Genomic DNA, 68,516 nt, shown 5'->3' with positions numbered 1-68,516 from the left:
GGAGTGACCAATGTCACGGACGACGTGACAGGAGCCACCGAGGTACTGGTCTGCTTTGTATAAGGACTCTCAACTCTAGGCCCATTCACTGCTTCTTTGTTGCCTGCTCCATCAGTCACCGGCTCTTTTGATAACAGGAGAGCGCCTCCACCTGGGCTCATATACACTCTCTACGGTCTTTATAGATTTATCACGTCACACTCCACATTTTCCTATCTTACCCCCCTCCGCTCTACAAACCACAGTGATCGCTAATCTGCATCTCATTCTCCTATTCCGATGAGAGAGGAGTGGTTTGATTTTTAATACCTCATGTTGTGTAACCTCAGCATATCCAGTGCAGAATCAACCAGCATCTTGGTATCTGGATCCATCTACGGAAAAACTCAAAATCTGCATTAGCAATGGCCTCATCTGAGACATGTTCAAAACCTGACAATTCTTGTTACATCAGAGCAATCATGAGATATGTCTGTCTGCTGTATCCTCCTCACAGATAAAAATATAAAGACAACTTAATAGAAAAACTCAATCGATGAACAAATTAAAACCTTAAATAATACGTGTGACTTTCCACACCATCTTTCCACCCTTTTTGAATCTATTATCCAAAACATAATTAGATTCAAAAAGTGTGTGGCCCCGGAGCTCTACATTTAGGCATAAAAGTCACATTGTATAGAATGTACCTAATCGGGAACACCAGAAATATTGTTTTTATCTGTAACTTAATAATGGAAAACCTTTCAATGGCTTTTAGAACCTTTGCTTAGACCACAGAAATCTGCACTGCAATCATTCTTTCTATAAAAAGAAAGCAGATTATTCAATACATTAAATATAAAACACAGAATTCCATAAATAATCCACATTTCTTAAATCAAATTATTGTAATTATTAATAAATGATTATTATTATGATTATTATTATTATTATTAATAACTATAATAATAACGTAGCACAACCTCTGGATATTGGATGTAGGGGTGTTCATATTTGAAACATTGAGGACATTATCAGCATCTCTGTGATACTGTCCTATAACTTGAAGGGATAAAAGAATCTAGAACAAATAAACTGGCCATGTGGGAAAACAAAATGTTGGTTTGCCATAGAAAAATTATCTAACAGACCTCTATGCTTGAAAAGCTATCAATTAATCTAAACATGTCCACAGTTGACTTTTATTTCTTTGGGATAAAATTAGTAAAATAAAACTATTGTCAATGACCTTTTTCCAATATAAATTGCAATGAATTAAATGCAAGAAGCACTTTTTTTTTTTTTCTCTTGGGCTGCTCTCACAATAGATCGAAGGTGAGATGAAAAGCCTGCCCTACAGGTTTTTTTTTTTTTTTTTTTTCTTTCTAAAAGTTGCTACTTCCCCCCAAAAACACACTGTTCATTTTCCCTGGACACGAGTGATATCTCCCTCCTTCTGTTGGATTTTTTTTATTATTTATTTTCCTTTCTGCAAGACATGGATATCCCATGGATGTATCTATTTATTTATTTATTTATTTTTTTTTAAAACATTCAACTCTCAGGATTATTCGCCATATTCGTAATTGGAATATGTATTATTTATCATGACATCTGCCGCAAAGGTACGTTTATTTTAAGGTTTTTCTCTTATTCTTTTATTGCTTATTAATTTAATAAGATATTGCTCCTTGTGACTGTCCTGACTCAATCCAACCTGCACACTGGATCTATATTAAGTGTTTTCCACAACTACCCAATCATACAATGTTCCATCTTTTAGTGCTATAAACATTTACTAACACTTCATGTTATTCAGTGGCTGCAGTTTTGTCAGCTCCACTGAGGCCTATAGAAATGCGTCCTCTTGATATAGGCTAGGGGCGTACACAAGTTCAGATATGCACATTTAGTGGGACAGTTCATGAGCTAGCCAATGGGGAGATCCGTGTTGCTGTTGATGGGTGCGTCTGACTTCAGCGGATGAAACCATGGTGATGGGAGGGACGTCATCTGGTGCATCCATGCTGATGGTTTGGTCCGTGATGTCTTCTAGCTTGACCACCTTATATGGTATCTTCTTACACCTGGACATTCCTTGCATTCCAGGCAAGGTGTGGAGAAACAGGCAATAGCAGCCATCTTTATATCTGTGTCATGTATATGATCTGAAACCTGAATTACGTAAGGCAAATCGACATATATCCCACAATCCCTTGTCAAGAAGTTAATTAGGTATTTCATCTTATGGCTCTCCTCAACACCGGGCACCTTGCCCTCGGTGGGGTGCTCAGTCCAGTGGATCCACCTCCTGGGCCTACCCGTCCTCCTGGTCCTAACAGTAAGAACAGGCCATGGATCCCGCCGAAGCACTAGCGTCCCAGCTGGCCGGATTGCAGCAGGAACTCGGACGACAACGCGAGACCCAATCCCGCATGCTAGCCTTTATGACCTCAGTGGACACCCGCTTGAATACGCTGCAAGCAACAGCCACGTCCCTGGCATCACAGTCCCACAGTCCACGTCCACAGCTCCTGTGGCAGCTTCCTCGGAAGCCTCTAAACTCCGCTTGGCCTCTCCACCCCGATATGCCGGAGATCCTAAGACCTGCAGAGGATTCTTGAATCAGTGCTCCCTCCACTTTAAGCTGCTTTCGCATCTGTTTGCCTCCGACCAAGCCAAGGTGGCGTTTGTGATGTCCCATCTAGAGGGTGAGGCACTGGCCCGGATGAACCCCTTGTGGGAGAAGGAGGACCCTGTAACAACTAACATCCAGGAATTCCTGCAGGTGTTTAGAACCACCTTTGATGAACCCGGACGTGCCGCCACGTCCGCCTCATCACTCCTCAGGCTATGTCAGGGGACCTTGACGGTGGGTCAATATGCCAACCGCTTCCGCACCTTGGCCTCAGAATTAGGCTGGAACAATGAGGCCCTAACCGCCGCCTTCTGGGAAGGACTCTCCGGTCGTATTAAGGACGAGCTGGCCGGCCGCGATGTTCCTTCCTCCCTGGATGCCCTGATCGCACTAGCCACCCGCGTGGACCTCCGTTTTCAGGAACGATCCAAAGAGGTGTCCCGCGAGAGACGTCCGATACGGCATTCCTCTCCTCCGCAGAAGCCTGCCGTACCTCAGTCGGCGGCGTCTGGCGTCTCTGTCCACGAGCCCATGCAGATTGATCGTTTGCGGCAGTCCGAACAACGCCGAGCAGAACAGATCGCCAAGGGCCTCTGCTTCTACTGCGGAGAGGGCACACACCTGCTACGTTCCTGTCCAGAGAGGCCGGGAAACTCCAAAGGATAGGGTTGGTAGGAGAGGCCACCTTAGGTACTGGGACTCTCTCAGACACGGTTACGTGGACTGTTCAAGTGACAGCGGGAGAGACGCGGTTTACGGCAGAGGCGTACCTTGATTCCGGGGCAGCAGGCAATTTCATCCAGCAGGCCACGGTGGACAAGTACCAGGTGCCTGTTACTCCACTCGACAAACCCCTCGTGATTGCCTCTGTAGTTGGGAGACCCCTCTCTGACACCATCTCGTGGATCACCAAGCCTGTAGAACTACGTATCGGTGCCCTGCACACCGAGAAAATCACTCTCTACGTCCTACCGCACATGTCTCATCAAATCCTGCAGGGACTCCCCTGGTTACGGACACACGAACCGTCGGTCAGCTGGCGTGCTGGCGAAATTACCCGATGGGGCTCCTCTTGCCACGAGAACTGCCTGAAGTCCATACAGCCCATCCGACGAGGTACTGCCGCCACATTGTCCTTACGACTGTGCCGTCGACCTACTCCTGGGAACCATACCACCTCGAGGACAGATATATCCTTTGTCCCCTGCTGAAACAAGGGCCATGTCTGCCTACATCACTGAGAACCTGGCAAGGGGATTCATCCGGAGATCCTCCTTTCCTGCTGGATCAGGCTTCTTCTTCGTTAAGAAGAAAGAGGGCGACCTGCGCCCCTGCATTGACTACCGGGGATTGAATCAAATCACCGTAAAGAATAAATACCCCCTGCCGCTCATCCCCGAATTGTTTGATCGGCTTAGAGGAGCTCGTGTGTTTACCAAGTTGGATCTTCGTGGTGCCTACAACCTGGTCCGCATCCGCTCTGGAGACGAATGGAAGACCGCATTTAACACTCGCGATGGGCACTACGAGTATTGTGTGATGCCCTTCGGCCTGTGTAACGCACCGGCAGTCTTTCAAGAACTAGTGAACGACGTGTTCCGGGACCTTCTCTACGTCTGTGTGGTGGTATATTTGGATGACATCCTGGTCTTCTCTCCGGACCTCCAGACCCACAGAGAGAACGTGCAGCTGGTACTACAAAGGCTTAGAGAGAATCGCCTGTACGCCAAGTACGAGAAGTGTGTCTTCGAGTAGTCTTCTCTTCCCTTCCTGGGTTACGTAATCTCCGATACCGGCCTGCAGATGGACCCGGAGAAGGTCTCTTCCATTCTCAACTGGCCCCCTCCTTCCGGACTGAAGGCAATTCAACGTTTTCTTGGCTTTGCGAACTATTACCGTCAGTTCATCCCTCACTTCTCTGCCCTGACTGCGCCTCTCTCTGCCTTGACCAAAAAGGGGGCTAATCCGAAGGACTGGTCACCTGCGGCCGACGCCGCGTTTGGCTCCCTGAAGCGGGCATTTGCTTCCTCTCCTGTGCTCCACCGTCCTGAGTTAAACCGACAGTTCACCTTGGAGGTGGATGCCTCTGGGGCCGGGGCAGTGCTCATGCAGAAGTCCTCCACCGGGAAGATGGTCACTTGCAGTTTCTTCTCCAAGAGCTTCTCAGCGCCTGAACGCAACTACACCATCGGTGACCGAGAGCTATTAGCAGTCAAACTGGCTCTGGAGGAATGGCGCTACCTTCTGGAGGGAGCAGTGTACCCCGTGATCATTTACACGGACCACAAGAACCTGGAATACCTGCGGTCTGCTCAGCGACTGAACCCACGACAAGCCAGGTGGTCCTTGTTCTTTGCCAGGTTCGATTTTCAGCTCCATTTTCGGCCCGCGGATAAGAATGTGCGAGCAGATGCCTTTCCAGGTCATTCGTGCCCATGGAACAGGAGGAGGAGACATCCCAGCCCATCATCTGCCCAAGTAAAGTCATTCCGGTTGCTCCTGTCTCTCTGGCCCAGATACTGCCCAGGAAGACCTATGTCTCTGATACTGACAGACAAAAAGTCTTGCACTGGGGCCATGCCTCGAAAATAGCCGGCCATGCTGGTCAGAAGAGAACATGGAGTACAATTGTACGTCACTATTGGTGGCCATCCCTTCACACGGACGTCGCGTCTTTTGTCTCAGCCTGCTCCTCTTGTGCCCGGAACAAGACGCCCAAACTCCTGCCATATGGTCGTCTTCTGCTGCTGCCAATTCCCTCCGTTCCGTGGCAACACATTGCCATGGACTTTATTAAAGACTTGCCCTTGTCCTCAGGACACACGGTCATATGGGTCGTGGTGGACTGTTTCTCCAAAATGGCTCATTTCGTCCCTATGGCTGGACTGCCCTCTGCCCAGGAGCTCGCTGACGCCTACATACAGCATATCTTCCGGTTGCATGGCTTTCCCTCACACATTGTGTGCGACAGAGGAACTCAGTTTACCTCGCGTTTCTGGAGGGCTCTCTGCAAACATCTGGAAGTGGCTCTAGACTTTTCTTCGGCCTACCATCCTCAGTCGAATGGCCAAGTGGAACGAGTCAATCAGATCCTGACCTCCTTCTTGCGTCACTACGTTAACACCCATCACGACGATTGGTCCACGCTCCTTCCTTGGGCTGAATTCTCCCATAACCATCACGTCAGTGAGTCCTCCTCCAGCTCCCCCTTCCATGTCGTTTACGGACTTCAGCCTTCCGTCCCTTTACCTGTATCCTCTTCCTCGGATGTCCCTGCTGCTGATACCGTAGTCCGTGACTTTTCAACAATTTGGGACTCTGTCAAGACGTCCCTTGGACGCGCTTCCCTGCGGACGAAGAGACACGCGGACAAAAGGCGTCTGGATCCTCCGTGTTTCTCTCCAGGAGATCTGGTCTGGCTTGCTTCCAAATATGTCTGATTGAAGCTACCATCGTACAAGCTGGGTCCTCGATACATCGGGCCGTTTAAAGTCATCGGCAAGATCAATGAGGTCTCCAACAAGCTGCAGCTCCCGGCCACGATGAGGATACTCAACTCCTTCCACGTCTCCCTGCTCAAGCCGGTTGTCCTTGGTCCCTTCTGATGCCAGTTCTGCTCCTCCTCCTATTGCTGACGATGACATCTATGCGGTAAGGGATATCGTGGCCATGAAGACCGTGCGGGGCCGACAGTTCTTCCTGGTGAACTGGGCTGGGTATGGTTCTGAGGATAGGTCCTGGGAACCCCGGGAGAATGTGGGTACTCCCCTGATACATGCGTTCCTGTCCCGGTTGCGAGGAGGGGGGCGTGGGGGAGGGGGTACTGTCACGCTCCCCAGCTCCCGTGCCACGCTCCACGGCTCCCCTGCCACGCTTCCCCGCTCCCATGTCACGCTCCCCGGCTCCCGTGCCATGCTTCCTCGCTCCCGTGCCACGCTCCCCGGTCCCCCGCTCCACAGCCTCCATGCTCCCTCACCTGCGTCCTCCAGGCAACCCGGTCCCCGCTCCCGGTGCCCGTCTGCGACGCTGAGCCAGCCCGGCACTCCTGCCTCTTGTGCACCGCTTCCTGCTCTGGCTTCTGGCACCCGGGCCTCGCACATGCGCATTAGGGCGCGTGCGCGGTCATTGGCCCTCTCTTAAAGGGCCAGCGTCCTCCAACAGGATATTGGAGATTTAGGTACAGGTTATATAGGGGGTTCCTTTCCAAGTGGGCGGGGCCTGTTCTTCGTGTTTGCTAAGCTAGGAGTCAGGTCCCCCTGTGCCTTGTCCCGTACTTACCTATCTCTCTTGTAGAGCCGCTCCTGTCTCGCCAACCGGTCCTGACGGTTCCAGAACCCCGAACGGTGACTGTCCGCCTTCCCGTCAGTCCCTACCGTTTCCGATCCCTGGATCCGTGTGGTGACCGAAGTCCTCGCTCCGCTGGTTCCGGACTCTGCCTGACATCATCCCGGCCTCCGAACCTGAGCTCCGTCACCCGGACTACCTTCAGAGACTCCGTGGTCCCAGGGACTTCTTCACTCCACTCCTCTGAACGGACTGTCCTGCTACCCGTAGTGCTCCGGCTACCGGGCACCTTGCCCTCGGTGGGGTGCTCAGTCCAGTGGATCCACCTCCTGGGCCTACCCGTCCTCCTGGTCCTAACAGTATTTAGGCTATGTGCGCACAGTGCGTTTTTCGCGGCGTTTTTGCACGTTTTTCGGGTGCTTTTTGGCCTCAAAACTGCATGACTTTGCTTCCCCAGCAAAGCCTATGAGTTTTCATTTTTGCTCTCCGCACACAACTTTTTTTTTAAGCTGCGTTTTTGAGCTTAAAAAAAAAATGGACATGTCAATTCTTTCCTGCGTTTTCCCTCCATGCAAGGCATTGGAAAAACGCAGAAAAACACAGAGATCAAAAACGCAGCAAAACACAGCCAAAAATGCACCAAAACGCGGTAAAAAACGACGTGTTTTGTCGCGGGTGCGTTTCTGTGCGTTTTTAGCGGCCAAAAACGCAGTGTCAAAAAAATGCAGTGTGTGCACATAGCCTTATAGCGTTTTTTTGGTCAAAACCAAATTTGACAATGACAATTTCTGCCAGAGGATGCGTTTAGAACTGCAACTACCTCGACGCAAAGTGTGGACATAGCCTAAAATGTAAAATAAAAAGATAAATCTGGGCATTGTGTCTGCTTCATCTATAGTGTGTGACCTTTACCACCTAGGAGTATAGAAAGTGAAAGTGAGGGCTGCAGAGAGCTTTTAGTTTCTATTCTGCTGCAGGAGGAGCAGAGACAAGGAAGTGATTCCTGCTCCTCGGATTCTCCTCGCTCCGGGGTAAGGCACCGTCTACGTTTACTCCATGTTCTCCTGATACAAAATGTAAGTCTCCCTCGTCTCTCCCCATGTTGTCTCCCCCATGTTGTCTCCCTCCCCCATGTTGTCTCCCCCATATTGTCTCCCTCCCCCATGTTGTTGTCTCCCTCCCCCATGTTGTCTACCCCCATGTTGTCTCCCCCATGTTGTCTCTCGTCCACTTCTGCTTCCTCTTTATATCTTGCACTCTTTATGCTTTACTGGGGGGAGGGTAGAGGCAGCAGTCTGATACCTTCACCCTCTGGGACAAAGCTAGGATCAAACACAGCACAAAGACATTTATTTTTGCCTTTGTATACCAAATGTTTGGCAATTTGTAACATTTCCTTTTCTTAAATGTGAGTGCAAATGCTCCATAATACCAGCAGTAGCTCTGCCCAAACCTACAAAAGACAAATAAAAGTGTGCAGGACCGGCACCAGGTTTTTGTGGGTCCTGGGCGAAAGAATCTCTGTGGGCCCCATCCACACATAGACTTGCACACGCAGACATACAGATACATACACATACAGGCATACCCACATATACACAGATATGTACAGATACCGGCATACCCACATATACACAGATATGTACAGATACAGGCATACCCACATATACACAGATATGTACAGATACAGGCATACCCACATATACACAGATATGTATAGATACCGGCATACCCACATATACACAGATATGTACAGATACAGGCATACCCACATATACACAGATATGTACAGATACCGGCATACCCACATATACACAGATATGTACAGATACCGGCATACCCACATATACACAGATATGTACAGATACAGGCATACCCACATATACACAGATATGTACAGATACAGGCATACCCACATATACACAGATATGTACAGATACCGGCATACCCACATATACACAGATATGTACAGATACAGGCATACACACATATACACAGATATGTACAGATACAGGCATACCCACATATACACAGATATGTACAGATACAGGCATACCCACATATACACAGATATGTACAGATACAGGCATACACACATATACACAGATATGTACAGATACAGGCATACCCACATATACACAGATATGTACAGATACAGGCATACCCACATATACACAGATATGTACAGATACAGGCATACCCACATATACATATTTGAAGACAAATTCACAAAAACACAGACAAATTATACACAGTCATACACACTGACACACATACACACACATCGTATATGCACACACAGACACATTAGAGATATTTTTAATATGGGGAAACTTGCAGCAGCCTCACTCCCCTCCCCTGCTTGTCTCTCGTCCAGCTCCTCCTGGCCATGTGGCTATGCAGGGCACTGCATGATGGCCATCACTTATAGACGTGGCCGTGCACAGAGCATAGTGAGACTGTTGTATATACTGTACTCCACAGGGGAGGCCGGGGGCTACAGTATATACATCACAAAAGTATCTAGGGGCAAATACATCACAGGGGTGGCTGGAGGCATAGACATCACTGGGGGGCATACACATTACTAGGAGGTATATTCTTCACTGGGGGCATATGACTCGCCCACCCCAGGGCTATGGGACACCCGGTGCCGGACTAGTCCGGTGGTAGTCAGTGGTGGCTGGGCCCGGCTCCGTGGCCCTGGTGGGTGTCAGTTGAATATGTGGCTTGAATTAAAGTTTGTGTTCGTGACGCCACCTGTGGTATGCGGCTACTAAGCCGCCGTTGCTGTGTGAGGCCTCCGGGATGATGTTATGGCAGCAATGGTAGTACTGCTCCCCACAGGTGGAGCAATGCCCGGGGCACGGTTGGTGTTTGTGGAAGTCTATGGTGCTGCGTGACTAACACGGTGCAGGGCCGACCAGCAATGAAAGAAACAGGCACAAACAGTAGTCTCTTTACCTTCTCCTCTTTTACTCGGCAGAAACTTAGTCCAGGGAGACCGTCACAGATGGTAAAGATGATCCGGCCGGCCTGGAAGTGCCTGGGGTGATCTTTGGCCAGTTGAGTATGAGGCCTACTCCTTAATCTTTCTCTGCTGTGTTAGGACACTGCACTTTGGGTTCGCAATTGCCCTCTTGCTGCTGGGACTTGTTGTTCGTCCCCTTTTCTGTGTGGTAGACTGCGCAGGCCCTCTCTGGTGCTTCTCTGCTGGAGTCTACACCGGGCCCTTGGGATGCAGCTGTACCTTCAGATTGCTTCTGGGCCAGGGGGCTTGCAGCTCTCCTGCCCTCCGGATTCAGCTACCAGGGATGGATTTTATGCCCTGACAACTACAGACTCCGATGTCCGAGTCCCTGCTGTGCCTCTCTGCTCCCCTTGCTTCACTGGGCCAAGCTATCCCAGCTCTAGGCCCCAGTTTACAAGGCAGCACTACTCTGCGTCTGCACTCTTTCACTCCTGTGTCCAGACTAACCACCACTTCCTCCTTCCAGCCAGACTTAAGGAATGCTCCCTGAAGTTCCAGGTTCAGAGCTCCCCCTGCTGGCCGGAGGGAGAACTGTGTTGAGTGTTAACTTACTGGCCAATAGATCTCCCAATTACCTCCAGGCTCAGCATTAACCCTTTTGGGAGGGCAATGCTGTTGTGGCGACCAGGTCCTGGGGCGCCACACTCCCCCTTAGTTAAATTCAGTACTCCCGGACTGTAGAAACAAACATGACATGTTAGAACATTTCATCCCATTATGGGAGGCGCAAATACTTTAACGTTACAACCTTAAACATTACTATAAGAGTCCAGTGTGGCTCCCTGCCGGGTGTCCATTACACTGCTCCATGGGGGACCCGCCGCGTTCAAACCCCCAACGTAGGCTCTGGGCGTGCGTCAGAGCATTGATGACCCCACTCTATGCACGCCGGACGGGTTTTTCTTCAGGGGTGTTGAGCACACTGGTGCTAACTATGAACAATTTAGGTGTTGGCCACCCATAGTCCAGTGGCCCAATTGTCCATTTTCGCAATCAAAGAAAAAGAAAACATTTTGTACACAACATGACAGACATTTTGCATAACTATTTACATTCTAATAAGTACTCTTTCCCTTATACAGTTGACTCCCTATACCTTAGAGGGGGTTGTCCCCGAGTGCTGCGCTGGGACCTACGTAGCTCTGGTGTTTGCCCCTGACTACGTGGTGCGTCTTCTATCTCAGCACTACATGTGGGCCTAACCCCCATAGGTAAGCGTGATGGTTGCCTTTGTGATCTAAGAGTCGCCAAGGGTATGACAGGTTCACCACTGACAGGGGGTTGATCCTCCTGTTCCACTGCTGGCGTGTCATCTCGTGCTGGAGCGGACGATTCTTTAGGTGGATCCGGAACCTTTTCCGTTTCTGGCTCGGCCAACTGCGGAAACGTCAAAACTGGTACCACTATGGCATTGTTTATTCGGGTCCAAGTTTTGGGGAACTTTCCAAGGATGGTTTGAATCATCTCCCCTTCTTTCTCTTGACTTTGGGGACTTCCTTGTACTCCTTCCATTTCTCTTTGGATTCTGCACCGTTCAGGGCACGCTTTCAGGCGGTCTCGGGAAATTGCTTGATAGGTCTTGCCTTCATCTTTGCTTATGAGGCATACCTTACTATTGTCAAAGTTGGAGGGGATAATGGTGTAGGGCTCGCTTTCCCACTGATCATCCAATTTATGCGCCTTCCGCTTCTTCTTGAGGACTTGTTCTCCAGGTGCTAAGGGAGTTGCTGGGGCTGTTTGATTGTAATGCTGTTCTTGTCTCGTTCTTGCTTGAGACAGGCTCCTCTCTACGCACTCCTGGACCTTACGGTACCGCTGCTGCCGTTCTGTATCCCAATCCTCTATTTCTTGAACCGCCTCAGGCGACACAGTCCCCATCTCAAAGTCTACAGGCAACTTGCCTGGTCTGGCTCGCATCAGGTAAGCGGGGCTGCAGTTGGTCGAATTCACTGGGATGTGGTTGTACAGGTCTACCAGATCTGGCAACTTTTCTGGCCATTGGTTCCTTTCCTCCAGCGGTAGGGTCTTCAGCATATCAATAACCACATGGTTCATTTTCTCGCACAGTCCATTGGTTTGGGGGTGGTACGGTGTGGTTCGGATTTTCTTACAACCGTACATGTTACAGAACTCTTGGAACACTTCAGCCTCGAATGCAGGACCCTGATCAGTCAGTACCCTTTCCGGATAGCCGTGAGGTCGGCAAAAGGATGCCTGGAACGCTCTAGCTGCTGTCCTGGCTGTCTGGTCCTTCACAGGCACTACTACCAGGAAACGAGAGTAATGGTCCACAATGGTGAGGGCGTACACATAGCCTGACCGGCTTGGTGTTAACTTCACGTGGTCCAGGGCCACCAACTCCAGGGGCTGCTTTGTGACAATTGGCTGCAAGGGAGACCTTTGGCTGGCATCGTCTTTCCGCCTCAGGTTACACGGGCCACAGTCTCGGCACCACTTCTCGATCATCTTTCTCATGTGCACCCAATAGAACCGATCACGGAGTAGGGCCTCCAACTTCTTCCACCCGAAGTGTCCTGCGTTATCATGATACGCTGCTAGGACCATTGGAGCATCTCTCTGCGGAACCACTATCTGCCAGACAAGTTCATTTGTTCGATAGTTGACATATCTCTTGCAGAGCTTGCCTTGGTAGGTGAACAGTCGTCCCCTCTCCTTCCACAGCTGCTGGGCTTCCTCTGGAGCGTCTGGGCCAAGATGGGTCTCAGCTTGCGCTAGCTTCTCTTTGACCAATCGCACGGCCGGGTCACCGTTCTGTGTTTCTTCCCAATTATGGTGGAGTAAGGGGTTGACCGAGACCCCGTGCTGGCTTGAGCGCTTCACTCCCACAGCATGCTCACACTGGGACACACCTTGGTGATGGAAAGCCGGTAACTCTATCTCTTCGAGTTCATCCATGTCTTCTCCAGACTCGGGCAAGTGAGGCATTCTGGACAGCGCATCAGCATTGTTATTCTTCTTGCCAGCCCGATACTTGATGGTAAAGTCAAAGTTAGACAGCCGGGCCATCCATCGCTGTTCCATCGCACCTAACTTGGCTGTTGCCAGGTGTGTCAACGGATTGTTGTCCGTGAAGATGGTGAACTTGGCCGATGCCAGATAGTGCTTGAAGCGTTCAGTCACTGCCCAAACAATAGCGAGGAACTCCAGCTTGAAGGAACTGTAGTTTTCTGGATTCCTTTCTGTGGGCCGAAGCTTCCTACTGGCGTACGCTATCACCCTCTCTCTGCCTCCCTGCACCTGGGACAGAACTGCTCCCAGTCCCACGTTGCTGGCGTCTGTATACAGTACAAACGGTTGGCTGTAGTCAGGGTATGCCAGAATTTCTTCTCCCGTGAGAGCCCCTTTCAGCCGGACAAAGGATGTTTCCAGTTGGCTGCTCCATTCAAATGGAGGGCTCTGCTTCTTAGCCTGCTTTGGCTGGCCCACCAGGAGATCTTGAAGGGGCGCTGCTATCTTGGTGAAACCATCAATGAACCTTCGGTAGTAGCCCACCAGTCCAAGGAACTGCCGCACCTCCTTCACTGTGGTGGGTCTTGGCCAGTCCTTGATTACAGTGACTTTCTCCGGATCAGGTGCCACACCTTCTGCGCTGACCACATGACCCAGGTACTGTACCTTTGGCTTCAAGAGGTGACATTTGGACGGCTTGATCTTCAGGCCATATTTCGACAAGGATTCAAACACTTCTGCTAAGTGCTTCAGGTGGTCCTCATAAGTCTTGGAGTAGACTATTACGTCATCCAGGTACAACAGCACGGTTTCAAAGTTGTGGTGGCCCAAGCAGCACTCCATCAACCTTTGGAATGTCCCTGGGGCGTTGCAGAGCCCGAATGGCATACAATTGAACTCACAGAGGCCCATTGGTGTCGTGAATGCAGTCTTCTCCTTGTCCGCCTCTGCCACGGGAACCTGCCAATACCCACTGGTGAGATCCAAGGTGGAGAAATAGTTAGCTGACTTTAAGGCTGTTAGTGACTCCTCTATTCTGGGCAGTGGATAAGCATCTTTATGTGTAATGCGGTTAATTTGCCTGTAATCTACACACATTCTCATTGTACCATCTTTTTTCTTTACGAGCACTAGTGGAGCTGCCCAGGGGCTACAACTATCTCTGATAACCCCAGCCTCCTTCATTTCCCGTAACATTTCCTTGGCACGCTGATACTGTGCGGGGGGCACAGGGCGGTATCTCTCTTTAATGGGATGATGATCACCCGTGGGGATTTGATGTTTAACCCCTTTCACCTGCCCAAAATCTAGGGGGTGTTTGCTGAAGACCCGCTCGTACTCCTGTACCACCCGGTAAACCCCATGCTTTTGGTGCGAGGGGGTGGAGTCGGTGCCTACATGTAATTTTTGGCACCAGTCTTCCGGCTGCCCCTTGGAGCCATTGTCTTCCGCCTGGTCGGACGGGATCAAGGGTTCCACTGCTTTAATGGTATTGTTACTGACAGTGTACAGTTTTGCTACAGTGGCGTACCGGGGCAATTTGGCCTCCTCCTCCCCACAATTCAGGACACGGACGGGCACTCTCCCCTTGCGGACGTCCGCTACCCCTCTGGCTATCAGGACTCCAGGCCTACTGTCTGAATACACTGGTTCTACCAAGGCATGGTAATCCTGACCCTTGAGGCCTATTGCTGCCCGACACCATATCAACATTTCACTTCTTGGGGGTATTACAATGGGGAGGGGGTCACTTACCCTCACACTGCCAATTTCTCCTCCGGCCAGCTCTACCTGCTGCCTCCTCATCAGGGCTCTGATCTCCCTCTGTAGGACACGCTGCTGCCCGGAGCTGGCAGTTTCAGACGCCTGTTGCAACAAAATTATCACTTCGGCAATACAATTTTCTATCACATTTGTACCAAGGGTTAGCAGTGGGTCAGATTCTTTGCGATCTATATCTACAATTATCATCCCCTGACATGGCAATTCCACCCGCCCCACTTTAATGGTTACTTCTTTGTACCCAATTTGAGGTAAGGGCTGACCATTACTGGCCACAATCGTTAAATCATCATCTGGGCCATGGTCAATGTCTGAATCAGCCCAATATCTTTTGTACAGTTTGTGGGGGATGGTTGTTACCTGGGACCCCGTATCCAGGAGGGCATTCAAAGGGATCCCATCCAGCACAATGGGAAGGACCGGTCGTCCTCCCACATACTTGCTGCGGCTGGGGTTTGAGCCGGGCTTCCTCACACCTGGGGGTTGGCTCCTGGCCCCAGGCTCGGCCCGTTTAAAGGACAGCGTCGTGCAATGTGGCCCGCCTGGTTGCAGTGGCGGCAGATCGGTTGTCCTGTTGAATCATACCGGTCTGTGTCTCTGCCTCGGGTCGGCGGAATCCTCCTCTGTCGCATCCATGGGACGTCTTCTGGGCTGGAGGCCAACTCGATTTTTGCAGGCGAGGGGGTCATTTGTAGAGACTGCACGGTCTTGGCAAGGGCAGCCACAGTCTTGGTCAGCTCCTGGAACTGCTGTCTGAGCTCTGCAGTGGGATCCTTATCCAGGGACTGCGCCTCAGCCCCTGCAGTAGCTCGTGTTGCAGGCACCACCCCGGGGTACGTGATAGCAAGAGGCCGGAGGGGTACTGGGTCATTCGGTGTAGATTCTCTCAGTACCCTGATGGCCTGGTCCTTAAACTTGGCAAAGTCCAGAGCAGGGTTCTGCAGGACCAGGATACGCAGCTGGGTCCTGTGGGCATCTGACAGGAGCCCCTCTATGAACTGCTCAGTTAGGAGTTTGTCTTCTTCACGTACACTCTCTGGGTCCACCTGTTTAACTGCTTTCAGGGCCTCCTGCAAGTTTAAGGCATAGTCCCTTATGCTGTCCGTGGCCCGTTGCTTGCACCCAAAGAATCTCATCTTTATCTCTGCTGCGGTGCGGGTGTCAAAAGTACTCTTTAGCTTGGCCAGTATCTGGGCTGCTGTCCCTTTATCTGTATCAGGCCAGGACTTCGCTTCACGCTGGGCTGCGCCGGCTAGCTGTCCCATTACTATGCCCACCTTCTGGCTCTCAGTCAGAGGATACACCCGGAACAAGCTGTGCAGGCTTTCTCTGAAGTCACTCAAGGTATGGGACTCCCCGGAGTACTGCGGCAGCCATTCTGCTCCTGGTATGTACGGCATGGTGATCGGCATTACCGGCGCTACAGTGGGGGCTGGGGCGACGGCGACTGGGACTACTTCGGTCGGTGCTGCGGCGCCCTGGGCGATGGCAGCCACCTGCTCTCCCTCGGAGTCGGACATCTTCCTCCCCCTTAGTGAACCTTACCAGGCTCCGTTCACTTTTCAAATTTTCTTCCGGGTCGCGCGGGGTTAACAGCGCTCTGCTCTGATGGCGCGCTCCCTTCGCGCTCTTTGTCAGGCACGCCCCCCTTCTTCCTGCGCTCGGCGCGGCTAATGGCGGCGGCAATTTACAACCAGTACACAGTCTTTTACACAGTTCTTCAGGCGCACAGTACCCGGTGTGACCGGGCACGAAATCCTGTTCGTGACGCCAAAGTTGACTCGCCCACCCCAGGGCTATGGGACACCCGGTGCCGGACTAGTCCGGTGGTAGTCAGTGGTGGCTGGGCCCGGCTCCGTGGCCCTGGTGGGTGTCAGTTGAATATGTGGCTTGAATTAAAGTTTGTGTTCGTGACGCCACCTGTGGTATGCGGCTACTAAGCCGCCGTTGCTGTGTGAGGCCTCCGGGATGATGTTATGGCAGCAATGGTAGTACTGCTCCCCACAGGTGGAGCAATGCCCGGGGCACGGTTGGTGTTTGTGGAAGTCTATGGTGCTGCGTGACTAACACGGTGCAGGGCCGACCAGCAATGAAAGAAACAGGCACAAACAGTAGTCTCTTTACCTTCTCCTCTTTTACTCGGCAGAAACTTAGTCCAGGGAGACCGTCACAGATGGTAAAGATGATCCGGCCGGCCTGGAAGTGCCTGGGGTGATCTTTGGCCAGTTGAGTATGAGGCCTACTCCTTAATCTTTCTCTGCTGTGTTAGGACACTGCACTTTGGGTTCGCAATTGCCCTCTTGCTGCTGGGACTTGTTGTTCGTCCCCTTTTCTGTGTGGTAGACTGCGCAGGCCCTCTCTGGTGCTTCTCTGCTGGAGTCTACACCGGGCCCTTGGGATGCAGCTGTACCTTCAGATTGCTTCTGGGCCAGGGGGCTTGCAGCTCTCCTGCCCTCCGGATTCAGCTACCAGGGATGGATTTTATGCCCTGACAACTACAGACTCCGATGTCCGAGTCCCTGCTGTGCCTCTCTGCTCCCCTTGCTTCACTGGGCCAAGCTATCCCAGCTCTAGGCCCCAGTTTACAAGGCAGCACTACTCTGCGTCTGCACTCTTTCACTCCTGTCTCCAGACTAACCACCACTTCCTCCTTCCAGCCAGACTTAAGGAATGCTCCCTGAAGTTCCAGGTTCAGAGCTCCCCCTGCTGGCCGGAGGGAGAACTGTGTTGAGTGTTAACTTACTGGCCAATAGATCTCCCAATTACCTCCAGGCTCAGCATTAACCCTTTTGGGAGGGCAATGCTGTTGTGGCGACCAGGTCCTGGGGCGCCACACATACACATTACTGGGAAGCATGCACATCACTGGGGCCATACACATTACTTGGGAGCATAGACATCACTGGGAGACATACACATTACTAGGGGACATAGACATCACTGGGAGACATACACATTACTAGGGGACATAGACATCACTGGGAGACATACACATTACTAGGGGACATAGACATCACTGGGAGACATACACATTACTAGGGGACATAGACATCACTGGGAGACATACACATTACTAGGGGACATAGACATCACTGGGAGACATACACATTACTAGGGGACATAGACATCACTGGGAGACATACACATTACTAGGGGACATAGACATCACTGGGAGACATACACATTACTAGGGGACATAGACATCACTGGGAGACATACACATTACTAGGGGACATAGACATCACTGGGAGACATACACATTACTAGGGGACATAGACATCACTGGGAGACATACACATTACTAGGGGACATAGACATCACTCGGAGACATACACATTACTAGGGGACATACACTACTGAAGGCACATACATTATTGGGAGGCAAACAGGGTTACTGGGGGCATACATGTTTCTGGGGGGGGTCATACAGCACTGGAGGGGCATACACATTGCTGGGATGGGCCAGACAGCTCTGGGGGGCATATAGCACTGGGGGTGCAGACAACTCTGGGGAGGGGCAGACAGCTCTGGGGACGCTAGCTGGCGCTGCAGCTCCTCTTCATCTGTGGGACAGAAGTGCATCACACGCTAATGGCACCCACAGATGAACTTCACTGCTAGTGCATGCAGCGTTCAGCGTCAGACATTGCATTTGCGCGCTCGCACTACAAATGCGGGTTTAAAGGTCCGGTAGCCAGTAATGTTCCGGCTCGAGCGATGCGGTCCCCGGAAATCTGTCCTTGGGCTGCAGAACTGATCGTGGGTTGCATCGTTTGCCTGGGGCCCGAGCACTAGTCTGGGTGCATCGGGTGCTGACGCCGGCCCTGGCGACGTGGTTCATCTTTTGGAGTGAAAGACGACATCTATAACTGCATTTCTATATAAAAGTTACAATAAAGTAAAAAATTCTAGACAGGTCATAGCTATCGAAAAAAAAAAGGTTGGAACAAATTAATACTTGAAAGGTAACCTCATACCAGGGTTTCATTACCTATCCTGAGAGCAGCAGAAGGTAAGTGCAGAGGCTCAGATTCCAGCGGTGTGTCACTTACTGGGCTGCTTGCTGTAGTTTTCATAAAATCATAGTTTTGTCAGCAGGAAAAGACTAGTAAACCTGCTGCCAAGTAGTCCAACCACACCCTCCACTTCTGACTGGCAGCTTTCTGCCTATGCAGCGTATACATAGAAAGCTTCCAATCAGTTGTATGGGCGGGGTTATACACAACAATTTGAGCTCTGCTAGATCTGCAGCAATTAAAACTGCGATAAGCAGCTCAGTAAGTGACACATCATTGGAGTCAGGGTCTCTGCCCTTTAAAATCCCCGACTGTCACCTCAGTATTTTTGATACCGTACATGGTCAACCAGTATCAGACACTTAGGGAAACCCACAATGTGCAAAAGGTACCTGGGAGGCTGGGCCAGAACACGTGTATATTCCCACCCCCAGTATACATGATGCTATGCGTGCACTGTGCCATGGAATTGCTACAATAAATATGGGAATATCATTTTTTTTATTGTTTCAGATTTCTGATTAAAAAAACCACTATGGAGACTATTCAGCAGTTAAGAGAAGAGCTGCAAAAACTGAAGGTAACATTTTTATAATTATTCATGTATAAATTAGTGCAACCATTAGAAGCTGCAAACTAGTTTTTTTAATTCCAACAAGCTTTTTACTCCTCTCACCTGGATTCTTGGACTCTTCTTTATAAACTGCTCCAGGTCTCTCCTATTTGAAGGCATCTTCTCTTCTCCCAAAAGCAATTTTAAGATCTCTCCACAAGTGTCACTTGGATTTAGATCCAGACTCATTGCTGCCATTTCAGAACTCTCCAGTACTTTGTTTCCATCCATTTCTGGGGCTTCTTGAAGTTTGTTTGTGGTCATTGTCCTGCTGGAAGACCCCTGACCTAGGACGCAAACACAATGACACAGGGCACTACATTGCCACCCAAAATCCTTTGGTAATCTTCAGATTTCATGATGCCTTGCACACAGTGGCAAAGGCAGCAAAACAACACAAAACATCTTTGATCCTCCACCATGTCTGACTGTAGGTACTATGTTCTTTCCTTTTGTAGTCCTCATTTAGTTTTTGGTAAACAGTAGAATGATTCACTAATTTTGGTTTTCAAGTCATCAGACTGTTCTCTTCTCGTTCTGATCTCCATGCTAGGTGTGGCACACAGACACACAATGTAAAGATTGAGTCAACTTCTCCCCTTTTTATCTGGCTTCAGGTGTGATCTTCATGTTGCCCACACCTCTTACTTATCACAGCTGAGTTTGAGTGATCATCACATGCTTGAAACAAAGTTGTTTACCCACAATTTTGGAAAGGTGCAAACAATTTTGTCCAGCCCATTTTTGGAGTTTTGTGTGAAATTATGTCCAATTTGCCTTTTTTTCTTTTGGTCCAATACACACACAGGAAATAAATGTGTATAGCAAAACATGCATAATTGCAATATTTTGCTGTCAGAAATACTTAATTTTCTAGAACAATTTCAAGGGTGCCAACACTTTTGGCTATGACTGTACATTTATATATATATATATATATATATATATATATATATATATATATATATATATATATATATATATATATATAAATATAAATATATATATATATATATATATATATATATATATATATATATATATATATATATATAGCTTGTGGCATGAGGGTCCGTAGATTGGCAGAAAAAGGGGGAGCTAAAGGCACCTGTCATTTCAGGTTACTTTTCAGAACAGGTGTGCACATAAGAGATGGCTTTCAGAATAAACAAATTGGTGGACACTAGCCGTCATGGTGTCTTCCATACACTCAGAGAGTTAGATTCCTGCTTTGCTTTCTCTGTTAGATCCAAACAGAAGCAGCAGCAACATGGGAAAACAATGTACAGCAGTACTGAGCAGTGTAGCTGTGAATCCAGCACAGTGATGAAATAAAATAGTAGAATCTGTTTTGTTTTTTCCTGATTTCTGACTGTGCTCAGTGCTGGACTCTCCTCTATTCCTTCCCCAAGTCCATACAGTACAATAGAAGGTGTAACCTAATACTGCACTGTGCTCTTGAATTGGTCAGAATGGATTTTAGCTGTATTACAGAAAGGATGGTAAAGAAGTGGCTCATCAATGGAGAAAGAAGCAGAACAGTGTCCACACAGTACAATAGGAGGTGTATCCTGACACCTCACAGTGCTCTTGCATTGATCAGAATGGATTTAAGCTGTATTACAGAATGGATGGTAAAAAAGTGGCTCATAAATTTAGAAAGAAGAAGAACCATGTAAAAACAGTACAAAAAGGAGGTGTAACCTGACACCTTACTGTGCTCTTGCATTGAATAGAAAGGATTAAGGCTATGTGCGCACGTTGCGTAAATACATGCAGTTACGCTGCGCTTTGTAGCGCAGCGTAACTGCATGCGTCCTGCGTCCCCTGCACAGTCTATGGAGATTGTGCAGGGGCCGTGCGCACGTGGCGTTTTAGAGTGCAGCGCTTTGGCTACTGCCGAAGCGCTGCGTAAAAAGAAGTGACATGTCACTTCTTCCGTGCGCTTTGCCGGCAGCTCCTGCTCTGTCTATGGGAGGAGCTGCAGGCAGAGCGCATGGAATCGGCTTTTTTTTTTTTCACTACGGACATTTCTGCAGCGATTTAAAGCGCACAAGTGCTCTTCAGATCGCTGCAGAAATTTCTGCAGTAACTGTACGCAACGTGCGCACATAGCCTTAATCTGTATTACAGAAAGGATTGTAAAGCAGTGGCTCATAAGTGGAGAAAGAAGCAGAACCATGGAAAAAACAGTACAATAGGAGGTATAACCTGATGCCTCACTGTTTTCTTGCATTCATCAGGATGGATTTTACTTCTGTTACAGAATGAATGGTAAAGGAGTAGCCCATAAATGGAGAACAAACCAGAACTGTGTCCATACAGTACAATATGAGGTGTAACCTGGCACCTCACTGTGCTCTTGCATTGATCAGGATGGATTTGAGCTGTATTACAGAATGGATTGTAAAGAAGTGGCTCATAAGTGGAGAAAGAAGCAGAACCACGTTAAAACAGTACAATAGGTGTAATCTGATGCCTCAGTGTGTCCTTGCATTGATCAGGATGGATGTAAGCTGTTTTACAGAATGGATGGTAAAGAAGTGGCACATAAATGGAGAAAGAAGTGAAATTGGGTCCATACAGTGCAATAGGAGGTGTAACCTGACACCTCACTGTGCTCTTGCATTGATCAGGATGGATTTGAGCTGTATTACAAAATGGATGGTAAAGATGTGTCTCAGAAGTGGAGACACAAGCAAAATCCTCTGAAAAGATACATTACGAAGTTTCTTATATATTCGCCCATACTATTGATTGATGCAATACTTGTTGCATTTAATCGTCCATTTAGCTAAAACATCACTGCAGGGACTGGGTTTGTTTTTGGCCTGTAGCTGTGCTCACATATAGGTCTGCAGAGGAGCTGCATACACAAAACGGTAAGATAATTTTTTCAGAAACACTGGATGCAAAGTTGCTTTATATGTTTGATGGCCTATGTGTCCATGTCTCACATACATATTCTATCCTTTATTTTTGCTTACCCATTCTAGTCTTCGGGTCTGTTCACATTTACGTGTTTTTTTGTGGACACTTGTGAGAAACGTCCATTTTTGAACCAAGCAAAGGCACAAACTCTCCCATTGAAATCAATGGGTTTGTGCAAAAAATGGATTAATGCTACAGACGATGCAGAAGTAATGGTAATTGCCAACCTATTTTCTTTAGGAACAATGCGAGGAAGAAGAAAGTCGCAAATCAGTGGCAACGTTAGAGAAACTGGAGGCGGATGATTTAAAAAAAGAGTCAGAAAAACAAATGAATCGGGTGGTAGAGAAGTCATCTGACATTGAGGCGGCCCTGTCCGAAAGGAAGGCTCATTACAATGTAAGACGTCTCCCATAGCATTCAATGCAGTCATGACCGAGATGAGAAATGAAATGGTTTGCTTTAAGAACAGCGCCACTTTTCTCCACAGGCTGAGTCTGGTATTGCAGTTCTAAGAAGCAGTGGTTGTTAGTGCAATACCAGACACGGCCTATAGACAAGAGAGGTGCTATTTCCGGGAAAGGAACATGGCCTCTTATTAATATCACATCGTGTTTTCTGTACAAATTTTAGTATCAGATGCAAGACCTGGAGAGGGAAAGAGACGAATTAATGAGAAATATTGAAGGACTTAGCAGTAGGGAGCAGGAATGGAGAAGAGCATATGAGAAGACAAGAAGTGAATTACAGGTAAGAAAACGTAAAACCGGTGACCCCAAAATGAAGAAAACACATCCCTGAGGAAAAAAGGGATCAGATTTCATTCTTGTAAAACTGTGTATAGAAAGATGTTACCAGTCATTGTACAGGAGGCGGAGGAGGTGAGCTGTGACATCACCTATTGTGAAGGGCGGATCCTGTGTTACCTACTGTATATAGAGGTGTTACCAGTCATTGTACAGGAGGTGGAGGAGGTGAGCTGTGACATCACCTATTGTGAAGGGCGGATCCTGTGTTACCTACTGTATATAGAGGTGTTACCAATCATTGTACAGGAGGTGGAGGAGGTGAGCTGTGACATCACCTATTGTAAATGGCGGATCCTGTGTTATCTACTGTATATAGAGGTGTTATCAGTCATTGTACTGGAGGAGGAAGTGAGCTGTGACATCACCTATTGTGAATGATAGATCCTGTGTTACCTACTGTATATAGAGGTGTTATCAATCACTGTACAGGAGGAGGAGGTGAGCTGTGACATCACTTATTTTGAATGTCGTATCCTGTGTTATCTACTATATATAAATATGTTTCAGTGATTGCACAGGAGGAGGAGTTGAATGATAGTATGACATAGTATGTACATCATATAGTATATGTATGATATAGTGAATGATAGTTCCTGTGTGATCTACTGTGTATAAAGGTGTTATCAGTCATTGTACAGGAGGAGGAGGTGAGCTGTGACATAATCTATTGTGAATGGTAGATCCTGCATTACCTAATGTATTTAGAGATGTTATCACCAGTCATTGTACAGGAGGAGGAAGTGAGCTGTGATATCACCTATTGCAAATAATAGATCCTGTGTTATCTACTGTATATATAGGTGTTATTAGTCATTGTACAGGAGGAGGTGAGCTGTGACATCACCTATTGTGAAGGGCGGATCCTGTGTTACATACTGTATATAGAGGTGTTACCAGTCATTGTACAGGAGGTGGAGGAGGTGAGCTGTGACATCACCTATTGTGAAGGGCGGATCCTGTGTTACCTACTGTATATAGAGGTGTTACCAATCATTGTACAGGAGGTGGAGGAGGTGAGCTGTGACATCACCTATTGTAAATGGCGGATCCTGTGTTATCTACTGTATATAGAGGTGTTATCAGTCATTGTACTGGAGGAGGAAGTGAGCTGTGACATCACCTATTGTGAATGATAGATCCTGTGTTACCTACTGTATATAGAGGTGTTATCAATCACTGTACAGGAGGAGGAGGTGAGCTGTTACATCACTTATTTTGAATGTCGTATCCTGTGTTATCTACTATATATAAATATGTTTCAGTGATTGCACAGGAGGAGGAGTTGAATGATAGTATGACATAGTATGTACATCATATAGTATATGTATGATATAGTGAATGATAGTTCCTGTGTGATCTACTGTGTATAAAGGTGTTATCAGTCATTGTACAGGAGGAGGAGGTGAACTGTGACATAATCTATTGTGAATGGTAGATCCTGCATTACCTAATGTATTTAGAGATGTTATCACCAGTCATTGTACAGGAGGAGGAAGTGAGTTGTGATATCACCTATTGCAAATAATAGATCCTGTGTTATCTACTGTATATATAGGTGTTATTAGTCATTGTACAGGAGGAGGTGAGCTGTGACATCACCCATTGTGAATGGTGGATCCTGTGTTATTTACTGTATATAGAGGTGCTATCAATCATTGTACAGGAGGAGGAGGGGAGATGTGACATCACCTATTGTGAATGGTGGATCCTGTGTTATTTACTGTATATAGAGGTGTTATCAGTCATTGTACAGGAGGAGGAGGTGAGCTGTGACATCACCTATTGTGAATGGTGGATCCTATGTTATCTACTATATATAGAGGTGTTATCTATCATTGTACAGGAGGAGGAGGTGAACTGTGACATCATCTATTGTAAATGGTTAATCCTGTGTTATCCACTGTATATAGAGGTGTTATCAGTCATTGTACAGGAGGAGGAGGTAAGTTGTGACATCACCTATTGTGAATAGTGGATCCTGTGTTATTTACTGTATATAGAGGCGTTATCAGTCATTGTACAGTAGGGGGAGGAGGTGAGCTGTGACATCATAATTTTGTCTGTGAGAATAAAACTGCTGAAAAGCATCCTGTACAAAACAGAAATTATAAGTCTAGTATTAGGTATACGTATTCTTTAATACAGATATTTGAAAAGAAATAATTTTGTTTTTCAAAAATACATTTATGTGATTATGGCTGTGTGCGCACGCTGAGTATGTGGATGCAGAAATTTCTACACCAAATCTGTGTGTCTTCATCTCCTGGCAGAAAAGACGCTCGTTTTTGCCACTTTTTTATGCATTTTTGATGCATGTTTTCCATTTGTTTTCTTTGCATTCTGGGATGGAAAAACGCTGCAATAACACCGATAGAATTGACACGCTGCAGATTATTTTCTGCACTAAATCTGCAAGGGAAAAATAAGCAACATGTGCACAGGACTTCAGGATTCTCAATACATAAATTATTGATCTATGAATTTTCCTTAATTTTTTTAATTTTTTTGGTCTCATCTCCAGGTTGACAACAAATTGCCACAAAAGGATATAAACTTTACAAAGGAAGCGCCAACTGCGGCAGAAGAAAATGTGTCCGATATTTCCTACTCCTGTCGCATCCTCATTCAGAATCCCTACGTCTTGCAGGGTGGATACGCTCTGCTAACATTTGAAAATGAAGAAGGTACCTCTAAATGGAACCTGATGTAGTGGTAGAGCTGTATATATATTTTTTTTGTAAAATTCCAATGTGCCAGTCATGAGATAGGTACCTATCTCATGTATATATATTTACACGTATAGTCATGTGTAAATCAGGCTCGGGCATCGACCAGCTGTGTGCTCATTAGTGATTGTACTAGCAGGAGTTAATTTTTGCAAGCCTGCTGGTTACCTTTTTGGATCACATGTTGTGAGAAACCTATCACAGGTACTCCCCGCCTTTTTAAGATGGAGGAATCTGTCTTGCTATGCCGACTATAGCTTTCGCTAACCCAGTCTGTGTGCTGTTGTGTTTCTGTTGCTGGTGATTTACTGTGTGCTACATGGTGTGCTGTGGAAATCCTCTCGTCATCTGGTTATTTCCTCCTGATCACTGCTAGGGTCAGCTAGGACCCCCTGGCCTGAGGGCAAGTCTAGAAGCGCCGGTCCTCTGTTATCCCCTGTCACCCCATGACTACTGGTTCATCTGATCTGTACAAAAAAATGATCTTCTTCACTGGGGGGACAAGCAAGCGTCCTATACTGTACAGCCATACTAATGATACCATCATTTTTGATAACAAAAAAGGATTATTTTTACACAGAAATAAATTTACTTTATTTATAACTAGCTGCAGTACCCGGCATTGCCCAGGATAGTAACTAACTGTCTCTCTGTCTCTCTCACTCTACCTCTATCTGTCTCCCTCTCTGTCTCTGTGTGTGTCTTAATGTTTCTGTCTGTGTGTGTCTCTGTGTGTGTCTCTATATGTGTGTCTCTATCTATGTGTGTCTCTGTCTTTTTTGGGTCTCTGTGTGTGTGTGTCTGTGTCTCTGTCTCTGTGTGTGTCTGTGTGTGTCTGTCTCTGTGTATCTGTCTCTGTGTATCTGTCTCTGTCTCTGTGTGTCTGTCTCTGTGTATCTGTCTCTGTGTGTCTGTAGGTGTGTCTCTGTGTCTGTCTCTGTGTGTCTGTAGGTGTGTGTGTGTCTGTGTCTGTCTATGTGTCTCTGTCTTTGTGTGTGTCTGTCTCTGTGTGTTTGTCTCGATGTGTCTCTGTATCTACCGATATCATATTACCTCACACATAAGCTTCTTATACTAAGAATGTCCTTCGTTGCCTATAGCAACCAATCACAGCTCCTATTAATGACCTGTAGCTCCCAGCTCCATTGACTTTAATGTAAGCAAGATTTTTGGCAAATAACTGTAAAGCGCGGGGTTAAATTTTCCCCTCAAAACAGTCTATGAAGTTCCCTGAGTCACATGAGGCATCACATGAGGCATTCTTTAGCGGACATACACACACACCAAATACATACACACACATACATACACTCAGGCACATACATACATACACACATACATACATACATACATACATACACACCAAATACATACAGACACACACATACATACACTCAGGCACATACATACATACACACATACATACATACACACATACATACATACATACACACACACCAAATACATACAGACACACACATACATACACTCAGGCACATACATACATACATACACACATACATACATACACACACACACATATATACATACTCACACACATACATACTCAGACCCATACATACATACATACATATATACATACTCACACACACACACACATATACATACTCACACACATACATACACTCAGACCCATACATACATACATACATATATACATACACACATATACATACTCACACACATACATGCACTCACACACATACATACACTCAGACCCATACATACATACATACATACATATATACATACACACATATACACATACTCACACACATACATACACTCAGACATACATACACATATATATATACATACATACAGTACATATATATATACATACACTCACACACACATACACTCCGCTTTATATATTAGATAACCAGTGGAGCCCAATAAGTGAATAGATTTCCCATAGAAATCGTCGGACACTTCACAATTATGACCATCCAACGTTTTGTTACTTTTTACACTATTTTTGTATTAGGGACCGCATTGATATTAGAAAATTAAAAACATTATTGTAATTGTTTTTCTTTATGGGCCTAGATTCTGTTTTGATCCTGTAACACTAATACGGGGGAGCAATATATAGCTTTTGATGCATTCCCTGGGAACGGGATCCGGGCCCTGACATTTCTAAGATTCGTTATGATACAATGTATTATGTTTTATATTTTAAATATCCATTTTTTTCTACAGTGGCCCAAGGTGTTATTGAGAAAGGAAAACATAATGTGGATTTCACTGATGGACGGGAAGAAGTGAGAGCATTTAGGGTCCAGCTTGGGAGAGTCGTGACATTTGAGGTGCAAAAATAATTGTTTTTAGATTTTTTTTAAGAGAAGGAAATTTTTTTCCCCTCCGAATCCTCTTTTTATAAGCTCTGCTTTTTAGCTAACTTTTGGAGATCCAGAATACCCTTATATTGGAAACTGCAATGCATAATTTTCCCTGCGGGGGCAGTGTTGGGAAAATGGACACTTTCCTGCTTGCTTCCGCAACTGATCGATGCTGATCGCTAAGTGACCCAGAAATGAATTAGCAGCGGATTTTCTTAAGAAGGAGAGAGCCCAAATTCCAAATACAGTTGTCCCCCGCAATATCGTGGTTCACTTATTGCGACTTCACTGTATCTCGGATACTGGGAAGGGTGGGGGGGGTAGCAGTGGTGGAGTGGGGTCACAGGAGGCAGGAGCAGTGGTGGAGCAGGGTCACAGGAGGCAGGGGCGGTGGTGGAGCAAGATCACAGGAGGTAGGGGCGGTGGTGGAGCAGGGTCACAGGAGGCAGAGGCGGTGGTGGAGCAGGGTCACAGGAGGCAGGGGCGGTGGTGGAGCAGGGTCACAGGAGGCAGGGGCGGTGGTGGAGCAAGATCACAGGAGGTAGGGGCGGTGGTGGAGCAGGGTCACAGGAGGCAGGGGCGGTGGTGGAGCAGGGTCACAGGAGGCAGGGGCGGTGGTGGAGCAGGGTCACAGGAGGCAGGGGTGGTGGTGGAGCAGGGTCACTGGAGGCAGGGGTGGTGGTGGAGCAGGGTCAGAGGAGGCAGGAGCGGTGGTGGAGCAGGGTCACAGGAGGCAGGGGCGGTGGTGGAGCAGGATCACAGGATGCAAGGGCAGTGGTGGAGTAGGTCAATGCTGCTGGCGGTGCACTGGGTGTCCCATATGCTCGCTGCAGGCACTGCTCTGTGAGGCAGGAGAAACATCCACAAACTGTCGGCGGTGTGAGCTTCAATGATATGGCAATATGGCACCCGGGGTCGGCGCGTGCGCAGATTGAGCTATCGGCTCAATGATGAACTGAGATCTCATCTCCGCACGTGCCACCTCCAGGCGCCATTTTCCTTATTAATCACCAAAGTCCAGTATTATTTATACACACTTCGATCAAGCTTTACAACCACCACTTGGCATCGGAAATAACCGACCAAGAAGAAGTGAATACACACCAATTATTAGCAAATCTTAAATATTTTATTTTTCATTTTTAGTAAATGTATTCAAGTAAATATACAAACAAGAGAGCCACCTGGGGGGCACATGGTTCCAGAATTATCAAAATATAACATCTCGTCCATTATTTAACATCATAAGGAATGATCATGTATCATATCAATGGGGCATAATATCTGATATCACATATCAATAGATTTCTCACTAAAAAATCGTGAGGGGACCATGAGGCATTGGAACGTGGCATGAATCACCACCATCAATTTAACCAGTCATATCATACAGCGTATACAATGATCATATTATATTTAGGGGTTAAATTCAGTGGTATATCATCCATATAGCTATTTTCCTTATGTCCACTGCTGGGAGATCAGTGGGCCAGAGGTGGCATGTGCACAGATGATATCTTGAGCTGAGAGCCCCATCTGCGCACGCGCCGACTCCGGGTGCCATTATTTGAAACCCAACCGCCAACATTTTCAGGATGGCCCCTTCTCACCGCCCGTAGCGCACAGTCCACTGCCCGCAGCATCTCCCCTGCCTCCTGTGACCCCCTCTCCACCACCCCCTGGGTACCCTAGATTTGGCTTATAAGACGCACCCCTCATTTTCCTCCCAAATTTTTGCGTCTTATAATCCAAAGAATACGGGTAAATAATAAAGTAAATATAACTCCACTACTTCACGGATGTTCACCTATCGCGGGGGTCTCTAGAATAGTAATGCCCGCGACAGGTGATTAATCACTAAAACTTTTCGTGTGCTTTTGCAGCGCGGGTGTCCTGGGTTCATATCCCACCAAGGACATCATCTGCAAGGAGTTTGTATGTTCTCCCCGTGTTTACTCCGGTTCCCTCTCACACTCCAACGATTTGCTGATAGGCTCGGTCTATGGAGATGGGATGAGCCGCTGAACTCAGTGATTGGCTGCAGCGGTGATGTGAGCTCCAGTCATGACATGATGCGCTGCTTAGAAATAGACCAGAGTCAGAGAGCCGCTTCCGGAGGAGGGACGGGCGAGTACCATCTGTTTACTGTTTTGGCCAATGCTAGCCTGTGGATGAGAACATTTTTAAAACTATAAAAACTAACTCCCTTTAAAATCCCCTCCTGTGAAATCTACAAAACCCACTTAGCTTCTTAAATGCTAATTGTGGTACCCAGTGCACCCTTGTCGTGGCCATGTGGCTTAGTGCACCCTTGTCATGGCCATGTGGCTCAGTGCACCCTTGTCGCGGTCATGTGGCTCAGTGCACCCTTGTCATGGCCATGTGGCTCAGTGCACCCTTGTCGCGGTCATGTGGCTCAGTGCACCCTTGTTATGGTCATGTGGCTCAATTCACCCTTGTCGAGGCCATGTGGCTCAGTGCACCCTTGTTATGGTCATGTGGCTCAGTGCACCCTTGTCATGGATATGTGGCTCAGTGCACCCTTGTTGAGGTCCTGTGGCTCAGTGCACCCTTGTCGTGGCCATGTGGCTCAGTGCACCCTTGTCGTGGTCATGTGGCCCAGTGCACCCTTGTCGTGGCCATGTGGCCCAGTGCACCCTTGTCGTGGCTATGTAACTCAGTGCACCCTTGTCGTGGCCATGTTGCTCAGTGCACCCTTGTCGCAGTTATGTGGCTCAGTGCACCCTTGCCGTGGTCATGTGGCTCAGTGCACCCTTGTCGTGGCCATGTGGCTCAGTGCACCCTTGTCGTGGCCATGTGGCCCAGTGCACCCTTGTCGTGGCCATGTGGCTCAGTGCACCCTTGTCGTGGCTATGTAACTCAGTGCACCCTTGTCGTGGCCATGTGGCTCAGTGCACCATTATCGTGACCATGTGGCTCAGTGCACCCTTGTCGTGGCCATGTGGATCAGTGCACCCTTGTCGTGGTTATGTAACTCAGTGCACCCTTGCCGCAGTCATGTGGCCCAGTGCACCCTTGTTGTGGCCATGTTGGTCAGTGCACCCTTGTTGTGGCCATGTGGCTCAGTGCACTCTTGTCGTGGCCATGTTGCTCATTGCACCCTTGTCGTGGCCATGTGGCTCATTGCACCCTTGTCGTGGCCATGTGGCTCATTACACCCTTGTCGTGGCCATGTGGCTCAGTGCACCCTTGTCGTGGCCATGTGGCCCAGTGCACCCTTGTCGTGGCCATGTGGCTCAGTGCACCCTTGTCGTGGCCATGTGGCCCAGTGCACCCTTGTCGTGGCTATGTGGCTCAGTGCACCCTTGTCGTGGCTATGTAACTCAGTGCACCCTTGTCGTTGCCATGTTGCTCAATGCACCCTTGTTGTGGCTATGTGGCTCAGTGCACCCTTGTCGTGGCCATGTGACTCAGTGCACCCTTGTCGTGGCTATGTAACTCAGTGCACCCTTGTCGCAGTCATGTGGCCCAGTGCATCCTTGTTGTGACCATGCGGCTCAGTGCACCCTTGTGGCAATGTGGCTCAGTGCACCCTTGTCGTGGTCATGTGGCTTAGTGCACCCTTGTTGAGGTCATGTGGCTCAGTGCACCCTTGTCGTGGCCATCTGGCTCAGTGCACCCTTGTCGTGGTCATGTGGCTTAGTGCACCCTTGTTGAGGTCATGTGGCTCAGTGCACCCTTGTCGTGGCCATCTGGCTCAGTGCACCCTTGTGGTGGCCATGTGGATCAGTGCACCCTTGTCGTGGTCATGTGGCTCAGTGCACCCTTGTTATTGTCATGTGGCTCAGTGCACCCTTGTTGTGGTCATGTGGCTCAGTGCACCCTTGTTGAGGTCCTGTGGCTCAGTGCACCCTTGTCGTGGTCATGGGGCTCAGTGCACCCTTGTTATTGTCATGTGGCTCAGTGCACCCTTGTTATTGTCATGTGGCTCAGTGCACCCTTGTTGTGGTCATGTGGCTCAGTGCACCCTTGTCGTGGTCATGGGGCTCAGTGCACCCTTGTGGTGGCCATGTGGCTCAGTGCACCCTTGTGGTGGCCATGTGGCTCAGTGCACCCTTGTTATTGTCATGTGGCTCAGTGCACCCTTGTCGCGGCCATGTGGCTCAGTGCACCCTTGTCGCAGTTATGTGGCTCAGTGCACCCTTGTCGTGGTCATGTGGCTCAGTGCACCCTTGTCGTGGCCATGTGGCTCAGTGCACCCTTGTCGTGGCCATGTGGCTCAGTGCACCCTTGTCGTGACCATGTGGCTCAGTGCACCCTTGTCGTGGCCATGTGGCTCAGTGCACCCTTGTCGTGGCCATGTGGCTCAGTGCACCCTTGTCGTGGCCATGTGGCTCAGTGCACCCTTGTGGCCATGTGGCTCAGTGCACCCTTGTCGTGGATATGTGGCTCAGTGCACCCCTTGTTATTGTCATGTGGCTAAGTGCACCCTTGTCGTGGCCATGTGGCTCAGTGCACCCTTGTTGAGGTCATGTGGCTCAGTGCACCCTTGTCGTGGATATGTGGCTCAGTGCACCCCTTGTTATTGTCATGTGGCTAAGTGCACCCTTGTGGTGGCCATGTGGCTCAGTGCACCCTTGTCGTGGCCATGTGGCTCAGTGCAGCCTTGTCGTGGCCATGTGGCTCAGTACAGCCTTGTCGTGGCCATGTGGCTCAGTGCAGCCTTGTCGTGGCCATGTGGCTCAGTGCAGCCTTGTCGTGGCCATGTGACTCAGTGCAGCCTTGTCGTGGCCATGTTGCTCAGTGCACCCTTGTCGTGGCCATGTTGCTCAGTGCACCCTTGTCGTGGCCATGTTGCTCAGTGCAGCCTTGTCGTGGCCATGTTGCTCAGTGCAGCCTTGTCGTGGCCATGTGGCTCAGTGTATTGTTCCTGCCACTGTCTCTTCATTAACAGACCCGGTTTGCCTGTAGTGAGTGCTTTCTGCAGACAATGCTTGGACATGTCCTCACTGTCTGACATCCAGGGTGTGCACACATTCACAGTCCCCTCTCTGTGAGCCTTGATGCTTCATTTCTGGGTGTACCTGTGTAGCAAACGGCCGCAGCAGAGAGAAGCAGAGAGCCGCGTGCACCCGCACTCCAGATGTCAGACAATGAGCACATGCCCCAGCATCCTCTGCCTGCAGACAGTGTGCGCACCAGTGCTGGGCAGTCATATACCAGAGGGAGAATCAATGACTTGAGCTTCCTTATTAACATACGAAATTAAAGGCATTTTTTAGATAATGATGGAGGAAGTTAAAGTAAAAGTGAGGCTTTCACATTGATTTATTTTACTCATTTATATAGCGCTATTAATTCCACAGCGCTTTACAGATGTGATCATCACTGTCCCCATCGGGGCTCACAATCTGTATTCCCTTTGGGGTGTGGGACACGGGGAGAACATAGAAATTCTTTGCAGATGTTGTCCATGGTGAGATTTGGACCTATTAAAGCAAAAGTACAGTGCTAACCACTGAGCCACCGTACAGTAGTAACCATTGAACTACCATACAGTGCTAACCACTGAGCCACTGTACAATGCCCACCACTGAGCCACCATACAGTGTTAACCACTAAACCACCGTACAGTGCTAACCACTGAGACACCATAGAGTGCTAACCACTGAGCTACCATGCAGTGCTAACCATTGAGCCACTGTATAATGCTAACTACTGAGCCATCGTATAGTGATAACCACTGAGCCACCATATGGTGCAGTCCACTGAGCCACTGTACAGTGATGACCACTGAACCACCGTACATGCCTAACCACTAAGCCACCATACAGTGGTGACAACTGAACAATTGTATAGTGCTAACCACTGAGTGACTGGATAGTGCTAACCATTGAGCCACCATATAATGCTAAACCACTGAGCCACAGTACAGTGCTGACCAATGAGCCATGTACAGTGCTAACCACTGAGCCATCATTTAGTGCTAACCACTGAACCACTGTACAGTGCTAACCACTGAGCCACTGTTTAGTGCTAACCACTGAGCCACATTACATTGCTAACCACTGAGCCACAGTACATGCCTAACCACTGAGCCACAATACATGCCTGACCACTGAGCCACCATACAGTGGTAACCACTGAGCCACCATACAGTGCTAACCACTGTGCAACCCATATGGGCTATATTCCCTTCTTGGAATAGGGGATAGTGTAATATGTCAGTTTCTGGTTACAGACTCCCTTTTAGACTCCATTCAGACATCAGTGTTTTTTCACGTATGCAAAATAAATAAATGGCACGTTGGTGAATCCCGGACAGTATGGGGGGCTCCACTGATCCTTGTGCTGTCGGTGACTTTCATAGACTTCATCCGTGGCACCAGTAAAAAACAGATGTATTTTTTCCATGGTCACACTGTCTGCAAATAAATAAAAAAAAGCTCAGACATGTGAACAGCCCCATAGACTATAATAGTTACATGTTCTATCCGTGAAAGCTATGTAGAAAACACGTGCGTGATTCACAGACATCTGAGGGAGGCCAAACGACTCACAAATGGAAAGATCGGGACTGACCTCCTTATTCTTCTACTTTATAGGTGAACATGACCATCTCCAACACAAAAATAAACATCCACCATCTCCCTGCGAACGTCTCTGAGGAGACCCTGAAGGATAAGCTGGAGCTCGCCCTCTACAAGTCTAATGTAGGAGGGGGAGAAATACAGTCTGTGGAATACAACCCGAAGAACAACACCGCCTGCATCACTTACAAGGAGGATGGAGGTGAGTGATCGGTCTGGGGGATCTTTGTGAATAAAAATCAAGTTTTATTTAGGAACACAACACCTGTGTCCCAGAAATAAAAAATACCCGACACTCACATTACGGTGTGTAGCCTATGACTGTGCATGGAGCAGCTCTCTCCCCCCTCTCACAGCGGGAAATCTCAGCACAAACTCAAATGTCAATGTGATTTTATCAGTCTCTTTGGTGCACCACGTTTGGTGGGTGATGTATTTATAGTACTTGGTGCTTTAGGAGTAGAAATACTCTGTCAGTTTGTATGCCGTTTATAGATATTAGAGAAGGACACAAATGGCGCAAAATAGGGTCTTATCTGGTATAAGCGGAATAAAAGTGAAAGAAGTGACACACAACAAGACATGCGCTTAATAATGGAGCAGATAAACGAGTGCACAGGACAAAGCAGAAAAAGGACAGAAGACGTGTTCACTCCGCGCTGCTGCTGAAGACTTTCCAAAGGAAGATCCAGGACACACCAGTGGAGATAAGTGGTTTTTTTTATTACTACTACTGTGGATAGTCTCCTGAAGAAGAAGCTTGTATTGGCTTTGAAACGCGTTGAATAAAAATCACTTATCTCCACTAGTGGAGAGGGAGAAGGGGTTAAACCCGCGCAATCCGCCAGTAATCCAGAAGGAGATGTTGATAAATTAAACAATCTTTTATTCCATGGGTCTACGCGTTTCAAGGTCTAAGACCTCTTCTTCAGGACCAGTAAATCAACACTGCATGTACAGAGAGATGAACCCTTTTATACATATGGTATCTACAAAGTACCGCCTCCCGGCACTTTGAAAAAAGTCAGAGAAAAAAAAAAAAAAAAGAGACCTCTGCATGCATGATGCAGCACTTTCTGCAGACATAACAAAACTCTGTTAAATGTTCATAGACTGGTCATCATAATAGTTTACATGAAAATTAAACAATAATTGGATGAAAAATCAAGAAAAAAGAAATAAGAAATGAGAGGAATAGTATGAAAAAATGTCAATTTTCGGGACAAGAACTCCAAAGTAGCAGTCCCTAATTATAAGGTTAAAGTCGACTTTTAGTGGTGAACGCCACCAGTGATTTATATATCTGTGTACCCATAAATATGTAACACAGGTAAATTATATTGACATCTAGGTGAAAGAAGAAAAAAATATATATATAAATATATGTATGGCAAAACATATTTTATAGAAAAAACTATAAAAAGTAATAGATAATAAATAATGAAAAAATAAAATGCTGTGATATGTTGAATAAAAATTGTAAAGGAATTTTTTGCCCAGGAATAAAAATATAAATATAAAATTGTAAAAAAGTGATGTGAATCTTTATTATTTGTATTGTGGGTTAAAAAGCTTTTAAAATAGTCACTCCAAACAGTTAGGAGGAGGAGGACATATTTGTATTCATTATTCCTGGAGAGGCCCAAGCAAAAAAGGACTCTAGGTTATTATCGGGCATAAGCGTGGAAAAAGCATCTATACGCATGCTCCTGAACCTGCCATGAGGACACACAGAGTAGCGGTACGGAGTAAATGCCAGAACTGAGACCATGGGAACAAAACTAAAGCACCTGCGCCATGGGTAAACCTGGTTCAAAGGGCAGACAGCCCCTACATAATAGATTAAATTCCCACAGACACAATATCAAGAAAGGGTTCCTTTTGCATGGTCTGTCCCGACATTGTACATTAATACATGGTAAAAAGGCAGACATCACTATAACACCAATTGAACAAATCCCTAACAATACTCCTAACAGAATTGAGGCTCTAAATAAAAAAGAGACATTCTGGATTTATAGATTAAATACACTAAAACCGATAGGACTTAATGAAGTGACAGACCTCTTCTACTGATTTTGTATTAAAAAATTTTGAGATGGTCATCCTGCCTCTTTTTATCTTATCCTTATTATCCCTTTTATATGTTTTTATAGTTTTCATGGATCTGTGTATTTAATTCTATCATTACATTGTGATCAGTTTTTTATGTATGTGAGAATTTTAGTTTTCAATTTTTATCATGGTCTGGTGCTCTTGCGGCAAAAGGGTTTTAATGATTTCTATACACTGTTGTACTAATCTGTGTATGATCTGTCATTATCTCTCTTTTCTTGTTTCTGAAACATACACATGGCCCTTTGAACCAGGTTTACCCATGGCGCAGGTGCTTTAGTTTTGTACCCATGGCGCAGGTGCTTTAGTTTTGTTCCCATGGTCTCAGTTCTGGCATTTACTCCGTACCGCTACTCTGTGTGTCCTCATGGCAGGTTCAGGAGCATGCGTATAGATGCTTTTTCCACGCTTATGCCCGATAATAACCTAGAGTCCTTTTTTGCTTGGGCCTCTCCAGGAATAATGAATACAAATATGTCCTCCTCCTCCTAACTGTTTGGAGTGACTATTTTAAAAGCTTTTTAACCCACAATACAAATAATAAAGATTCACATCACTTTTTTACAATTTTATATTTATATTTTTATTCCTGGGCAAAAAATTCCTTTACAATTTTTATTCAACATATCACAGCATTTTATTTTTTCATTATTTATTATCTATTACTTTTTATAGTTTTTTCTATAAAATATGTTTTGCCATACATATATTTATATATATATTTTTTTCTTCTTTCACCTAGATGTCAATATAATTTACCTGTGTTACATATTTATGGGTACACAGATATATAAATCACTGGTGGCGTTCACCACTAAAAGTCGACTTTAACCTTATAATTAGGGACTGCTACTTTGGAGTTCTTGTCCCGAAAATTGACATTTTTTCATACTATTCCTCTCATTTCTTATTTCTTTTTTCTTGATTTTTCATCCAATTATTGTTTAATTTTCATGTAAACTATTATGATGACCAGTCTATGAACATTTAACAGAGTTTTGTTATGTCTGCAGAAAGTGCTGCATCATGCATGCAGAGGTCTCTTTTTTTTTTTTTTTTTTTTTTTTTTTTTTCTCTGACTTTTTTCAAAGTGCCGGGAGGCGGTACTTTGTAGATACCATATGTATAAAAGGGTTCATCTCTCTGTACATGCAGTGTTGATTTACTGGTCCTGAAGAAGAGGTCTTAGACCTTGAAACGCGTAGACCCATGGAATAAAAGATTGTTTAATTTATCAACATCTCCTTCTGGATTACTGGCGGATTGCGCGGGTTTAACCCCTTCTCCCTCTCCACTTTGAAGTCTGAAACACGTGGGGCCGCTGCAGCTGCCATTATCTCATGCTATCTGTGGTGGTTGTGACCTCTCACAACCTCAATCGGTGAGTGCATTTACCATTTGCTAACCGTTTGTTTTATCTGGTAAAACCCTATCAGCGCTTCTCTTTTCTAGTTTATCTCCACTAGTGTCCTTCGTCATCCTTTGAAAGTCTTCAGCAGCAGCACGGAGTGCTGTCCCTTCTCTGTTAATTGGTAGTGCACCGCCCCGCGGGCTCGGCTGCGACCGCCGAGCCGCTCGGATCCGACCGCCGAGCCGCTCGGATCCGTGCTCATACGGTGGGTGGTGGCTCGAGCTCCTCAAGGACCCGGGGGTCACGTCGCTCTGCAAGGCGGGGGGTTGGCGCTACACGCAGGGACTTCAGTGGGGGAAGTTCCACAGCCGGGGCCGTGGTGGTTTGGTAGGGGTGTAAGTTCGTGACGCCACCCACGGGTTGTGGTGCATAGATGGACACCACCGCTGCCGTTAACTAGGCCTCCCGGGGACAGTGTTGCGCAGCTTGGTGTTGACCCCTCCGCAGGTAGGGGAGTGATGGTCCCGGGGGCCCGAGGGAGGTGCGGAGGCGTGGGTGCGGGTCCGGACGTATGCTGGTGCAATGTGGCGCGGTGCGCAGCCCGAAGGCACTGGTGTACTCACTATGACACAATACACTGGAGTCTCTGGTAAACCAAACTGGATGATGAACGGGGCCCGCAGCCGGCTGCAGCTTTTCCCTGAACGGGTTGGTGGTTTCTGCCTTTCTCCTGCACCTTTTTATATGAATGTTTGACTCCTATGCCTAAGCAACGGTAATCCACTCCCCGGCTTGCTGGTTGTCGGAAGAGCCCTGTTTGCCCGCAGACGTTGGCCCTTTGCGTCTCTATGCCTTGGCGGTGGCTTGTGTGGGATAGGTCCTTAAGTCCAGTCCTCAATCAGTTGATTTGACTCGGCCCTGTTGGTTCGGGGCTTTGTACTGGGTCAGAGTACCCCTCCTGGTGCTCCGGTTTCCAATCGGTTCCCGGGTTCGGTACCGGCGGGCCACCGCCCGACCCCGGTCCCTACGGTTCCACCGGCTGTAATCCCAGCTCCTGCAGGCGGCCACCACCGTCTGCCTCCTTGCCAGAGGTGACTGGGCTCCAACCCATACACCTGAGTAGACTATTGGCAGGCCTGAGCACAGGTCTGCCCTTGAACTCAACCTCTCTCCTTCACAGCCAAGACTACACTCTACACTAGAACTTGTGTGTCTTTCCCGCCTCCAGGCCTGTGAACTCCTCGGGCGGAGCCAACCGCCTGGCTCCACCCCCCCTGGTGTGGACATCAAACCTGGAGGGTGGTGACAAGGGTTTCTTGGTTGGCTGCTGTCACTTTTTCAGGGAAGGGGGGTGTGTGCATGGGACTACCTGGGACGACCTGACTAGTCCATGGCGTCACAGTAGCATCACATGGCAGTGTGCCTTCCTTTTTCTCATGACTTCTATATTTTTTTCACAGTGGCTCATCGTGTCTTAAAGACAAATAACCATCAAATAACAGTCGGAGGCGCCATGTACAAAATTGTTATAGCACCAGTAATGGAAATAGAACTGAGCAAACTACAGGTGAGATTCTGGCCTTATGGGGTGGGGTACATGGTGTTTTATAGAGAAACCCTGTGATCCCCAGCAGAATTTTGGGCACAGTTACCTTTTTATAGTTAATATCTATTTTTATTAATATTTTTATTTTATTTATTTATTTATTTATTATAACGCCATTTATTCCATGGCGCTTTACATGTGAAAAAGGGTACATATAGACAAGTATAATAATCATAAACAATACAAGTCACAGACAGGCAAAGGAGGAGAGAGGACCCTGCCCATGAGGGCTCGCAGTCTACAGGGCATGGGTGAGAATACAGGAAGAGAGAGGACCCTGCCCATGAGGGCTCACAGTCTACAGGGGATGGGTGAGGATATAGGAGGAGAGAGGACCCTGCCCATGAGGGCTCACAGTCTACAGGGGATGGGTGAGGATATAGGAGGAGAGCGGACCCTGCCCACGAGGGCTCACAGTCTAAAGAGGATGGGTGAGGATATAGGAGGAGAGCGGACCCTGCCCACGAGGGCTCACAGTCTACAGAGGATGGGTGAGGATATAGGAGGAGAGAGGACCCTGCCCACGAGGGCTCACAGTCTACAGAGGATGGGTGAGGATATAGGAGGAGAGCGGACCCTGCCCACGAGGGCTCACAGTCTACAGGGGATGGGTGAGGAGGATATAGGAGGAGAGAGGACCCTGCCCATGAGGGCTCACAGTCTACAAGGGATGGGTGATGGTACAGGAAGAGAAAGGACTCTTCCCACAAGTACTCAGTCTACAGGGGATGGGTGAGGATATAGTAGGTGAGGGTAGAGCTGGTTGTCCGACGCTATGGTGGACTGGGGGTTACTACAGGCTGTATTCTTGTCGGAAGAAGTGGATCTTCAGGTTCCTTTTGAAGCTTTGCACGGTAGGCGAGAGTGGGATATGTTGGGATAGAGTGTTCAAGAGTATGGGGGAGGCACGGGAGAAATCTTGTATGCTATTGTGGGAAGAGTAGATGAGAGGGGAGTAGAGAAGGAGATCTTGTGAGGATATGAGGTTACGTGCAGGTAGGTACCGGGAGACTAGGTCACAGATGAAGGGAGGAGACAGGTTGTGGATGGCTTTGTATGTTATGGTTAAAAAAATTTGTTTAAAAGAACAGAGAGTCCTCAGTGGTTTTAAACAAATTTTTTTATCTCTACTGGCTAACACGGTACAAAGATATATTTTACTTGTATGTTATGGTTAGTGTTTTGAAATAGAGTCTTTGGGTAATGGGAAGCCAGTGAAGGGATTGGCAGAGAGGAGAGGTCGGGGAATAGCGGGGGGACAGATGGATTAGTCGGGCAGCAGAGTTTAGGATACGTTGGAGGGGTGTCAGAGTGTTATAAGAGAGGCCACAGAGCAGGAGGTTGCAATAGCCCATGTAGGAGATAATAAGGGCATGCTCTAGGGTTTTTGCAGCTTCTTGGGAAAGGAATGTACGGATCCAGGAAGTATTTTTGAGTTGGAGGCGGATGTCCATTCAGTGGTCCCGTCGGTGCTTCTACTCGAACCCCCTGTAGAACAGGTTTTGGATGTTTGCGTCGATAGGGCCATTGACTATAATGGTGCAGACGGCGTCACCGTTTGCTCTGTTGTGCACCATTTTCGAGAGTATGCGCATTCTGGAGGTGGACACCCAGAAATAGTATAATCAAAACAAGTATACCGTTTCACTGGGGGGTTCGGACAGAAGCCCTGACGGGACCGCTGAACGGAGATCAGAACACTATGTTAAAGGGGCCTTAGTCATTGCTGGTGTCGGTGCATGGAGCGAGCCCACACCATGAAGGGGTTAAAGTGTCGGTGTTTCTATATGTTATGAATTTATTTTCGTCGATATTTAATATTATTTCACAGTTGGTTTTTTTTTCCAGATATTTTCTGGCTTTTGCAATAGATCGGTGCTGTTGTCGGAGATCAGGAACCAGACGGACAGTGAAGACGACATCAAGGATCTAGTGGAGATCCATTTTCAGAAGCAGAGCAATGGCGGCGGAGAGGTGGAATGTCTCGCCTTTTCCTGCAAGAAGAGACTGGCGTACTTTGAGGAGGATAATGCTTAAAATTGGAGACAACCAGAGAAAAATAAAGAGAATTCACAACGTCCCTTTATTCAATAATATAAAAAAAAACAGCTCTCTTGTTGTTTTAATAGTAGCGGAGACAATTTATATAGCAAGGTAAAGTGCTATAACAATGTGGCTGATATCAGAGAGAAATAGCTTCCAAACGACAAATTGACGTCAAAATAATTTAATTGTATGTATTTTATATCTGATAATCTTTCACCCATCAGGTCGCAATAATCTTAGATTAAAAGAATTTTTTTCTGTATCGGTAAAGGAAGGTTCCTCCCTCCAATAATATGAGTATATACTACCATTGTATGCTGAACACGTAGACAATGCCGTCATATACTGTACACATAAATATTACCTACATATTGCTATCCACTTAATGTGCAAATAGTACTGCCATATACTGAACCCACAAATATCAGCGCCTTATACTGAATACATAAATATTACCGCCATATACTGAACCCACAAATATCACCGCCTTATACTGAATACATAAATAATCCCGCCATATACTGAACCCACAAATATCACCGCCTTATACTGAATACATAAATAATACCGCCATATACTGAACCCACAACTATCAGCGCCTTATACTGAATACATAAATAATACCGCCATATACTGAAAAATAGTATTATTTATTTTTCAGTATATGGCAGTATTATTTACTTGTTTAGTATATTGTTTAGTATTGTTTAGTACATGGCAGTATTATCTATATGTTCAGTATACAGCAGTATTACTTATTTGTTCAGTATATGGCGACATTATTTATATGTATATGACAGTATTATTTGTCATATACTGAATACATAAAATATACCACCATATACTGAAAAATAGAATTATTTATTTTTCAGTATATGGCGGTAATATTTACTTGTTTAGTATATGGTTTAGTATTGTTTAGTATATGGCGGTATTATCTATATGTTCAGTATACAGCAGTATTACTTATTTGTTCAGTATATGGCGGCATTATTTATGTGTTCAGTATATGACAGTATTATTTGTCATATACTGAATACATAAACATTGTCGCCATATACTGAACAAATAAGTAATATCACCATATACTGAACATATAAATAATACCGCCATATACTAAACAAATAATAGCACCATATACTGAAAACATAAATTAATATGTGTCTGTTCTTATGCCTTCTTTGTTTTATTCATGTTTTTAATTTGGAATAGAGGTTTGTTTTCATTATTGCATCTGCAGCTGCTGCCGTTTTTCCTTGGACATATATTGGCATAAATAATACTGCCATATCCTGAACACTTCATTCTCAAGATCAGATGGCAGGTTAGATATTGGATTGCTACCGGTAATAAATTGATGGTATATCTAATTTTACAAAGAAAAATTTCCACTTAAGACGGAATTTGTCAACAAGTTTTTGCTATATAATCTGGGAGCAGATTAATGTAGGGACAGAGAGCCTGATTCCAGCAATGTGTAACTTATTGGGCTGTATGTTCTATAAAATAAGTGTTTTATAAGCAGGAGATTATCACTACAGGATTCGGTGTCCCGTGTGTCCTACTCCAATCCCGCCCCCACCACTGATTAACAGCTTTATATCAATGGCTGCTTTCTGTGTAAACCTTATAATCAGTGGTGTGGGCGGGGTTATATAGGGCTCAGCATTCTTAGTTCTGCTAGACCTGCAGCAGAGAAAACTGTGATTACATCGCAACTGGTACACCCAGTAAATCTAGTGATACATTGCTGGAATCAGGCTCTCTGCACCTACACCATTACATAGCAAAAACCTGCAGACAGATTCCCTTTAAGAACATATGAGATGGAGCAAGTTTTATTGTGTGAAATGTAAAACCAACTGAAAAATACAGGACATGACCCAATAGTTAGATCCATAGGGCCCAAATTAAGGAATTAATGATGCCCTTAGTGATCATAATAACAGTGTCAGCGGTGTGCCTCAACATAAACTATGCCAACAGAGATGCCTTTAATAAATGGTCCCGGGTAAGTAATGTGCCTCTCGAAAAACAGCAGGGCGCCTCCAATAAAGCGTGCTAGAAGACAACGGCCACAAACAGTTATATAATGTAATCTCATTGCAATTTAAGAGGTATAATTTACAAACATATTTGATGATGTCAAAGCAGAAATGTATCTACATACTGTTACTTTTTGACCACTAGAGGGCAGCACAGGCCGTGATATTTGTAAAACTGTTCCTTGCTATAGACATGCACGCTGTTCGACTTCTGCTCACGTGGGATAGGGAAGCTAACCTTTCTGTCGGGGCACACGGTAGTAAAACTGAATTCACAGAGACCGATAGCGCCTGACATGATGTACTTCAGTTTTTGCATTGTTAACAGAGTTTGCATCATCGGAGCCTACAAGGCAGATGTGAACAGAGCTTTACCAGACCCTTCTGTATTACATGGCTCTGGTTGCTTTAGTAAATCCCATTTGATAACAGTGTAGCCCCTCTGGAGAAGTTGTGTGATGAAACCCACAGATAAAGACAGACAATGGAAAACCAAAACTCTGTCACTCAGCACACACACACAAAGGTAAAGACAATAAGAGATTCAGGAGGAAATGAAGAGCAAGAAGGAAGCTACAAAACAACAGGGCTAAATTCCTCAACTGCACCAAGCAATGAGCACAGCTTCACCAGTAAGTCTGGGACACCACACCTCACAGACCAACATAGAATAAACTATAGCTGGCATAGGTGGAAGGATTCAACCAGCATAAATACAGTAGGAAAGGAGCAGATGTGGTAGGTCTTCCCACAGATAAAAACAGACACGGAAAAAAACAACTCTGTCACACAGCACGCATACACGGGATTCAAAAGGAAAACAAGAGCAGGAAGGAAACTACAAAACAACAGGGGTGAACTCCACAACAGCTCCAAGCGATAGGCACAACTTTCATCAGAGATAGTCTGGAACAACACACCTCACAGATTAACATGGAATAAACTATAGCTGGCATGGGTGGAAAGTATCAACCAGCATAAATAGGAGGGGAGCAGATGTGATAGGCCTCCCCACAGCATGTGATCAAAGGAGCAAGAAGACGAGCAGAGATTAATTCTTGCTTGCCTGCCTGGGAATCAGCACACAGCAGGTCAACGCCCGAGTCTGCCGGTGTTGATCCCAGACAACGGAGAAACCATCGGGCGGAGAGTCAGAATCTGAAATTTGAACAGCCAATGCCACCATGACAGTTGGTGAAGTTTATGGAAAACTCCATGGCAGGTTCCTTCACTTTTCCTGTTTTTTTCCACCTGGCCCAGACCTCCATGATGACTTCTTCTAGCCACGACTCATCTGCAGAGTTCATAAGGAAGACATTTAATGTCTCACATTTTCAGCACCGTCTCCATCTATTCCCAACCTGCCCAAACTTTCCATCCTGCCGGCAGTACAAAAAGTGACCCCATTACTTTAAAAATTGTGTCATTACTATGATTACCCTCCCCCTCCCAAAAAAACCTGCTGCCCAGACTGTGTGCGCCCAAAAAAAATAGTTTCCTGTGAAAAATATTGTCCCTTCTATGCCGTCTGGAAATGAATAAGGCCCCCGTTTTTGTCCCTGGACAGTAATAATGTCCTGTGTGCTACTTTAAGTGTTATAATCCCACAAGTGCCACCTTCAAGTAGTAATCACCACTGAGCATTTCTTTAAAGTAACAATGCAAATTATTGCCACTTTACAAAGTAACAAAGCCCCAAATACCTTCTTAAAGGGGAATTGAGGAATGCTGGATAACCCCTTTAAATTAATGCCACAAGTGCCACCTTCAAGTAGTAATCACCACTGAGCATTTCCTTAAGTAACAATGAAAATTAGTGCCACCTTAAAAAGTAACAATTCCCCAAATACATTCTTAAAGAATAAATTAGGAGTGCTGGATGACCCCTTTAAATTAATGCCACAAGTTCCACCCTCAAGTAGTAATCACCACTGAGCATTTCCTTAAAGTAACAATGCAAATAATTGCCAAAAAAAAACCCCGAATACCATCTTAAAGGGGAAGTGAGGAGTACTAGATGATCCCTTTAAATTAATGCCACAAGTGCCACCTTCAAGTAGTAATCACCACTGAGCATTTCCTTAAAGTAACAATGCAAATTATTGCCACCCTAAAAAGTAACAAAGCCCCAAATACCTTCTTAAAGGGGAAGTGAGGAGTGCTGGATGACCCCTTTAAATGATCGCATCACAACACTAGTGACTGATTTGTATACCCGTACGCGCTCCTGGTGACTCACACACTGAGATATAACATGCAGATTTTAGTTGTATAATATTTTTCTGACTCATCAGCTGAAATAGCGACTTCAAACATGTCAGGAGCATAAATAATGAAGTAAGACACCTGTCTCCACATCCTGAAATAGTAATGCTGACAGATCCGCACAGAACCCGCTGCGAGAGACAGCGCCGCTCCCTCTGCTTCATAGTAACATGCCGGGAAGATCACAGACGCGGGATTTACAGCAGAAATGTTTATTCACAAGAAAATAAATAAATAAAGCAAAACACAAAAAGGAACAGAATTCAGATATCGTAAATCTCAAAAACATCAAGATCCTGTATATATCCATGGACAGGGTGAGCTGGTTGGACTGGCCCACTGAAGGGCCGGAGAATCCTCTGGTGGGCCCTCACCTCTTCTTCAGGGGCATTGATACCAGAAGACCTTGCAGCTAATATGGGAGCCCAAAGTCAGGGGGGGGGGGAACCCAGTGCCAAATAGCATAGAGCCCCTACCCAGCACCTGTAATTTGATAGTATCTGTATCCTAAGCATTCTGTTACTGTTGAAAACAATAGTGGAGGAGAGAGCTGATGGCTCCCTTCATCACTCAACCTGTACATCTGAGACTGGATGCAGCAGGCACGATAATGATACTAGTTACAAGTATTACCCCGATAGCAACCACACTGGGGAAATCGAGAAGAGTCAGGCAAAGTGCCAAAATTGGTGCATCTAATAGATGCTCCACTTCTGGAGTGGCTGCGGGCTGCTATTTGTAGGCTCGGAGGGGCCAAATATCCATGGACCTTCCCACACTGATAATACTAGCCCTCAGTCTTCTGTGTTGTGAATACATTTTCCAGTTTGGGGCTCCCTCTTGTGGTCAGTGCTGGCGGTGCAGTTGACTTGTGGAATGAGAGCCACACACCTGTGGAGGACTGGCAATCAGGTCTCTCAGATTGGGCTATATAGCTGAGTAGTTTTCTCCTGTTACTTTTCGGTGCTCAATGGATCTCCTGTGTGTTAAGGACATTCTGAAACCAGCCCTGCTCTCTACCAGAACTCCTCTCAGATAAGTTAGTCTTGTACCTCTGCTTCTTGTTTCCACTTTCTTGTTGTTTTTTTCTTTTTTGATTCTATTGCTTGATTCCTATTTTGTCTGTGTGGAGTTCTTGGTGGAATTGGATCATTCCCTGCTGGGAGTGTCTGTATACTCAGCTCCATGATTCTGCAATTTATTGTGTTTTGTTATGCATGGTATCAATTCCCTCAGCAATTTTAGTGTTTTTGGATCCCAGTGACATCAGAGTGCTGATATAGTGGGGGAGAGGCCGTGTGGTCTCAGGGTTTTTCCATATCAGACATGCTGGTATTTATTAGGGTTTTTACGGCTGTAGACAGTTACTCCTTCCTATCCTTTCCTATAAAGATAGTTTGGGCCTCACCTTTGCTGAACCTGTTTTTCTAGCTTTGTATTGTGTTTTGCTATATCACCTTAGTCTTTACATGTGAAGGGCTATCTATATCTTTGGGGATTAATCCGAGGCAGATTAGCTTTTCTTATTTTTCTATGTGTAAGAATATTTAGTTCTCCGGCCGTGTCGAGACGACTAGGTCATCGTCCCACGGCTACTTCTAGTTGTGTGTCAGGATTAGGTCTGCAGTCCGTTAAGGTTCCAGCCCACATCATTTTTTTTTTTAATTTATTCCCTATCCACATTTGTTTGCAGGGCAATTACCTCCATTTTGCTTTCTTCTGCAGCCCCCCTAGCCCTTACTACGACCATTTAACTGCCAGTTTACAACACACAACTTTTAGTTTTCTTTGACTTATAGGGGGTCTGGGGTCAAGTTAGGGTCCTGCACCAATCTTTTATTTAAAGTCCAGCCGAACCTGGCTAAACTGAGCATCAATGGATCAACTCATCTCTACTAATTAGATGCTTATCTTGTAATCCCCCTAATTAGTAACACTATACTGTTTTGCAGAAGCTCTCAGTGAGAATCTGCAGCTGCATCCCCCTCCTCCCCCTCCTATTTACTATTTCACACTAAAAAATAACAAACAATAATAACAATGATTGGAGTGATTTGATATAGAAAACCAATGGGTAAACAATGTTGAGAATTTTGCGTTTGTTTCCAGATTTGCATAATAACATAACATTTTTGACAACTTGAAATAAATTGAGATTTTCGTGTTTCTAAGTCTTTGATCTAGGGAGGTGGATGGATGGATGGATGGATAGATAGATAGAGGGATGGATGGATGAATGGATGGATGGATAAAGAGGGATGGATGGATGGATGGATGGATGGATATAGAGGGATGGATGAATGAATGGATGGATGGATGGATATAGAGGGATGGATGAATGGAGGGATGGAGAGAGGGATGAATGGATGGGTGGGTGGATGAATAGATGGATGGGTGGATGGAGAGAGGGATTGGTTGAATAGAGGGATGGGAGGATGGATGGATAGAGGGATGAATGGATGGATGGATGAATACATGGATGGATAGAAGGATAAATGGATGGGTGGATGTATGGACAGATTGGTGGATGGATGGATGGGTGGATGGATGAATAGATGGATGGAGAGAGGGCTGGATAAATAGATGGATGGATACAGGGATGGATGGATGGAGAGAGGGATGGCTGAATAGATGGATAAATGGGTGGATGGAGAAAGGGATGGATGAATAGATGGATGGATGGATGGATAGACAGACATAAATAGATAGATGGTAGATGGATAGAAGGATAGATAGAAAGGATAGATAGAAAGGATAGATAGAAAGGATAGATAGAAAGGATAGATAGAAAGGATAGATAGATAGATGGATAGATAGATAGATAGAAGGAAGGATAGATAGATAGAAGATAGAGGGATAGATAGAGGGATAGACAGAAGGAAGGATAGATAGAGGGATAGATAGATAGAAGGAAGGATAGATAGATAGATGGATAGATAGATAGAAGGAAGGATAGATAGATAGATAGAGGGATAGATAGAGGGATAGATAGATAGAAGGAAGGATAGATAGATAGATAGAAGGAAGGATAGATAGATAGATAGAAGGAAGGATAGATAGATAGATAGATAGATAGATAGAAGGAAGGATAGATAGATAGATAGAAGATAGAGGGATAGATAGATAGATAGATAGATAGATAGATAGAGGGATAGATAGGAGGGATAGATAGATAGATAGAGGGATAGATAGGAGGGATAGATAGATAGATAGGAGGGATAGATAGATAGATAGATAGATAGAAGGAAGGATAGATAGATAGATAGAAGATAGAGGGATAGATAGAGGGATAGATAGATAGAAGGAAGGATAGATAGATAGATGTTTTGACAATATCGTCTCACAGACCTTTGTCCACAGGTGACACTGTTGCAGGGCAATGCCCCTAATGTGGGTCAGATTTTCGGCAGGGTGCACTTGCAGCACATCTTGGACTGGATTACCTAGTTATGTGTGGGGTAAATATTGATGGCAATCTGTGTACATGGCGTCACATCAGATGTTTGGAAATGTCTGTCCATTATATTTTAATTCATTGACAAATACATACTAAATGTAACCCATAGAGCGGGTCTCTGGCGCGCGGAGCCAGCAGATGGGGTAATTTGAGCCATTTATAAGCATTGGAACAATGACAATTCCTGGGAGCAGCAGCAGTATCAGCTCCATCTGGACTGGGACCGGCACAAAGGCCGCACGCTGGCGAATGGTCAATCAGCTTCTCCTGACAATGGATCGGGGGATGGACACGGGAGGATTTATGCAGGACACAGGTTAGGTTCATTATCTTTTGTGGGATTTTTTACAATTATATTATAGGGATTTATGAGATTAGAAAATAAAATTTATTTGTAGTATCCAAGCTCCTTCCAATGTAAGCGAAGTGACTGCAATACCAGTCACAACCTATGAACAAAAGTGGCGCTATCCAGGCAAAAAAAAAAACAACTTGTTTTTTTACTGCTTTAATATACCGTATTTCGATGCAGTGTAGAATCCCTGACTGGGAATATTAAAAGTTCAGATAAGAAAGTAAAATCACTTTAACCCCTTCACAAGCTTGGACGTATATATACGCCCTAGGTTGTGTCCCTCCCGATAACCGCAAACTCTAGCCATGACCCCGCAGTAATCCCTGCACATGTCTGCTGATACGATCAGCTGACATGTGCGGCTAACAAGCACAGATGGACCTGACAGTGCGATTTAAATGGCCACAGCAAGGATTGTGCCTTTCCCCGCCGCCATCAGCAGCCTTGTGATGCAATCACGGGGCGCCAATGTGTTGCCACACGGTCAGCTGATGACCTAAGACACTAGCAAGACATATTTCCTGTGAGAGCCGACAGAGCACCAGCACTCACTGAATTGAGCATTTCTGCTGATCAGAGCGATGCTGCTCTGATCAGCAGAAATGAACAAGCGATTGGACATCGTCACCTTCAGAGGTAACACTGAGAACAGGTATAGCTAGCGTCCCCCTAATTGGAGGACCACTGTAGAAGCCCCTGTCCCCTGCTCTCTCTCGAATCATCATGACAACCATATAGTGAAAAATATGCACTATAAATTATAAGCTTCCCCTTTAAAGTTGAGAAAATACTATCATATAATCCTGACAATACTGCAATCCCTTTCTCATATAATCATGATCCACCTCCCAGGCCATTTATAAATAATCCGGTTTGGGTTTAGTTTGGTCATGAAGTTCCTGTTCCCTGGAGCCCCTTGTAAATATGCACCCTAGGCATTTGCACAGTTTGCCACCTCTTAATATTAGTTCAGCTATTTTGGGAATTACCAGTAAGTCTATTATTGCAGAACAGTCAGACCCCTGACCACAGCTCAAATGGGTTGTCCTGGTTTAACTCTATGAGCTGATGAAGAAGTCAATTGATTTCATATGGACTCTGCGTAATGTTTTATTATCCCTGTGGGTGGCGCTGCAATGTATTTGTTCTCCTGCCAATTAAACCTGATCTCTGAGGATCGCTATAGTTGATCATCCTGTGCTCATCTTATTTTTAGAGAACCCTTCTAACAAAAGATTGCTGTCAATAGTTGCAACTTTGGAGTATTTTACTTTGTGTAGGTATAGCCACCCCTTTAGCTTTTCCCTCTTTAGCTGATGCTTTCTTTAAAAGCAGTTTGTAGACTTAGTAATTGGGTTCTCCAAGACCTATCCTTTGTCACGGGGACTGGATGACAGGTTGGTGCACTTAAGCTGACTCTCAGACTGCGGACCCTGCTCTGTCCCTCAGCTCAGAGGTACACTTCATGGTAGTGAGGTCTGAGTCGCCAGCATGACCCTAACTCCTGTCTAAGCACTGATATACTACCCCAACTCTATCTGAGGGGTGATCTGGGACCATAAACATAAACCCCACAACACACACAAACAGGGGAAAACCCAAAAATCCATACACACAGCAACCACACACAAAGGAGCGAATAAGCGTGCACAGGAGAAACCAACAAAAAAGGGTGGAAGTAAACAGACAACTTGTAACCTTCCATACCACCGACTGCTGCAGTCAGCACCAATGCTGCAGCCAATACAGCAAGTAGCAGAGAGGGTTTCTCCAGTCTCTTACTCCTCCTGGCCAAGATTCCAACTGAATGAGAATAACCGGCGCCCTCTGCTGGTAGCAGAGGGTATATACAGGGCCTAGGAATGGTCCAAACCGAAAACACATGACCAGGAGTCAGGAGCTGCTGGAAAGCAAACTGACGTTAACCCTTTCTTCCCCAAAAGAAAGGGAAGCAGTGTCGCACAAGGTAAAGTGAGACTCTGACCCACAACCTGTCACTAATCTCTACTACAGAGAGACGGCCGTGACATTTTTAGGATATTCCATCAATATGAAGACTCTAGTTCAGGGGTCGGGAACCTATGGCTCGCGAACCAGATGTTGCTCTTTTGATGGCTGTATCTGGCTTGCAGACAAATTTTTAATAAGAAAATACCATATTTTCTGGTTTGTAAGATGCACATTTTTTCCCCAAAACGGGTGAAAAATGGGGGTGCGTCTTACAAACCGCATATGACTTACTGGATCGGCATTGGTGGCGCAGGGTTGGCGATACTGTGGGCTGATGGGGCTTTGAATCTCCCGCAGTTGACGAGATCGACTTCAAGAAAATGGCCACGTAGGTGGCGTGTGTGCAGATAGGACTCCACGGCCATTTTTTTGAAGTTCAAAGCAGCCTGCCTGCAGATCAATAGCACCCGCCGCCATGACACCCACAAGCCAGCAGTATTGCTGACCCTCTGCTGCCACACACTGAGCCACAACACCCCCTCATCCCAGACTAACTGCAGATCAATGGTGCCCACTGCCTTAATACCCCCCGAGCCCACAGCAGTGTCTCCAACCCTCCGCACACTGACCCTCTTGAGCTACGAAACCAACTCCTCCGTGCCCGCAGCATCGCCTACCCTGCCTCCTAGGACCTTGTAAGCCGCTCCACCACCGCCGCTCCCCCCTGGTGAGTATGGCTCTCACGGAATTACATTCTGGCGTTCATGGCTCTCTCAGCCAAAAAGGTTCCCGGCCCCTGCTCTAGTTTATGTCTGTCCCATGCAAGTGAATAGGACTGAACTGCAATACCAGGCACAGCCACTAGCAAAAGTATAGAATTGTTAATAGTAGGCAATTAAGGGGACTCAGGTCCTTCAATCTGCTAATCGGGAAGAGCGCCACAGATCTCATATGATAATGTGTAGTAAGGATAGGCCAATAATTTAGAATTCCCGGGAAAAAAAATAAAAATATGTCATGTTATGCTATGATTGTCCACTAGATGGCACTGTAGAAGCCATTATAATGATGGCAAATATAATAATAGTGAACTATATGGGAATATTAATGGAGGCTATTTCCAAAGTGAACTGGATCCAGAATGACATGTTCTGCATTCCTCTCCTGAGCTTTGACTGACGGCCTCATTATGCCAAAGCACAAATAACAAAAGCACTATTTACCAGAGGCGCGCTCCCTCACCGAGTGGCAAAATGTCAATACCACGAGTCCACGTGTCAAGCGCATACATACTCCACTGACAATACACTTCAGTGTCTCAAACCTGGAGGCACTTCCCCGATCAGGTCTGAGAGTGATGTCATCAGTTTAATCTGGATTACAATTTGGCATCACATTGGTTTCAGAGACACGCAGCAATGGCATAGTAAGGGAGATATTCTGTGCACATGGGCCATGGAAGGAGCATATAGGATGAAGCCAAGGAATAGGCTCAAAGGGGGTGGACATTTTTTTTTTACTTTAATCCATGTACAGTATATCACAAAAGTGAGTACACCCCTAAATTATTTTCATGGGACAACGCTGAAGATCTGACCCTTTCATACAATGTACAGTAGTCAGTGTACAGTGTAAATTTGGTGTCTTCTGAATAACTCATAACACATCCATTAATGTCTAAACCCCTGGCAACAAAAGTGAGTACACCCCCCAAGTGGAAATGGCCAAATTGTGTCCAACGTGTCAATATTTTGTGTGGCTGCCATTATTTTCCAGCACTGCCTTAACTCTCTTGGGCATGGATGTCACTAGAGCTTCACAGGAGCTGCTGGATCCTCATCCATCCTCCATGAGGACAGCACGGAGCTGGTGGATGTTAGAGACCTTGCGCTCCTCCACCTTCTATTTGAGGAGGCCCCACGGATGCTCCATAGGGTTTAGGTCTGGAACCGCTTAGACAGTCCAGCACCTTTGCCCTGAGTTTCTATAGTGAGGTAGTGGTGGACTTGGAGGTGTTTGGGGATGGTCAATAACATGCTGAAATATGAAGGGAGGGGGATTGTGCTCTGCTTCAGTATGTCACAGGACATGTTGGCATTCATGGTTCCCTTAATGATCTGTAGCTCCCCACAGCCGACAACACTTATCAAGCACCAAGCAATCAAACTGCCACCACCATGCCTGACTGTAGGCAGGACACACTTTTCTTTGTCCTCCTCACCTGATTGGCCCCTCACACGTTTGACACCATCTGCATTCGCCCTTCTACATGGGTTGAAAATACTGAAAGTCAGAGGTTTTTTTGTCTTTTTTTTTAATTACCCAGCCCTTCAAATCATTTTCATAAATGTGAATTTGAAATGCACCAATCTTACTACCAACAACAACCACTAGAGGTAGCTTCCTACATACAGTGAATGTTACACACAGTATGCACTAAGCTCATAAGCTCCCTCTAGTGGTTACTAAAGGTACAGAGAAAGTTACGTTTTTAAATCCGTGTCTATACAGGGTATTTGTAGCTCGGGATCATATCTCTGACTACTAAAGACATAATAAAAAAAAATCAAAATCTCTATCCTGATGATCATGTATTTAACTGTCAATCCTGGGAGTCCCTTTGTCTTAATGTTATTGCAAAACAAAGGCATTAATAAGAAACTTAAAGGGTTTTCCCAGAACCAAATCTTATATCATCCATCACCTATAGGATAAGTATTGATGAGTGTCTGAGCATGGAGGATGTCTAAATATCATATGTTCATATTAACTGACAGCAGTAGAGCATGCGTGCTCACATTCAATTTATAGGACAAATGGAGATTGCCGAAAACAGACAATGAATGAATGAATGAATGAATGAAGTGGCAACGAGCGTGTGCAACCATTACGTTCCATTAATTCTTATACCTCAAGACTCCAGATATAAGAAATGGGACAGGACCCCCAGCTTATCCTCTATGGATGAGAAGACCCCTTTATGTTACATTTTAGCTGACCTACGATAGCCCTGTACTGTGCTTCCTTATCTCATATATGGGATCTCTCCCCTCCATTAAGAGGCTCCTTTTTTATTTTTTGGCTCCTGACAATGCAGCGAATATAAATATATTGACCTTGAAATTGTAAGGATTATTTTTCTTTTTAATTAAACCATATTGGTTTTCTCGCAAAGAAAAAAAAAATCAGTGTGTGGCACCGTGACAAGATGACTATCAGCCAGGTAGAAACATTCCGGACATATTTTGCAGTGAACAGACAATAGCAGCATTCATAATGTGCCTCATTATAAGGAATAAAATAATAAAGCCTATCTGAACTATACAGACAAACAGTTATAAATGTATTATAGGGGTGGCAGGAGATTACAAGAAACAGCGCCCCTTATGTCCATGATATTGTGGTCTGAGCTGCAATACCATGACCAACCAGTGGGCACAAGTGGCGCTGTTTCTGGAAGACGATAGCTATGTTTTTATAATTGCCTGATATTTTACTGACAATGTTGCTATTTTTTAAATGACTGGGTGAATACATTACTTATACCCAATTATATACCTGAGTACATTATGCTTCTAACCAATTGTTGCCTGATTTGGCTCCACCCCAGCCTAAAAATAGCAGCCTGCAGCTGCCCCAGAAGTGGCACGTCACATTAGTTGAACCAATTCTGGCGCTTTACCCGACTCTTTGTGATTGCCCTTGTGGGGTGGTATTGGGGTAATACATTTTGGTGTTGATATCAGCTGTGAATTAACAGCTGGCATCAAGCTCTGGTGTTTGTAATGGAGAGGCGTCTATCAGACACTCCCATTACTAACAGAGTGAGTAGAAAGATAATAAAACACACACAAAAATATTTTATTTTAAAAAACACTCCCAAGTCTTGCCCTAGTTCACCAATTTATAAAAAAAAAAAAAAAAGCCAAGCAGATTCAAAGTAGTCCACCAAATCCCGTGTTGTCCACAAATGGGAGCCTGAAAGACATAAAAAGAGAGAGGTAAAGAAATAAAAACAAGATATTCCCTTGATCGCCAATTTATGATAAAAAAATAATCCCCGCAGGTCCGACATAGTCTATGGTGTTCCCAAGACATCCCCCGAATTTAGCACAAACTATAGAGCCTCATTATGAGAATGACGCTTCATAGGTCAATCCTGGTCAGGCTGCACTCTGAGATATCCAGCGACTGTGACGAACCATGATGACGTCAGTAATTTACTGCTCATCACTGCTGTCACTGTATCACACAGAGGGCAGCGCAGAACCCGGAAAGTCTGTCGAGCGGTGACGTCACTGAGTTACTTTGCTATGGAGCTTGCAGTGCTGCCTCTGAAGCTGCCCAGATAGTAGTACCGGACAACTTTAGTGTTCCTTCACTCTTCCGAAGCTACAAAGGCAAATTTGTCTCTGGTAGAAGCACCGGAGAGTGCACAGCTTGGACCAGAGGCATTGTTGAGCTGTTGGACTAAACGGTCAATCATCAGGAGCGCACCGCCCCTTGGCAAGCAGGAATCCGGGAGCTGAGGGAGCAGTGCACTCCTGAAGATTGATCTTGAGAAAACCCCTTTAATGAAGCCTAAAAGATCATCATTGTTAGCCGCACATCTCCCTGTGCAAATGTATACAAAATGTATTGAGGACCGAATGCAAATGTAAAAAGACCATTTATTGAGTTCTAATCAAATATCCATCATGGGCAAAAATGCCCGGGTAAACCTGATTAAACTATACTGCTCAAAAACATAAAGGGAACACAAAAATACAAAATCCCTGTTTAAGTGTTCCCTTTATTTTTTTTGAGCAGTATTTATACTGTATATCTCTGAGTGTTATAACGTCGGTGCTCTCGCCCCAGGGTCACCAACGCTCCTGGTCAGTCACTTTCCTGTCTCCCGCACCTCCAGGTCTCACCTGGGACTCCATCGGCACTTCGTGTGTTGGGGCATTAACGCTCTCTCATGGACGCTCCTTTCTCCTTTACTATGCCTGTCCCATCCTCTGGTACCCAAGGCCTGCGCATGCACAGCAGAGCACTTGGGACCGCGCATAGAGCGCCGCCAAGCTGCTCTCCCTTCTCTTAAAAGGACAGCGTGACGTAATTCGGAAGTGTATATAAGGTACCCTGCCCAATTGGCGTGTCCCTGTAGTTAGTCTGCTCGTGCTAGTTGTCAGGTCCTTGTGCTTCTACCCACACTCCATATATTGTCTCTGACCCTGTGTCTGCGTACACCTAGTACTGTTGGTGAAACCTGCCTATACATGTACTGAGCCCTCCTGTCTCGGCAAGCACTAATCCATCGGTCTGTGTCCTCCACTACCAGTCTGCACCATCTTCTACATCATCCATACTGGTTGCTGTCTCAGTCCTGTGGCACCTCTGCTGAGGCACTGGGATTCACTAGGGCTGCCTCCTCTCTCTTGGTTACCAATTGGCATGTGTACCTATTTCCACCTATTGTGGTTGTAGTGAAGACTTTGTGGCCGCTCAGGTCCGCTCCTCCGGGTTAGTGATTGGTATCTTGGATCAGTGGATCCTCTTCCCTCTCATCTGGATTGCCGGATGTGACACTGAGCAAGCAATTCCCAAAAGTGGACATTTTTTTTAAGTATTAAAGTGGTTGGTCCAAATTTGAAAAAATAAACAGCTACGGTATGTTCAACTTGCTTACTTTCAAAAACAAGGCTGCACAAGTCCACAAACTGTGTGGTTTTGCAGCTTATCTCCATTTCTTGCAGTAAAGCCATAAGCGGGCTTTACACACAGCGATATCGGTAGCGATATCGCTAGTGAGCATACCCGCCCCCGTCGGTTGTGCGTCACGGGCAAATCGCTGCCGTGGTGCACAACATCGCTTACACCCGTCACACTACTTACCTGCCTAGCAATGTCGCTGTGGCCGGCGAACCGCCTCCTTTCTAAGGGGGCGGTTTGTGCGGTGTCACAGCGGCGTCACTAAGCAAACGTCCAATAGAAGCAGAGGGGCGGAGATGAGCGGGCCGAACATCCCGCCCACCTCCTTCCTTCCTCATTGCGGGCGGCCGCAGGTAAGGAGAGGTTCCTCGTTCCTGTGGTGTCACACATAGCGATGTGTGATGCCGCAGGAATGACGAACAACCTGCGTCCTGCAACAGCAACGATAATTGGGATAGGAACGACGTGTCAACGATCAACGATATGGTGAGTATTTTTGATCGTTAACTGTCGTTCTTGCGTTTCACACGCAACAACGTCACTAACGAGGCCGGATGTGCGTCACGAATTCCGTGAACCCAACGACATCTCGCTAGTGAAGTTGTTGCGTGTAAAGCCGTACTGTAATACCAGACACAACCTCTGGACTAGTGTGGCGCTATTTATGAAAGAAAGCAGCCGTGCTTTTCCAATCTTGGACAATTCCCATTGATTTATAAAGTATCTCGGAATCCTCCCAGACCTCCAGGATGTGTCTGCATGCCGTAATCCACCCCATCTATTAGTGTAATATATATATACATTGCGCCTTTGTTTTTTATCATAAAGGCTAAACAAAAAAATTTGAATTTTATCAAAAAAATTAAACAGGAAATTGCTCTGTTTATGTTCTAGAACATCTGATCTTTCCAAGAGCAGAACCCCCAGCGGGCGACACGTAAACACCATTACCCTCACATTTCTGTCTGTCCTTTATAACAAGCACACATATGCAGTGAGCGTTGGTTTTGAGCATATTTTATATATTTCACTTCTTTTGCCATTTTCTTTCAGTATCCCTCTTGAAATGTTTATACGCCGTATATATATATAAAATATGAGAAAATTGGAAAATGTGTTTCTAATTTTGGCCTCATCCATTTGGCTGGAGCGTAAGAATTTTACAGGAAGCGTGTGTGTTAAGACCGGACTGAAACTCTCCAGCTGGAGTTGGGCTTTGACATGATTATAAAACCCAGATGTTAGATCGTAGCCAGTCCCATATTTCAGCAACAAGAAGATCCCAAGGGTGAGACGCCGGCATTCAGGAAATTTCAGTTTCTGCAGAATTTCAGCTCGTCTGGTAAAGTCACCGGCTTATATACAGGAGAGGGCAGGTCTCTGCACAACCTCCATCATAAAAAAAAAATCTTTACATTTTACAGATCAGGAAATTAAATGGGTTTGAAAATGTTGCATCTTTATGGGGTTTAATAAGAAAGGGGGGAATCGACCCCCGGAAGATGGAGGTCAGCGTCAGTCCAATCTAAAATGGTTGATTATAAGATATTTAATTTCTTCTTAGCTGCCTGCTGACCCGCACAAAGCCATTACCATAAAACTCTGCAGATTTATACGAGACGGATTCCATACTTTCCAGGATATTGTAAACTTTTAGAATTTAAGCAGAAATTTCTATAAGAACCAGTAATGAAATACAATATTGTTTCCGCAGTTCCTTGGGCTAGTTTCTTTCTCAGACTTGAGTTTATATTATATACTCTTGGGTGTAACATTTTGTAAGTATTTACCCTAATTGCATATTCTCCTTAAAACACAAGTTTTCTTGCAATAAAGTTCATTTAGGTCTTTCCCGAAATGTCCAGGAAAAAAGGAAGACCTACTAGACGACCAGAAGGCTTGGCAGATCTCCTGGGCGCCGCCTAAATCTCCTAGAAGCCAGACTTTCCTGATGTTTTCCTGTGCATGATGTCTCTGTGATTAGATGGAGCCGTGGGGCTGAATCGTGCATTTGGGAAATGGCCGTGTAGAGGCTCGACCAACAAAAAAGCAGGCACGACTTTTGATTGCTACGCACGTAGCAGAGACATCTACAAGTATCTCCCAGAGGGTGGCTGTCAAAGTTGGCACGTACGGGTTTTCTGTTCTTCCAAGTTTGCGGAAAAGTTCTATAAGCATTGACTGGCTAAGGTCAATGGTCACGTGTGCGGTTGCAGAGCGTTGCGCCATACATGCTCTGCTATAGGAGGCACCGGAGCATTCAAGCAGGCTGCTACTGTACCTCCTGGTCAATAGGAAATAGCCAGTCAGTAAGTGGGTGACAGCGGGCATCACAGTGTAAGGGCACCCGTCTGAGTCACTGGTGTGAGAGTCCTATAGGACAGAGTTGTGCATGAGTATTGTTGCAGATACCCTTAGATCCGACAGAGTGGCTGCACTGTTGCTACCCTGTGAAGAATAACAAGTGAATTGCCCAGAGTAACGCGCTATCAGGCTGTGTCTCTGGCTTGTGGCCTTTTTCTAATACAAAATGCAAAAAGAATCATCTGTTAACTATAACCACCTGTAATGTGTAACCTCCAAGCTTTGTGCCTCTGTTCTAATGAGTAACCTATAAGCTCTGTGACTCAATTATAATGTGTAACCTCCAAGCTCGGGGCCTCAGTTCTAATGTGTAACGTCCAAGCTCGGGGCCTCAGTTCTAATGTGTAACCTCCAAGCTCGGGGCCTCAGTTCTAATGTGTAACCTCCAAGCTCGGGGCCTCAGTTCTAATGTGTAACCTATAAGCTCTGTGACTCAATTATAATGTGTAACCTCCAAGCTCGGGGCCTCAGTTCTAATGTGTAACCTATAAGCTCTGTGACTCAATTATAATGTGTAACCTCCAAGCTCGGGGCCTCAGTTCTAATGTGTAACCTCCAAGCTCGGGGCCTCAGTTCTAATGTGTAACCTATAAGCTCTGTGACTCAATTATAATGTGTAACCTCCAAGCTCGGGGCCTCAGTTCTAATGTGTAACCTCCAAGCTCGGGGCCTCAGTTCTAATGTGTAACCTCCAAGCTCGGGGCCTCAGTTCTAATGTGTAACCTCCAAGCTCGGGGCCTCAGTTCTAATGTGTAACCTATAAGCTCTGTGACTCAATTATAATGTGTAACCTCCAAGCTTGTTGCCTCAGTTCTAATGTGTAACCTCCAAGCTTGTTGCCTCAGTTCTAATGTGTAACCTCCAAGCTTGTTGCCTCAGTTCTAATGTGTAACCTCCAAGCTTGTTGCCTCAGTTCTAATGTGTAACCTCCAAGCTTGTTGCCTCAGTTCTAATGTGTAACCTCCAAGCTCGGGGCCTCTGTTCTAATGTGTAACCTCCAAGCTCGGGGCCTCTGTTCTAATGTGTAACCTCCAAGCTCGGGGCCTCAGTTCTAATGTGTAACCTCTAAGCTCTGTGCCTCTGTTTAAATGTGTAATCTCCATGCTCTGTGCATCTTTTCTAATGTGGAACCTTCAAGTCTGTGCATCTGTTCTAATGTATGACATCCATGTTCTATGCCTCTGTTCTAATGTGTAACCTTGCTGCTCTGAGTATTGTTGCAGGTACCCTCTGTTCTAATGTGTAACCTCTAAGCTCTGTGCCTGTGTTCTAGTGTGTAAGCTCCATGCTCTGTGCCTCAGTTCCAGTGTGTAGCATCCATGTTGTATGCCTCTGTTCTAATGTGTAACCTTCCTGCTCTCAGTATTGTCACAGATACCCTTAGATCTGGCCAAGCGGTTGCCCAGTGTAATGAACTATCAGGCCGTGTCTGTGGCTTGTAGCCTTCTTCTAATACAAAAAGAATAATCTGTTCCCGTTGTCAACTATAACCACCTGTAACGTGTAACCTCCAAGCTCTGTGCCTCTGTTCTAATGTAACCTGCATGCTATGTGCCCCTGTTTTAATGTGTAACCTCCAAGCTCTGTGTTTCAGTTCTAATGTGAAACCTCTATGCTCTGTGCCTCTGTTCTAATGTATAACCTCCAAGCTTTGTGACTCTGTTGTAATATGTAACCTCCATGCTCTAGGCCTCAATTTTACTGTGTAATCTCCAAGCTTGAGGCATCAGTTCTAGTGTATAATCTCCATGCTCTGTGCCTCAATTCTAATGTGTAACCTCCGAGTTTTGTATATCAGTACTAATGTGTAACTTCCAAGCTCTGTGCCTCTGATCTAATGTGTAACCTCCAAGCTCTGTGCCTCTGTTCTAATGTGTAACCTCCAAGCTCTGTGCATATGTTCTAATGTGTAACCTCCAAGCTCTGTGCATCTGTTCTAATGTGTAACCTCCAAGCTCTGTGCCTCTGTTCTAATGTGTAACCTCCAAGCTCTGTGCATCTGTTCTAATGTGTAACCTCCAAGCTCTGTGCATCTGTTCTAATGTGTAACATCTTATCTCTGTGCCTCTGTTCTAATGAGTAACCTCCAAGCTCTGTGCCTCTGTTCTAATGTGTAACCTCCAAGCTCTGTGCATCTGTTCTAATGTGTAACCTCTTATCTCTGTGCCTCTGTTCTAATGAGTAACCTCCAAGCTCTGTGCCTCTGTTCTAATGTGTAACCTCCAAGCTCTGTGCCTCTGTTCTAATGTGTAACCTCCAAGCTCTGTGCCTCTGTTCTACTGTGTAACCTCCAAGCTCTGTGCCTCTGTTCTAATGTGTAACCTCTAAGCTCTGTGCCTCTGTTCTAATGTGTAACCTCTAAGCTCTGTGCCTCTGTTCTAATGTGTAACCTCCAAGCTCTGTGCCTCTGTTCTCATGTGTAATCTCCAAGCTCTGTGACTCTGTTCTAATGTGTAACCTCCAAGCTCTGTGCCTCTGTTCTAATGTGTAACCTCCAAGCTCTGTGCCTCTGTTCTAATGTGTAACCTCCAAGCTCTGTGCCTCTGTTCTAATGTGTAACCTTCAAGCTCTGTGCCTCTGTTCTACTGTGTAACCTCCAAGCTCTGTGCCTCTGTTCTAATGTGTAACCTCCAAGCTCTGCGCCTCTGTTCTAATGTGTAACCTCCAAGCTCTGTGCCTCAGTTTTAATGTGTAACCTCCAAGCTCTGTGCCTCAGTTCTAGTGTGTAATTTCCATGCTGTGTGCATCTGTTCTAATGCATTTCATCCATGTTCTAAGCCTCTGTTCTAATTTGTAACCTTCATGCTCTGTGCCTCTGTTCTAATATGTAACCTCCAAGCTCTGTGCCTCTGTTCTAATGTGTAACCTCCAAGCTCTGTGCCTCTGTTCTAATGTGTAACCTCCAAGCTCTGTGCCTCTGTTCTAATGTGTAACCTCTAAGTTCTGTGCCTCTGTTCTAATGTGTAACCTCCAAGCTCTGTGCCTCTGTTCTAATGTGTAACCTCCAAGCTCTGTGACTCTGTTCTAATGTGTAACCTCCAAGCTCTGTGCCTCTGTTCTAATGTGTAACCTCCAAGCTCTGTGCCTCTGTTCTAATGTGTAACCTCCAAGCTCTGTGCCTCTGTTCTAATGTGTAACCTCCAAGCTCTGTGCCTCTGTTCTAATGTGTAACCTCCAAGCTCTGTGCCTCTGTTCTAATGTGTAACCTCCAAGCTCTGTGCCTCTGTTCTAATGTGTAACCTCTAAGCTCTGTGCCTCTGTTCTAATGTGTAACCTCCAAGCTCTGTGCCTCTGTTCTACTGTGTAACCTCCAAGCTCTGTGCCTCTGTTCTAATGTGTAACCTCCAAGCTCTGTGCCTCTGTTCTAATGTGTAACCTCTTATCTCTGTGCCTCTGTTCTAATGTGTAACCTCCAAGCTCTGTGCCTCTGTTCTAATGTGTAACCTCCAAGCTCTGTGCCTCTGTTCTAATGTGTAACCTCCAAGCTCTGTGCCTCTGTTCTAATGTGTAACCTCCAAGCTCTGTGCCTCAGTTTTAATGTGTAACCTCCAAGCTCTGTGCCTCTATTCTAATGTGTAACCTCCAAGCTCTGTGCCTCTGTTCTAATGTGTAACCTCCAAGCTCTGTGCCTCTGTTCTAATGTGTAACCTCCAAGCTCTGTGCCTCTGTTCTAATATGTAACCTCCAAGCTCTGTGCCTCAGTTCTAATGTGTAACCTCTAAGCTCTGTGCCTCAGTTTTAATGTGTAACCTCCAAGCTCTGTGCCTCTATTCTAATGTGTAACCTCCAAGCTCTGTGCCTCTGTTCTAATGTGTAACCTCCAAGCTCTGTGCCTCTGTTCTAATGTGTAACCTCCAAGCTCTGTGCCTCTGTTCTAATGTGTAACCTCCAAGCTCTGTGCCTCTGTTCTAATGTGTAACCTCCAAGCTCTGTGCCTCAGTTCTAATGTGTAACCTCTAAGCTCTGTGCCTCAGTTTTAATGTGTAACCTCCAAGCTCTGTGCCTCAGTTCTAGTGTGTAATTTCCATGCTGTGTGCATCTGTTCTAATGCATTTCATCCATGTTCTAAGCCTCTGTTCTAATGTGTAACTTCCAAGCTCTGTGCCTCTGTTCTAATGTGTAACCTCCAAGCTCTGTGCCTCTGTTCTAATGTGTAACCTCCAAGCTCTGTGCCTCTGTTCTAATATGTAACCTCCAAGCTCTGTGCCTCAGTTCTAATGTGTAACCTCTAAGCTCTGTGCCTCAGTTTTAATGTGTAACCTCCAAGCTCTGTGCCTCTATTCTAATGTGTAACCTCCAAGCTCTGTGCCTCTGTTCTAATGTGTAACCTCCAAGCTCTGTGCCTCTGTTCTAATGTGTAACCTCCAAGCTCTGTGCCTCGGTTCTAATGTGTAACCTCCAAGCTCTGTGCCTCTGTTCTAATGTGTAACCTCCAAGCTCTGTGCCTCTGTTCTAATGTGTAACCTCCAAGCTCTGTGCCTCTGTTCTAATGTGTAACCTCCAAGCTCTGTGCCTCAGTTTTAATGTGTAACCTCCAAGCTCTGTGCCTCAGTTCTAGTGTGTAATTTCCATGCTGTGTGCATCTGTTCTAATGCATTTCATCCATGTTCTAAGCCTCTGTTCTAATTTGTAACCTTCATGCTCTGTGCCTCTGTTCTAATGTATAACCTCCAAGCTCTGTATTTCACTTAAAATGTGTGACTACTAAGCTCTCTGTCTCAGTTCTAATGTGTAACTGTGTCGCCCTGGGCAAGCCAGGGGTCACAGGTCACAACACCACCACACCCCACATCCCAGGTAGGCACACCTAAGCTGAACCAAAAATCCTTGTTGCCTTCCTCCAGAGGCTGATGATTCACACCAGGGGGTGGGCCAGGTGGTTGGCTCCGCCCACCAAGGAGATCACAGCTCTGGAGGCAGGAAGTACCAGGCAGAGTAGCCCGGGGAGGGCAAGAGTGAACAGCAGATTAGCTCAGGAGGAGCTTGAGTGAGGAGCTGAAGTAAACAACAAAGAAGTGGAAAGTGAAGGAAAGAAAAGTGGAAAAGGAGGAAAGCAAGAAGTGGTGACAGAGCAGAGAGTGTGCAAAGCCTGAGAGCCCAGCTTTGTGTAGGGCCAGAACAGCAAGGTCAGCGACGGCGGTGACTGTCCGGAGGGGGAGCGTTTGGAAGTTCCTGGAAGGACCCCGTTGGCTGTGTGCCCAGTGGTCTGGAGCAGTGTTCCGAAGGACAGTCAGCACCAGGGCAGGGGCCTCTCGGACCCCGGCAAGGCTAGGAGTCGCCAAATTTGCTGAATCCGTCAGTGAAGGGGACGTAGATTCCCCCAACAACCAAGTCCCGATTGAAGGCAACAGCCCAACCCGTACAACAGAGGCACCGCCACCGCCAGGGCACCAGTCTCTGAGGGCCAGCGCCTGCGGGCAAAGTGTAGTGCTCCTCCGGCCCAGCTTGAAGCCGGGGAGCGGGTTACCGGTGGGGACCCATCGCAACCAACCGTACATACAGGTGCAAGGAAGAGGGACATCACCGTCACCTACCGGGAAAGCAAAGCAGCCGTCTGTGGGACCGTCCTACCAGCCGTTTGGTTTACCGTACAAACTGTGTCCACGTCTCAGGCTGAGTGAGTACCACAGTGCCGCAAGGCACAGCGCTGTCCCCGCGTCCCTGCGCCCACCAAGCCCTGCACCTCCCAAGCCATCACCGGGCCCCGGGATCACCAACCCCTACCCACGGAGGGGCAACACAACACCTGGCTGCTCCCCATCACCATCCCCGGGATCCCCGCATTAAGCAGCGGTGGTGCTACACATCACCACAACCGTGGGTGGCGTCACGGACATTATCCCAACATCCCAAACCCCCCTTTCACTCACGAGCGAGGAGTGCCGCTCGAGAAAAACCCCCGGGATCCGGCTTACGGCTTGAGCCACTACTGAGCAGCCGGACCCGAGCAGAAGGGGTGAGCGCGGTGTGCTGACACCCTCCTCCCCGCCCGCGACATAACCTCCAAGCTCTGTGACTCAATTGTGAAGTCTAACCATCAAGCCTATTGGGCTTGTCTCCTCAGGGGGAGTCTGTAACCACTATGCTGATTTGCTCGGGTTTACCGTTATATTTAACCTGTGTCGGCGCCCATATCTGCACCATCTATGAGTGGGGTATTATTTGGAGGATCAAATGCCACCACAAAGCCTGATTTGTTTACAGATACATGAAAAATGGGGCCATACATAGCAAAGATCAAAATAGACCCTCGATAGGGTATGAGGTCTTCAATCAGAAGTGATCACAGAACCAACGCCTATACAATAAACTTGCGCGGGTCAACCGAGATTGCCCCCTACCCTTTGGATTTATTACTTACCCTACCTGAGTGTTCTTACCTCTCTCTTCTCATTGCACTTCCAGAGAAGCTTTTCATGTTTAGGGGTTACAAGCGCAGTGGTCAGCTTCTGCAGAACCTCTTCAAGGCTTTTCCTTCTTTCTCATAAGGCAACAGCTTCGAAGAGGTGGGGGCAACTAATTATAGTAAGACCTGGGATAACTACTACACCAACTGTACAGATAATAAACAGCGCGCGCTCTTGTCAATGTGCAATCACAATGTCAGGGATGACAATATATTCTGCGCGAAGATCAAAGCTGGTTGTGGACGACAAGACTCGTCTGATTTCCCAGGGGCAGAAGAACCTATTGCTCTCACCCTCTGTCTGTATTTAAGGAACATAAAGTTTCCAGGGCAGATGGTCCGGGTCACTGGAGAACTGTAAGGAATTGCCCTCAATTGGGACATAAAGAAGAATTTCATTCAATTACTACTTTAGATTTATGAAGTTTCTTTCACAGAGTCGCTTGTAGCTTCTGAATCCTCCTAATCCTTTTAGTTTGGACCTTTTAAAGGGACAGTGACATTACATTTTTATAGCTGTGCAAGTCAAAGTATCCTGTTATAGTCCTGGTGTCAGGGCCGGGTGGTGGATCCACTGGACCGAGCACCCCACCAGGGGCAGAGTACACGGCAGCCAGAGCACTGGCGTGGCCGGAACGGGAACCGTGTCCCACAGGGGACGGGAAGAACACAGTCACTGGGGTCTCGGGGTTCCAGGGTACTGGCGTGGCCGGGTAGAAAAGACAAGCAACAGTCCAGGAAACGGAACACGGCACAAGGGGACGTGAGCATCTAGCTTTCAAAACTAAGTTTCAAGACACGTTGATCAGGCCCCGCCCACATGGAAAGGCAAGTCTTATATACCCAGCACAGCCCTATGTCATTTCCTGCTTCAGGTGTGCTGGGCCTATAAGACCAGGAGAGTGGGCGCGGCCTGCTCCTATACAGAGGCATTAGTCAGAGTCAGACTCCTGAGACCAGGAGCAGAACACAGGAGAGCACGAGCGGGGGTGGTAGCCATGACCGGTGGACACGTAGACAGGATCAGTGGTCACGGAGCGGTGCCGGGATGGTGCGACCGGGTCAGTGGGTAAGGAGCAGTGCTGAGGCATCGGAAGCGTGACACCTGGCCACCAGGTCCTCATGGTGATGCCAGTCACAGTGCCATGTAATAGAGTACTAACCATAGTAATAAACAGTTGTAGCCACAATGCCACTTAATAGATGGTCTTGGGTATTGGTCATTAACATACGGTTGCTACCTCCACCAAGTAGGTGCCCCAGTTCCAGTGCTGTACCCTCCTCCTCTTTGGCTGTGTCACGCACGGACTTGGGAAAGGTCCGGCGTGCAGGCGAGACACACAACAAGGGGATTCAAAACAACAAACAAGGGGTACACCGGGGACACTATAACAACAGTGAACCCTGGTGCTAGTGAGGGTGAAGATGGGACACCTCCTCCACTCACATGCAGCTGCACCCTGAACTCTTAGCCAGTCCTTATACATGTTCTACACTTGTCGCCGAGCAGGATACGTGAAACCCTGAAAGACCCTGTAGTAACCCTGGCTAGTGAGCTGGCAGGTAAGGAGCACTAGTCCCACTGCTGCACTAATACAACATGAAGCGGAAGGTACGACAGACATGGGAAACAACAAAAGGATAAAGCTCAGCTTCACAGTTGCAGTCAGACACAAGGACTGCAGCCTACACTGCTGCACTGCAACAAGGGCTCCAGAAACATCTTCACCTTCGAGGCTTAGCTACAGAATGAATCAAAATAACCTGCACCCTCTAGTGGGAATGTGACCATATATAGGGGAAGGGAGTGGTCACCAACCGGAAGCCCCTGAGGCCAGGAGTCAGCAGCTGATGAAGAGAAAAACCTGACATGAATCCTTTCAGCACCAAAAGAATGGGAATATGTTTCATGTGAGAAGTCTCAGATGGAAAAAAGAGACTCTGGCCCAGATCCTGTCACAAGTCTCTTGTAAAAGAGGGACAGCCATGACAGGCTGGTCCTCTTTCCTCCCCATTGTGTTGGTTTACTACAGCAATCCCACAGTCTCCAATGATAACATCCGTCGAGGTCATTTAAACCAGACCATGGTGCAATGCTGCTACATTGGTGTGCCAACTATGCTAGATCGTGATTCCAGATGTGCTACATCAATTGTTCTGTTG

At 46.4% G+C, this 68,516-nt stretch overlaps 1 protein-coding gene across 2 annotated transcripts; it reads left to right on the top strand.

The window, feature by feature from the left end:
• The first annotated feature begins 7,884 nt into the window (after positions 1–7,884).
• Positions 7,885–42,084, top strand: NMI (N-myc and STAT interactor). Of its 2 annotated transcripts, none has more exons than XM_075318813.1 (9): positions 7,885–7,935; positions 19,217–19,283; positions 22,488–22,646; positions 22,881–22,997; positions 25,578–25,740; positions 28,006–28,112; positions 34,712–34,898; positions 39,623–39,729; positions 41,617–42,084. In XM_075318813.1, exons 2-9 carry the CDS (start codon positions 19,239–19,241, stop codon positions 41,803–41,805), a joined length of 1,074 nt encoding a protein of 357 aa, XP_075174928.1. In that variant the 5' UTR covers positions 7,885–7,935; positions 19,217–19,238; the 3' UTR covers positions 41,806–42,084. The 2 variants fall into 2 exon arrangements, with proteins under 2 accessions (XP_075174928.1, XP_075174926.1); XM_075318811.1 differs by having other exon boundaries at positions 7,887–7,980.
• The last annotated feature ends 26,432 nt before the right edge of the window (positions 42,085–68,516 follow it).

Source organism: Anomaloglossus baeobatrachus, chromosome 7 (assembly GCF_048569485.1).
Source record: "Anomaloglossus baeobatrachus isolate aAnoBae1 chromosome 7, aAnoBae1.hap1, whole genome shotgun sequence".
NCBI classification, from domain to species: Eukaryota; Metazoa; Chordata; class Amphibia; order Anura; family Aromobatidae; genus Anomaloglossus; species Anomaloglossus baeobatrachus.
The sequence above is the reverse complement of the archived record's forward strand: the minus strand, read 5'-3'. Positions and strand labels throughout refer to the sequence as shown.

What these genes read in the sequence shown, in the direction of transcription:
- NMI (XM_075318813.1), top strand. Translation starts at nt 19,239, where the DNA reads ATGGAGACTATTCAGCAGTTAAGAGAAGAGCTGCAAAAACTGAAG. An exon ending in AACATTTGAAAATGAAGAAG is followed by an intron (nt 25,741 to 28,005) that starts GTACCTCTAAAT and finishes TTTTTTCTACAG; the next exon opens with TGGCCCAAGGTGTTATTGAG. An exon ending in TAGAACTGAGCAAACTACAG is followed by an intron (nt 39,730 to 41,616) that starts GTGAGATTCTGG and finishes TTTTTTTTCCAG; the next exon opens with ATATTTTCTGGCTTTTGCAA.